We start from the raw sequence: 72089 nt of genomic DNA on the forward strand, positions 1-72089 counted from the left end.
AATTCCTAATCAACGTTGCCATCTCACCTGAAGAACAAATTAAAGGTCAAACAATATTCTGGTCATATCGCCAAAACGCACTATACTTAGCTTTAAAACTTGTTTCGCGACTGATATACATATTTCCATTTCTGTCATAATATCGAGCTCATAATTGATCCTAATAATTTGATCGAAACAATTTCAAAACTTACTGAGCCTGCCAGACGTTTTACCTCCTGTCAGTAGATCACTTCTCACGACTGTCATGGATGTTATTTACTTCCCGAATACAATCGTCACGTGACAATGTTTTTGTTTATTAGCAACAGAAGTGCACTATATACCAATTATTGTGCTGACTTGACTTTAAATAGTATACATGCATACATACCAACCATATTAATAATCAAGGAGCGTTAAATAATAATAATAATAATAATAATAATAACAACAACAACTTGAGTGCAAGCGCATTAGTATAAAATGCAACATTGGACTCAGAGGTTTAAAATCATATCTACTTGTTATACAAGAAACAAGCATTCAATGAGCACATGTTCCCTCACAGATAATGATCAATCATTTGAATCAAACTTCCAGGGTTTATTCATAAATGTATTTGCCTTTTTTTTTTTGAAAATAATTAAAACTTATGGGAGTGCTCAACAAGCAGGACCATTTACCGTATCAGTACAAATATCATTTAAAAAAGCATTGAATTACCTTGTCACATAGTTTATCGAAGAAACACTTAAGTTTCATCTATAATTTGAACACGTACTATGAATAATAAATGTTTGAAATGAACAAGATGTTGAACAATGCTGGTCTCGATGGAGTCTTTAATACATTTAAATGGCAGGCTATATATGTTGTCTGGATATGACTGAATCCAATCGTATTTTCTTTAGTATTTGCATATGGTGTAAAAGGAAATTGAGATTGAATGGAGTTTATACCTTTTTCAAATATCATGACATAATTCAGTTTGTACAAAAGTCTTTGTTGAATATAGTGTTTTGTAAATGGTACTATATAGTAAGAACTGAATGTTCAATATATGCGATAAAAAGAGCGGGTGAAAGAGAAGGAAATCATAATTCAGTGCCTATGACTGCTACCTGTGTGCTCATTCTTATTTATATATTTGCACCAGATATATCTGCATTTTGACATTGTATTTTGATTTTATGATCAATTGGACTTAATAGTTATTAATGAGCATGTGTTTTACGAAAAAGTATTTTCCTCTTATACTGATCGCTCTTTACTTCCACCGTTCAAAACAACAATACCATTGGTAACGACTACGTTGATACTACCAAACTAGCCCAGTTTACAAAGAAATGTCCGCGGGGAGACGAAGAGGGGGCTGGTTGTGATAGACAAGGGGAAATAAAGAATAGGTACTTAAATAACAAAGGCTACAAAAATTGGTGAAAGTGGAAATATTGCACCGATAAAATACTGGAAACGTGTGTCTAATATAATGTGTTCATAAACCGATTGTTTACAAAAAATCATTTGTTGGGCATATCAGGTTTCTGTTTTTGAGAAACGATTGAATGGGCGCAGAATTAGTCACACTCTATATCATCTATTTGAGTGTTTGTAGTCTGACGTATATATTGGAGTATCTCTTGTCTGCATAAATACTACACACACACTGGAAATTCCACCAGTGATTTCGTTATTAATCGGACAAATGTATTAAGTATCCAAACTTCCGTTCACTCGGCGATGCATTATTCTGTCCATTTTCCCTCCCAATCTGACCAACTCTTTTTCCGTATTTTGGTCAGTCGGTTTACATGTGCACCCATCCGCCTGCACGTCGTTCTCTCTTTTGATTCGTGTGTATGTTTGTATGTCCATCAGTTCCTTCAACCATCTGTTTGCCAGCTACTAATGTCTCTATTCGCTCTTTACTAATACGTCCGTTTGTCATTTGATTTCTTTGTCTGTCCACAATTTCGTCCTATTTGTTTCCATATATTGCTGTGCTTTCACCCTTTCACCCAATCTAAACAGCAGTCTGTTTGTCATTGTCAAAAAGTTAATTAGTTTCAGACATGTTTTGTTGCAACACAATACATATTAAAATGTAAAATACACGAAAGTTTGCTTTCTTTTCGGAGTTGTACCTGCCACTTACCACTTAAAAGGGGTGGATTGTTGACCTCTAATTCAGATTAAAAGAGGAAGTTACATAAAAACGACACTTGTTATTCTTCATCATGTGAATATCAGCTTGAATACATATGCAACTGAATAAAAAATATATTATAATACTCTACTGGGTCATACCATTTATCATTAACCCTACCGTCCCTCTCCATGAAGGCCTTGCATAGAATTGAAAGTATATTCGGATTCTATTGTATATGATAAAGAATACACCAGAGCGTTCCCCGCGGTGAGGAATTTAAAATGTCTGCCACAGAGATCATGCCTTAATTTTTAACTTATTCTGCGTGTATTAACATTGACATACTTGTCATTCATAAGCGAATACATGTTTTCCTTATAGATGTATGGTCTTGTGTTTTGGACACTTGACTAAGAAAAGTATGATTTCAAATTTCATTTTTAAAAAAAATCATTTAAAAGGATAACTCTTGACTATAAACCCGTACGTCTTTGTTTTCTAAAATGTATTGATCGACATGGTACTTTGTTAATAAAAGCAATCAGTTGATTGAGATGTTATGGTCTAGCGAGCACATACCATACAATAATCAGTTTTAGTGTATGTGGTATTGTTTACCCAGAATAACAGTTATTGGCAAAGGTATATATGCTATATAGTTTATGCTCTCTCTCTCTCTCTCTCTCTCTCTCTCTCTCTCTCTATATATATATATATATATATATATGTGTGTGTGTGTGTGAGAGAGAGAGAGAGAGTGCGTGCGTGTGGGAGACAATGACCTCTATTTGTACTATGAACGTCAAAAGTCGGAGACAAAAGGTCTGGGCATATGTTGTTTAATGTATCTGCAAGGAAATGAGAATTTAGAACCTGTCGTAAAACAAGTCGTATCTGTAAAGGAAACTGCGAAAGAAAAGAGGGGTTGTACATTACACCAACGACAGAATCTAATCAAATACATCGCAATTTCCGACCTGAGGTATTATTACCATTTTAATTTATCAGTCTTTTAGATTTCAAAAGAATGTAAAGATGTGTTTTTTAAGTGATTGTTACGTTTGGGAAAAGTTCATGTAGGCTAACAAGCGTTGGCTTCAATTACGACACACGAATTAGGTCTACAAAGAAATTAACATTCTGTGCCGGCTTGTATTGTTTGTGGTGTTGAGGCACAATAGAGGTATTGAACGAAGCTATTGGCTTAGAACCATTATATCCACAACGATATTTATGTATTAAGATGAACCAACTCTTCTATCGGTCTGTTCCCTATGTGCCCACGTTTTAAATTCCACGTAAAACTTGTTGTGGGCAGATATATAATTGTTTACATAGCACTACCAAAGAATAAAAATGGCGATCAGAGTTTGTATCTCAGATATAATATGCATCAATGAGCTTGTCGTTGATGTTAACCTATTTTATTTTGCGGACGTTTCATTGATATATCGTCGTCTATCCTAATTTCGTGCCCTTCCCTTTGTTCGTGCGCCATCTTCTGGCGACCTCACGCGCATGTTTTGGGGTGCTGATGTCATTTACTGGCTCAGTATCTTTTGTGGACAGCGACAGTACGTATTGAGTAAAACATATTCGTCGAAATAAATTTCAATACAAACTGAAATTCAAATGAAAGAAAGTACAATACAAATATTCGTTTTAACTAATGACATTTTTGTCTAACTTGTGTAGCCCTGGAGTGGTAGTTAGCTGTTCAAGTCAGGGCGGCTCTTCACATGTCGGTTTACTGGACCTTCTTATTAGCGGGAAACCCAAGACATATATTTTTGAGACGGCAAAGGCAATGCAAAATCTTGGTTATGGTAATATGTACTTCTTATACCATATTAGAAAAAATGAATCAAATGGACAAGTATAAAGAATGAAAATTTTCACTGAAATATTTAAGAGAACATCTTTGTCATTTAATAACATAAACAAATCATATCAAAATTCACTACGCGTGAAAAATATGGTAATTATATCGTAAGTTTGAAAGAAAAAATAAAATAAAACAATTCATCTTAGTTTTTTGTTTGATGTTGTTTTTAATCGTTGCTTTAGTTCAGTTCATATGCGTCTAAAAGAAATAAAATACATTGCAGATGAAAATATTTAATAATACCTGATATATTAAAGGATACATATTGGCCTAATTGTCATATTATAATCATACGTCACGTAGCATTTATTTCAGGGGCACGAACCAAGGACGTACTTCCGGAAATAGACAAATCTTGACAAGTTTGTAATAGCGGTAGCTGCCAAAGTAGCTGGAACTATGAATAAATTAAGCAGATATAGCTGAACAGTTTACATGGCGATTTTTCAGTGAAAAGTGTTAAAACTCTGATATACTTTAGCATTGACAATATTATCAAATTAATTTCTGTTTAGGACCACAACGATACCATGTTTGGATCAGGATATCATAAGAGGTCTTCTCGTGGAAACCTCCTGCTGATATGACTTTCCATCCTGAAAAAGATTTTCAAAATGGCTGCCGGTGTTGCTATGCTGGATATAAGGTTGGCACAATTTATATTTAGGACCAGAAAGATGTAATAAATATGTTGATGAAAGCACAATATCGACATGACCGGCCATATTGAAAGTCAAATCATCACCATTTTTAAGACCGAACATTCATCATAGGACGTCTTTTAGTGAAACCGCATACTAATACAACCATTTTAGTCAGCAATAACGGACAAGTAGCACCGTTTTTATTTAGGACCAACTAGAAATCATAAGAAATCGCCTAGTAAAATTCCCATGTTGATTTCTACCATCGATTCAGAAGGACTAGCAAAAAATATTTTTAGGATTACTGCTGTTGTGGCCATTTAGGATCTGTATATAGTACCCATTTCATTTAGGACTAACCATACATCATAACATGTCTTCTGGTGAAACCCCTATGGCAATATTACATCTGATTCAAGAGGACTCGAGATGACGATATTTTGAAGATGACCAGAATCAGCATGATTTTCTTTCACGATCAACTAGATATCATAAAAACATAATAATGTTTTTTTTGTTGTTGCGGAAAGTATGTTCGTTTGAACATCCAGTCAGGTGAAGCAGCAACAAAAGGCGTTTTAACCTGGCCACTGCGTTTGCCATATTAGTTATCAGATCAGTACCATTTTCTTTTAAGAATAACTTCAAACTATAAGATGTCTTTTGGTGCAGCTCTCATTCTAAAATATGTCTTTCCATTCAGAAAGAGTGGCAGAAAACAACATCTTCAAGAAGGCCTTTGAAACAGTTACAATTGACATCATACCGATTCCATTTTAATTTCGGACCAATTATAATCATCATAAGTAGACATGAAAGACTGTCGTCATTATAATTTTTCATTCCGAAGAAGTGTCAGAATGATTTTTAAGACGGTTGTTCTAGTGGCCTATTGGATGTCCAGGTGTCAACATATTATTGTAGGAACAACTAGACCATGGTATGTGTGTGCGTGTCAAGTTTCATGGCAATCGTCCAAGTAGTTTTGGAGTGGCGATAACATATCTGTACTAATAAATGGCTGGCTGCTTGGCTGGACAACAGACAAGCCAATAAGCTCTTTTAATTTATTACAAATATAAATAAAAGCCAATGTGGCCATGAGCTAAATGCAAAACTCATAGCTCGTAAAATGTGAAATGCAGTTTTACAGGAAGTCACTCTAAATTGTTTGATTGATTGTTAGCACATTCTGTGCCTGGGTGCTATATTTGAATCTATGTTTGAATCATTTGATTCCACTTCAACAACAGATTTTCTTTCACTGTTTCATCTTTTAAAATAATCCAACAATTTTCTTTTCAATATTCCACTCAGACTTAAAACATTCATTTTCACTAAACCCGTGTCAAGCAGCGTTAGGTTAGCTACCCACGTATGAAACGGTGTAAATGTACAATCTTTCCTATTTCATTTCCACCAAGATAACGAGCCTCTGCATATAACAACACCATTTACATATTTTAATGACACGCTTAAAATAAAGTGGAGAATGTAGAAAAAGAATTATGTTCAAGACCATTGTCCGATAAGGTGAAACGTTTCATGGATAAACAATCAAATTGTTTTACACCATTTCCATCATACCAACCATGTGACAACAAGAAGAAAAAGAAAAAAACAAAAACAATTGCTGTCTGTACTTAGTTCAGTATATATGAGTGTATTATGGACATAAGTTTAGTTAGAGAAAGGTTGAACTAGTTTCAAATTTGAAAGTATCACAAAATATATGTCTGACAAACCAGACGAGCCAATTATTATATTAGACAATTATTGCTTGAAATTGGGTGGGTACATGGGCGCCCGCCTGATTTTTTGCAGTATGATTTCCGGTGGAGATGATCACGTAACCCCCTTGACCTAATCTGCGCGCGCCCATGGATGGGTGGGTGTTCGTGTTGGAAGACTTTACTTCATGACACGAAAACATAAATACATCTGCTTTTGTACACGATTTTGTCCAAAACGAGGTTTCTTTCTTTTCATTTGAAAACAAAATCAAAACAATGATCTTCATCCATATAAAGAATGAGCAACCAGATAATCTTCATCCAAATAAAGAATGAGCAACTATCAGGAATGAAGTGCGGATTCCAGCAAAGCCAATATCTTGAAGCAACACTGTAGTCTATCTTATTTTACAGATTCCAGCATAATGCAAACTTCACAATGTTAAGTGTCCAAAGAGGATGTCATTTATAAGCATTCAGCATTAAGGTGCTGTCAACCAGTTTTTCAAAAGAATAAAAGAAAAATAGAGGATAAGATAGGAATTGCTCTTGCCAAGGACCTGACATACACTTCATTTGTTTTTAAATGTCGAAAGAGTAGAAAACTATCCTAGGCTGAATCACCACAAAATATGTTACTGATTATGGTTAATTTTTACCTTTCATGAGTTGGGATGAATAGCAGTCACGATTCATATTTGAAAAGTTCCAACAGAACAAAAGACTTCTTTTACAAACTTTACTTTCTATGATGCCTTACAGTACAATATAGCAAATAATGGTACTAGCTGAGACGAGAGCTGATAAAATGCCTAGGAGTGGAATATTTAATTTCTATGTAATTAAGAGCAATATTACTCCTAGATTATACACCTGCCTCACGTGTAATACTACTTTATGAAGACAACTAAAAGTTTTGTGCTGGAGCCATTGTTATTCTTTCCGTCAGATTGGAACAAACCTATCTATCAATTTATATTCTTATGAAGTGCATTTACCACAGCATGTCGTCTCTTTCAATTTAAGGTCATGGCGTTTGGGCTTTGCAATACACCAGGGACTTTTGAACACCTGATGAAATATGTACTTCACGGAATACAATGGAGAACATCATAGTTGATCAAATTCCATAGCCTGACGTCTGAGTCTAGTTATTTTTGCAGTCAGGCGACTAAATTGTTTCAAGTCGTTTGTCCGGCATAAGTGCTTTTTTATTTTAAAACTCGGGGAAGCCTGCATTTTCTTAGCTTAATTTATCTGGCCATTAGTGACCCCAGGGAGTACAAAACACTTGATTCGATCCCTTTTTATGTATTCATTTACATTCTGCTATCATTGATAATTGTTCCATGTGCAAATGTTCTATCACTGTTTGAATGCATTTTGGGTTAAGTGACCACATTATCGACAAATAAAAAACGTCAGAAAATCAACGACACTCATATACGTCTTCTAGTAAAACTCATATCAAGCTCTATCTTTCCGCTGAGGAAGAGGAGAAATGACATCTTCAAGATGGATCTTGTAGCAATTACATGGGACATCGGACCGGCAATACGTTCATAAAGACCAAGAATATTCATGATAAGTAGACGTGCATACCTGTTGTCATGATGACTTTTCATTCTGGAGGAGCAGCAATACGATTTTTAAGATGGCTGTTTTGGTGGCCATATTGGTGTCCGAGTGGCACCATATTATTGTAGGAACAACTAGACAATAGGATGAATGTGTGTGTGTGTGTTGTTTCTTGTCAATCCTCCAAGTAGTTTGGGAGGAGTGATAAGGCCTTAGTCCTAATAGACAGTTTGATACATGGACAAAATATCAGCTTCTATGCTCCTCTGATCTATGACCAGTAGAGCTAAAATCTAATTTGTTCATGAAGTAAATGCAAAACGTCACATAAGCCTGCAAAATGTGAAATGCAGATCATAATGACTTTCTTTTCGTCTTTATGGTGTGGTACTAAGATTTCAGACAATCATGTAGGTTTTCTGGTTCTAGCATGAAATGTACATGACACTGAATCAGTGAAAATGAAATATGGGTCATAGTAACCTACCTTTATGATGAATCTTTGTTACTAATCAAGACACATTCTATCACCAGTTTCATGAATATTGGCCTAACAATATGTCCACACGGTGCTAACAAGCCATCTGGTTATGAGCTAAGCACAAAAACGTAACCAAAGCCAAACGTACAATGTAAAATTTAGATTACAGTCCCGTTTAGTAATGACTTGGTACTAACAGAAAAGCAGATAATCGTATGCTTTGATGATTCTAGCATGAACAGAGTTTGAGAAATAAACTTAAACCACAAAGTTTAACCAAAGTCAGTGAAGCATAAACTATTGGTGACATTTACCTTGCTTTGTAGTACTTATCAAGATGCGTCCACTCAGAAAGGTTCACGACTTGAGAATTCATATAGTATTTAAAACAACTTGGGCTAAATGCAGAATCTTTACCAAAAATGTACCAGTAATTTAAATGCATGTACATAGTCAACCCCCAGAGCATAATTTATGGAAAGGTCCTATCAAGATCACTTCAAACTTGGGAAAATAATAGTTGTTATTCACTGATGGTGCACACATGTATATATGGAGATAATAACATTTATATCAATGCCAGGCTATTTACGATATCCTGCAAAATGAAACAAACAGGAAAATTATCACTGTAGACAAAAAATATCTGACAATAATAGCAAAATGACAATTTATGATTTGATTGTTGTATGTAAATGTGTCTTATCTCTCATCCAAGCTGATAAAAAGTACATATTATTCTTCAAAAATTATTACATGATATATTATAACATTCTTCTGTACATAACATGATCCATATAACTTGCATTCAGCAAACATTAGTGCAATACAGTTAAACCCATAAGTAGTAGAATACACTTTGAGATGTCATTCAGCTTTAAAATTAACTAACAAACCATTTGCTTTTTACACACACAAATATTTTCAGTTTTCAATAAATAAAACTTCATATCCGGCATATAATTTAATACCATGTGGACATTCATTAGTGGGAACAATAGTGAATTTAAAAAGCACTGTACATTAGTTTGGTATTATATTCAAACTCCTTTTTGTACTTATCAATTCCCTCATTATAGTGTCATATACAAGATGCAAGATTCAAAATACCTTATTTCATGTTTAGTTTTGTTTTAAAGGAACCTATTTATATTAAAATAAATCACTAAAATCTTTGCCAGCTTGTTTTATTCTTATATTTAATTCATCAATTCTGTTCGACACAAGAATATTGTAAAATAGACCCCAATCAACATGTACTATACCAACTGTCACTGTTTGTTCTCAATCTGTAACCTTTGATAAAAGTCTATTGTTTATAGTGTCAGTTTTATCATACAAGTCGGAGACAGATAAAAATGCTGTTTTCATACTGATTGTCATAATATAGTCATATGCCCTGTATCTTCTTAGTTACATGTCCCTCTGTTAAATAATTCATTTTCTGCAATCCTGACAAATTATTAGTGCTTGGAATAATCTTGTTCTTTATGTTTTCAGCATTAGTACTAAACTCTTTATTTAACCTGTTGTTCTGTATTACTGTTCCAGCTGAGATTGTCACATTTTATATTCTTCAAAAGAAAACCTATTGTCGCCATGCCATTCTCCAATACATCTATTTATGTTTTGTCCTCTACCGACTTGATTCCAAACGTTGAATTTTGTGTACTTTCTCTTTACCTCTTACGGTTTTCAACAGTTCATGTATATACGTATTACTGGATCAAACTTTGAATGCATCCAGTGCGTCTACCATTAATTCCTTTTTTTCTTAGCTCTTTCACTACCAGTCTATATTGTTTACAAGGTGGAATGGGGCTAAGTTAATTTTAATGATGTAATACTTGTTGATATTTCATAGCTGCCTCATTTTGGGGAGGAAAATACCCTACCATACGACAAGAAGAGGACATTCGATTCCCACTGGGACACATCCCATAGATGCATTACCCATGCAAACTGCCATACAGTCTATTTTTAGGGTGCAACTCAACTTAGTGGGACATCAGTGCATGGCAGGAGGAGAAAATCTGGCAATTGCAACAAGTACGTATAACATAATTGCAATTAGTTTTACCCCAGCCTACCTCAATATACACTTTAATATCAGTAACACTAGACTTGTTTCTATTTCAAAACTAAATGTATCAGTTTGCTGGAAAGCTGACAAATCATAACTGAAGAATAACAACAAATGAAAATGATTACTCAACCTCACTGAAGAGAAAGAGACCAGCGATAATGCGGTATGGAATCTGCATGAGTCATTTACCTATTTGGACCAAGAAGAAAACCTCTCGCGTTGTTGAGTAAAAGGAGAAAGTAGTGTGAGAGCCGAAACATGGCTTTCATCATGTCCTTCAAAGGTGTATAATTTAGTTAGGCTCATCAAACAGCAATAGCTTGAACCTCATGGGCTTTAATTTTCATGATAAGCATTTGCAGGCTCTCTTGATAGTTACTGCAATCCACATAGGAATCACGGTTGCAGAAATTAATTGTCTTTTACAAGGTTACTTGTCCGTGGTCAACTGTAATTTGAAAGGGATGTAGTTTTATCTCTTTTGTCTGAGCGGCGTTTACACAAGCACTATTCATACGTACCAAGGAGTACCATACGAGTGCGATCTATATTTACATAGTGTATGCTGAATTTGAAAGTGTGTGCTGAATGTATTCGATTAGGACTGAAAAGAGACACATATTGATTATATGGATACATCCAATGGAAGCAGACAACTGATTTAGGCGATATCTGTTGATGGTTAAATTAAATAGATTGTCGTTGGCTGCATGATAGTTCTTACTCAAGGAATCTCTCATTTTGAGCCAATTGATGGACTCCTTGAAACTATTAATAATAGGCAAGTATGATGAAGTTTCTTGGAACTGCATTTGAATAGATTGTTTTCTTATGAAGAAAAGGTCAAATGGTTAAATGTTGAATGAAAAGTCATCTAAACGGACTAAAACCACAACTGTCAAAGACAAAGAGTACAATAAAAGCAAAGGAAGCAGGAGTTCAACAATTCCTGGCTACATATATTTCTTTGACTTAAGGTCAAAGAGGTTCTAAACAAATCACATATCATAATATATACATATTGTTTTGAGAGCAGGGTGAATCCACGAAAGACGTCGCTTGTGTTTATAGTCTAAAACCGGATCGAAACGGATTAAATTGTTTCACCAATCGAAAGTGGCATTAAAAAAAATCAGACAGCGCACAGTCTCTCTTCCAATCATCAGAGAGCGATGCGTGACGTCGCATGCAGAATATTGGTACTCTTGCGTCAGTACTCAGTGAATCGATGATGCATAGTTTGAGTATGACTGAAACTCTGAAACTAAGAAGAATATATATTGGGGTGCTCTTGCGGGGGATGCGAGGAGTAATGACAGGATGGCTACCAAAACACGCCACGGCCATGCTACCTAAGAGAATTATTTTAACTGGGATTTAGTTGATTTTCTTTTGTCTTCGCAAAAATTTGTTCCGGTACCAATGCATTCTCTGCCTTTTCTTTCCTTACCTTGGATAGAAGATTTTAGAGACAGAAGGAAGAATTAGAGACATACTTACCACAGCAGAAAGAAGCAAAACAAGCCTTGTCATTCAACAGTCCTTATGACAACATGTGGACAAACATTGAGTCATCTACCCTAATTTAGGGAATGCTGTTCAACCCGGACTACTCGATGAATGTGAAATCTGTCTAAAGAGAGTCTTGTTGTACAGTCCCACTGTGCCAAGAAGTTTGAGGAAAAGAAGATGACCAATGTAGTGCTACTTAGAAAAGATATTCTCTTCTACCATTGCCACATAATTATGTCTTTATGTTGTATATATATATATATATATATATATATATATATATATATATATATATATATATATATATATATATTGTTTCTGTGTTTTAAATCCCCCCAAAAAACAAATACAGTTTTTGTCTTTGTGTTGTATATATTTTGTCCATGTTTTCAAATCAAAGCTCTTTTAACGTTACCCTTCCCATTTTACCCTGTAAACATTTGACACCCAAGTGTCATTTTCACCCTATAAACACTTTTGACCCCAAATGTCTTTCGCCATATTGATTGTTATCGTTTGACCCTGTAGTGTCATTTCTGTGTTAATTATCTGTTAGACACATAAGTGTCTCTAGCATGTTAATGTCTTGTATGACCCCATACATGTAGGGGTATATTTCGCTATATGAATCCATATAACCCCCAATGGTCACATATTACTGTTTGTATTAACGTTTCTAATTACTTTCAATGTGGGGGATCCCTCTCAGTTTATTTCGCTGTTTGATTGAGGGTCATAGTTCATTGCTTTCATACCTGGATGTATGGTAGCCATAAACAGATTAGCCGGTGGAATAATTTCTTCTTGGGAGGATCTTCTGTCGTTTTGTTAATAGGACCATAACAATAATGCTTTTAGGTGTGACTCTCCCCCGCTGCTGAAGAGAACAATTGCACTGATTTATCAAATTTAAATGCAACAATCCCATCTTACATGTAACACAAAAATAGATTATTTTTTTTTAAAAACACAATGAATATTTTACTAAAAGCCTTTTAATGGCAAAACTACTTTTGCTCTGTTCCTTGCTGCAATAATAACCTATAATCCCAATTCTTTGAAATGAATATACTTCACTCATAAGACAGGTCCAACTGTAAACTACATAGATTTGCAATTGCATAATGTACTGGCAGATCTGGGCCGATACAGTTTGTTAGGGATAATCAGTAAAAGACACAATATTGTTGCTGATCTACTGACGCATTATGCTACGACAGATTGAGAAGGAGGACTGTTACTTGCATTTTGACTAGACTTATAAATGAGTGCAATATGGTGAGCTGAGAACACATAAGGACAAACACAAGCCTTTGACCTTTGTCACAGTTAACCAGCATTAGCTTCACAAGTCAAGAAGTAAAAGGTTTGTGATTACTGCTCCGATGTCCCTAGATACTGCAATTTCGTAAAGTTAAAAAAGAACAGGAAAATATGTTTATTTACAAAACTTTACGAAGAATAATATTTATCGTATATGGAAGTTCTAATTTCTTTAATGATATTTTAATTACAGATATTTTTGTATCTTAAACAATTTTGTCATAATTTTTCCACGTAGTACTTTTTGTTACAGATTAGTCAAATTTAAATTTCTAATTGTAGTGAAGTGGAGCACTTGACTGGAATCCTGATTCATAAGTGACGAAAATGCTGTAAAACCTCTAAGAGGAAGTGAGACGGATGACATGGCAGAATACGTTAAGTAGATACCAGTACATTCAATGAGGATGGTTCTTTTATTGGACAGTAAGGTCGTTAGAAAATCCCTTCAGAAGCTGCAGTCCAGCCTGTCATGTCAACCTCAGTCTTATATATCAATAATTCAGCGGTAATTGCTGTTTTCAATAGCAATTTCTCTGTTATGTGTTGGTGGAAGTCAATATCAGATGAAAGATATTGTATCAAGACACATGTTCTTTGATTTGAAAAAGCAACCCAGAAGCTTGCTTAGGATATTATCTTGTTGTTGAATGTTGTTTTTTTTGCTTTTTTTCGAAAATAAGTTTGCAAATCAGTCATAATGTTAGGCTGGTACACTGTTGGCTTTGTTTAAGCAGTACTTTTTTAACTTCTGACCAGACTGATTCAAAAGAGGAAACTAAATCGCTGTAGTGTCCTGAGTGATGGTATTGATGATGTGTTTATTTGTGAAGGATATTATATGAAAAGTTGAAGAGGATGGTTTTTTATGATAAAGAATTTGTTCTTTGACTGTTAGTCCTATTGACTGACTTTAAATTATTAGAGCCACTATTACATTACTGTGGGTCGGTGGTTCTTCCCTGGGTTTTCCAGGGTTCTTCCTCCACCAGTTATACTGGCCGCCATGTATAGCCTATCTTGTGCTGAAAAATGGCGTTAAACCCTAGAACAACAACAACAACAACATTACATTACTTATACAAGTGTCATATTAGCTCATGATAACTTACGGCTACAAACATGTTAGGAACAATTGATAACACTGAATGTCACATTTTATTCATACACGAAACTTAATTTATTGAGATATTTATACAAACCACTTTAAAAGGACATTTAGAAAAGTCCATATTCCAATCCATATTTCACAGATAGCAATAGTAATACATTTATATTAAGGAATTATGTCATATAACTTCAAGTCTGTAGGATAGTAATTATATTGCACTTAAAACATTAAGTTATGAGAGGGGTCATAGACACTCAACAGAGGTAACAAAAATACACACATACAATGTGAGTCCAACTGCAAATAACATAGACCCTGATCTGCCATAGAATGATGTGCCATCAGATTTGAAGTCTATGTGTTTGCTCCACTGATTAAACCTAACAAACTGCATAGATCTTGATCTGCCAGTGCATTACGCAGTAGTAGATCTAGGTCTGTGCAGTTTCCAGTTAGACGTATAAGTTACTAATATAATGTACTAATGGTACTAGTCTGAGGAAGTAATAATGCAGACACATGGTTTATTTCTTAAAGATGTGCTTGTTATTTAAGACAAAACATTATAATTTTGCCAAGATTGGGGACCTGTCATTGATTTATATCCACTGGTATGGTGCAACTCTATATTAAACAAGATTTAAGCAGTACCATATATATTTATTTATAAGTCAACTCCAACGGCAAACTATACAACCATATCTGCCGTCACAAACTGTACCAGCAGATCGGGTCTATGCAGCTTGTTAGGAGTAATCAGTTGAACAAACAAGATGTTTCCTGATCTCCTGATGCATTAAGTTGTGGCAGATTAGGGTCTATGGTGTTTGCAGTTGGTCTAAACTTATATAATATTATGCAGTATAAATCGGGTAGAATTGTATATAAGAAAACAACTATACAAAGGTTCAGTTTTGAGAAGAATTCATTTTATCTGCATATATCAGATATATATTTTTCACTAAGTGTGATCTATTTTATTTGCAAATTTCCACACCCAGAAGAAGTTTTTCACAGATACTGATATATAGCTGTAGATAGTTTTATTACAATTGGACTTCAGTTATTTTATTTTTCACTTTGTCACTTGCTGTAATTGTCATACATTTTTACGGTTGTAATTTTCGGCCGTCTTATTATTCAAATTTCAAAACAAAATTTCATTACTTTGCCATCGTATGTAATTACCTTAAATGCTCACTTGAAAGTCCAACTGCAAACAACTTAGACCATGATATGACATCACATAATTAAATGGCAGATTAGAATCTATGTTATTTTTCTATTAATTACTAACAAATTGAATAGACCCAGATCTGCTTGGAAATTATTCAAAAGCAGGCTTCAAAGGAATTTGTGCAATTTGCACTTGGACTCCACTTGTGATCGAGTATGTACAGTAATTTGAACATATGGTTCTGTGCTATAGATTTCATACTTTCCTGAGTTTGCTTTGTGATGAAAAAGTAATTTCCTAGGTGTTTAGAAAAGGTTTTGCATATGTTAGATATTGTTAAAATAACTTTTAATTCCCTTTTTTATGTTTGTTAGAGGAAATTTGGTTCAGATGTGTCTCTCAAAACAATGTAAGCTTTGTTTGGTCATTTTTACTTCCTGGAACTCAGAGGTAAATTGAGGAAAAAACCTAACCAAGAGCTTATTATAGTTGCTTGATAATTTATAGTTGATATATTGTATTTTCAGAAGTTACTATTACCTGCGACAGAAATTCATTTTCCCGATTTTTAACAGCTGCTAAAATTAGTTTACTCTGGACTAATTCAATTGCATTTCTTGAGCACGTGGGGTCCGTCATTTCGATCTGCTGTCTGCTTAGGCAGCGGATTGTTCCCCATATACCGCATATAAAACAATTTCAGTCACAATACACGAATGTAGCATAGAGGCTGTTCAACATTCTTTATATTGTGTCTGTCCTAAATAAACACAACTTCACCTTATACTAGTCTTGGTTTCAGAAGTACATGCTAACTGTTGAATGGAATATATTATTACTCTATGCTCTTGAAATAAGTAGCAGAGAAGAATGAATAGGAACTAGCTTTGCAAAATTGAACAAATAATTTATATCCCTAGAACACAAAGTGAAAACCAAAAAAAAGAAAAAAGAACTTCTGGTATTGCGAATTAAATCTCAAAATAATTATAGAATTACAGACACAAGTCCTAATAATTTAAGGTCCTAAATCAAATTTAGTAAAGACAAAATTAATTCCTAAGCTGAAGGTGGTGATGTGTCTGTTGTAACCTGTATAATGCTGATGTGTCAACAGTTTTTTGTTGAATCACAATAATATAATTCCAGGTTTGAATTCACTATAAATTGTACTGAATGTCTCTAAGAATTTTCTAAGAGCACTTTTGTATTTCCAGAAAAATAATCACCGGAATTCAGTAATTTGAAAACATAAATTCCATCTCAAAATGACTTAACAGATACAACATATAATCCAACTTGATCATAAAGCATGAATGAATTTCCCTTTCAGTGACAATTTTTATAGACTTCTGAATGATCTCAGGTCACAATTAGCATTTTAAAAAATCTATTACCTGATGGAAAATAACCGTCTAGGAAGATCCTGATGTTTACAAAATAAAAATGTTAGATATTATCAGAACCTATTACTGAACATACAATATAGAACCTGGACTGTGGACACCAAATAGATTCCAATAACTTAGACCTAGACCCAAATAAACATATTTACTTCTATTAGTAATGATACTTATATTAAATCAATACACACATATAATTTAGCTATTTATTAGATGTTTACAGAATAAAATAAAAAAATATCAATTCAGGTCAAGCAGGAAAGTAACTTGATTTTGGACAAGGTTATGTCCAACTTAAAATGTTGCATTACTAAAGCCTATAATGAAATAAAAACGAAAACTGAAACCAAAAAGATAAAGATGCAAATTAAATATACATAAGACGATCTAAATACTTTGTATTCTAAAAATAGGGGTTTCAGCTCTGTGTTTATCCCCTATTTGTTTCTATATGTAGTGATGAATAACGATACTTTTATGAGCAATGCTAGCAAAGGATTTTATGACCCAATGGTAGACATTTTAATATAAATTTACAACAAACTGACTATACTCATCCAAAGAGCAGAACATTTGTGTAATCTGAATTAACTAATGATGCCAAGAAGCAAAATAAAGGTATAGCATAATTTCTCAGTGAAAACACAACCAACTGCAAAAGGTCTTATACCCTGATGCACCTTAATTTAATGCACTGGCAGATCTGGGACTATGCTCCTTTTTCAGCATATTAATTTCCAGCAAACATCATAGATCCTGATTTACCAGTACATTAAATGTTTATCCCATTCAGTTGTTTATGTTACACTTGTATAAATACGTTAATACGTTGAAAATAAAGCAACACAAATGTCATAAGTCTGTTTACCCATGGCAAATTTACTGAAACTGAAGTTGAATTTAGGAGATCTGCGCTTGACCCAGCATGTGAAAATGTATCACAACTAAAGTTTAAACATTAGGCAGAATAAAACAGGAAGTTCATGAAATTGCGTTACATTCGTTTTACAGTTAATTGTTCTTCCCTTCTTCTTCGTTTCCTCTCATATATTTGAACAAGGCAAAACTTGCCAACGCAAGATTGATCCGTTACGCCTTGACTCTGCAGCCCTATCTTTTCCGGATCAAAACAATCAGAGGGTCGAAAAACGTAGGGGCCGATGACTTAAGCAAAGTTTGATTTGCAGGTTTTTTTCTTCTTTTTCTCTTGCCTTGTTATTCTGGTAATGTAAATAACGTTTCTGTTTGTACTTTTGGCGCAATTACGTGTTTTTCTAAAAGTGTTTCCACTCTTTAAAAGGGGGGGAGGTAATGTAACGGAATTGTTGTTGTTGTTGTTGTAGGGTTTAACGCCATTTTTCAGCACACGATAGGCTATACATGGCGGCCAGTATTAATGGTGGAGGAAGAACCCGGGAAAACCCCGGAAAGAACCACCGACCCTCGAGAAGCTACTGGCAAGCTTTCTCACATATCCACATTGGCCGAATCCGAGACTCGAACCCATGCAGACAGAGGTGAGATGGCAGTGATCCGTAACGGAGAGCGCTTTAGACCACTCGGCCACTCGGGGCCCCGCGTAACGGAATTGTGTATGATTTATATCAATATGTATATGTGATCAAAAATGTACACGGGTTTCGTTGCCGCGTACAGCGTCACCCGAGGGTGGTTTATTTTTTCGGATCTCGCTATTTCGAAATACTGAGCGCAACTCAAACCATGCTGCATGTGCAAATTGCCTGCAGTGAAAACCTAAATACCTAGCTGCGCATATCTGTCACAGCTAGTATACATATAGAGCAAATTATCTATAAACAAATTACGCTACGACGACTATTGTCAGAAGGCTTACCTCTTTACGAGAGCAAAATTTTCAGCTGTAGAGCTGTCTTATATATGGTTTGGTGATGTGGAGTCACAGAACTCTGTGTGGTTTCTTGTGACGTGTACGCTGTGTCTGGTGACGTTGGTTCTGAAGAGCGTACTGGTGTTCTCAATGCGAGGGACCAAGGCTTCGCGACCATCAGGTCTGTGTTGAATGTGAGAGCTCTCGATGGATCCTTAAATAGACCGGGAGGGGTGCACCATGCGTGGGGCTCTTTGACCATTGACTAGAGCTGGTGGAACCGGATATACATCTTGGACGTCAAATAGGCGCCACGATAGTTATATATATGAGTATTATATTGATAAATGCATAAATCACATGCTTTGGCGACCCTTGGTGTTTAATAAGACCTTGTTTACATTGGGGTGTTGATCATAAAATTTTACTTGTTGATTGGTGATAGGACGTTATTCGCGGTTGTTTAAAATTTCATTCGTTAAATTCATCTTTGAGTTTTCTCGTTGATTTACTTGTTGATAGTTCCTTGTTGGGAGCTTTATAATTTTCCTTATCTTTTTGTTCATAATGGTGTCAGATTTGTTCATATTTAATTTGCGTTTATAAATAAACATTTTATTAACGCAGTTGCTTTCGGTGTTTTCACTAATACAGTCCCAACCCGGCTTCATCATGTGACAAGCATGACTTATTGTATAAAATATGCAAAATATTCTTTCTTTTTTTAGATTGTATTACGAATATAAATTTTATTTCGTCAAATATTTCTTTATTAGTACTTATTTTCGCTGTCAACGAAAGGTCCTGACCTATACTTAATGTAATCAGGATCTCAAAACAAGCGCGTTTAAGTCACGAGAAAAATGTCGCCCAAACCATGGACAGGCACGAAGCTAGGACGGTCTAGCTTTAAATACCAGCATTGATTCTTACATAGGTCGTGCGAGAAAGGTGTGAAGTGTCCGCCCTTGTATTATTTTAAAGCACATGTATGACAAATAAATTGTAAGAAGCCATACGAGCCCCCGTGATGATGAATACATGTCGAACTGTAATCGTTATTCTGTGTCTCGATTTGAACTTGGAATACTTATTTAAGGGGTACCCGGTTGCTTTTTTATTACCCGGGTTATTATTAACTGGTGTACCAATTGGCATCTCAACCAGGAATCACCCTAAACGTTGACTGTGGTGAGCCATGGACCCATTGCCATTAATCACTTGGAGCTAGTAGGTCAGGGTATCATATGGGGGCTGGGGTGTCTTCTATATGAGTCCAGGGCATTATCCTGGAACATAGCCACATGACTGATATTGGATTTAGGAGCTTCTAGTCCGTATGTGGCGTCCGTGGTGATGTGAATTTGTAATCCGACTTTTAGTCGAAATGGAAAGTTTAGTTATTGACACAAATAAACAAAGACTAAGCTACTGGCAATCTTTCTCAAATACCTATGTTGACTGAGCTGAGTCTCGAATTCATGCGGACAGAGGTGAGATATCACTGATGTATGAACTGAGTGCTTTGGACCACATGTCCACTCGTGATCCTGATTGCCAAGATACATATTAGGGTATCTGTGACTCCTGTTTCCTCCAAACAATATCCCCAATCTTTGACCTGGTAGTGGCTATGGACACCATATTTTAAATTCCAGAATGAAGTCTGCTGTATATGGAAAGTAATTGTTCCTGCTAATACAAACGTTTTGTTCAGTTACAATGATATGTTTTGATTCAGATAATACATACACAGCTGTTAGACAAATCAAATTTTATTTTAAATTTCGATTTTTTTGAATTCATTAGTTTTATATGAGATATAATAAGTGTGATTACACTTTCTGTTGCATTCATCACTTCATCCGCTGAACAATCACTGTGGTTCTGGTAACCAGTGTTAAAAGAAAGTTCCCATTAGGCGTTGTCGTTAATTTCTGTTGGGACATTTCATGTGATCTCTAAATTAAAATTGCTGGCATTTATAGTAGATCATCAGTTATTGTCACATACAGTGAACTGCGTATTCACTGTAAACAAGTTATACATTCTTTAAGACTTGCTTGTGTAGAACTCTTTCAAAGCACACACTTTAAACATTGAGAAGCTTGCCACATAACACTTGATAGAATCATACATCTTGATGACTTGGTGGACTTGCCTAATAGTTGTAACGTAGAGAATAGTACAGCAAATGATGCAGATGGCTATCTTTGTGCAGCTTTTATGACATATTCAGACCTGCCATCTCTCATGATTTTGGTGTGATGTCACTGATGCCATTAATGGTCCCATACAACTAACAACGAAGTTAGCAGAACCATATCAAATTGTTTCAGTTTCCCCTTAACAGCCATTTTAAGGTATTTAATCAATATTTAGAACAGAAGTTTTACAAATACTGGGGCCTAACTTGGTTTTCTAAAATGGCACATATGCATAGTGATGGTAACTGTAAATTGTTAAAAACAAACACTAAATGAAGAAAGCTTGGATCGAGTGTATGAATTTTTGAGATATTGAAAGATTAGCATATATTTTAATTTGTGTGAGTTCATATTTTTCCGTGCATGAGCTTATACCACTAATCGTTAACCATTCGACGTATAATCTTCTGGATTAATACTATTTCATACTTGAGCTACAGTACACTTAAAATGTTTTCACCTCTAAGGAAAAAGAAATGTGTTTCCACATAGTGTGAAGTACAGATCGGAGGACATCAAAATTTGTCCTTGCATTCAGCCATCAAACATTGTACATTATGCTTTTTTGGCACGCAGTGTTGTACGAAGTTTAGAATTGAGAATGTGTACAGTGACTTGTATCACTGTTTACAGTTTATTTGTCATACATGTACTAGCATTATATATTAACATTATTATATAGTACATAGGACAGGTAACTTATAAGCAACAATTTCTGTTGGCATGTGCCAGAGACGATGTAGAAAAGCACACTTCTAGCAAATATCACATAGATATTGGAAAAATTGAAAGCACCCATCTCATCGCTGGAATATTTGAAGCCATCTACTCAAGTCATGCAAGCTACCAATGCTTTCGCATTGTTTGTGAATTTTCTTGTTGAACATTACCTGCCTTTCTCTGAGATCAGCATCATTTACAGTGAAAGAGTATTTTCATGAGGAAAGACATGACTGTCTTTAAGGCCTCCTTAGGTGCTGAAAATTTGCAACAATTTTAGTCATCAAGATCAACCACCAGTGAAAAAGCCCAATCAGTTTGGATTTTTTTTTACAATAGCCCAATTCATGAGGTTCATGTCTATCACATCATCATATCATTACAAATAGCGTGAGGTTTGTGTATATTAGTAAATTTGGATGCAGATAAATTTGTACATGTAATTAGTGTGAATAATACTTTAATTTTAATTTTGGGGTTTTCATATAATGCAGTAGTGACCATCCAAGTGGAGTTAGTGTAATGGTATTATTTGTTACTAATTGTGTTCAAAATTAACTAACTTTTATCTTTCTTTTCACTAATTGCGAGTCTGTAGGACTGGCAGCTCTGCATAATACCAACTTTTAAATTTCACTGTACAATACATGCAAGCGTGCAGCGATCAGAAAAGTGTTTTTACTATTACATTTGCTCTATTAACTAAATAACGGCAGGTGAGCAATGTCAGGCCTACTCGGATGTCATATTTATTTCACACAGTTGCTTCTATTTCCATTAGCATTTAAATACATGTACTTTTACCATTTTTACTCTGGCAACCATTGAATTGACCTCTAATTGAAAGATCATAAGCCTCTCTAGCCACTCTGAGACCGACATTTATGTAACATGGTATGGGTTTATTATCCTTAAATAACACTATTTTTTCTAGTGATAATGTATGAAAACAATTTTGCAATGGTTTCGAGTTTTTAAAACTTCATAATATTTTTCTACTTCTCAGAGATCTGTCGCTGCTGCAGAAGAGGCTGCTGTAAATCATACATGGAATCCAAATATAAAGGTAATTATTGTCTCGCATTCATTGAAGAAAATTAAAATTTAGAGTGAAACCATAAGGCTTATAGAGAGATTGTATGGCAAAATTAGTCATTATACACAGGAACATGTTTCTTTGAGAAAGCAGGGGGCAGAAGTTGTAAAAGTAAAAGGTACATTAAATGCCACTAAATTTATTGCTAAATGTCACTATCCTTTAAAAGATGTGTTTGTCATATAGGAGATACTCAAAACGATTGTTTAATCTTGATTCTCAGCTTTTACTTTATTCTTTTCAGTTTCTTGTCATTTTAGATGAACTCTCTGTGGATGGAGTTAGTGAGTAGATGAATGGAGACAGTGAGAAAAGATAGGAATAATGAAGTAAAAAAGCATTTCTGCTCCATCACTGAAAAAATATCAGAATTCAGCAAATTTGTTTATACATGTGTGGTCTCCTTGCATGGTGTCTATAATGGATGGCAACAGTTGTTAACAGTTTTGGAAGCATGTAAGCGCAGCGACATTCAGCCGCCTAAGCATAGTTGGCAAAACTTAAGGATCAACTACAGATAAACACCAGCAATATGTAAGAATGTAACTGGGGATCAGGTGCATTGGCTCAGTGACAGACCTTGAAATAGTTAATTTTACCTTATCAGTGTTTCATTTACATTTTATTTGAGTTCTATTTGCATACCACTTGCTTTAGCATTACATCTGACAGCTCATTATTTTAATTGCCGGCATCTTGGCGAAGTATGTAATGCAATGGTCCTTTCTACCTGTCTTCTGTGAACTTTTTCTTGTCTGCAAGATACTTCAGTTCTCCATCAGCTGCAGTTACGAAACATTTTGTGATGGCTAGTACTTGGATGAAGGAAAATTTTAGGATCAAAGGTCAGATCTCTATGGCTGAAAAAAGAAATATGGTTTCCATCCAATAAAAGGAGTGCTACGTGAAGGTACATGGACCAAACCATGTGGATAGTGTTCACTTTGGGTCAGGGAGAATCTTATTGATTTTTGGGTCCTCTAGGTCAAAAGTCAGGTCCTCTGAAAGGTGACAAATGGTGTCCACACACTAACGTTAGTTCTACATCAAATATATGGAATGAACTTTGTGGATAGCTTATACTTTATATAAAAAAGCCTCTTGGAATGGTGGGGTGGTGCTTAAAAAATCAGACGACCGACCCAGTGATCATGTACCTTTGCCATAGCTTTTGGATGACTTGCACATATGGTATAAAAGAAGACTTGATTTTATTGTCACTATCCACGGTCAAGGTCACTTATAGATTTTTTCATAATAACTTTAATAACCATTTAACTGGACCAAGGTTTTTTGAGGCATGTTGTATTTTCGATCGAAAGTAAGAAGTCATGGTTATTGTGGGTCAAAGAAAATAGATTTTGGAGAATAGTTTTCTTTTTCTAGAGTAAATTCCTTGATCAGACTTTTGGGATAGCTTGCATTTAGAGTAATAAAGACAGAACTTGTAGATTCTGGGATCTGGTTAGGTCATGGTAAGTCTAATAAGAAAATAATGGTTTCTGCACAGTAATTTTAGTTCAGGAAAACATACCTTGACCAAACATATGTGTCATCGAGACCTAATGGTCAGTAATCTAGAACCATGCCTGACTAGTGCATATATAGAGGACTATTAAACATGTGATAGGTATATATTATGCGATGTATGGTACTTGTTTTTTATGGTCTCATAATTGCAGTCAGATTTTGTGTTTATAATTCCATTTATCATTTCCTTTATATTTGGAAAGAAATGGAAATAAGTTTAATGAGGCTATATTTTTGTTTTACCTGTGCTTTATTGAAGTAGCTAACCTATAAAATGTAAATGACATGTTGTTATTGGGTTTAACGCCATTTTCCAGCACAAGATAGGCTATACATAGTGGGTGGCCAGTAAAATGGTGGAGGAAGAACCCGGGAAAACCCTGGAAAGAACCACTGACCCACGCGAAGCTACTGGCAAGTTTTCTCACATACTCACATTGGCCGAGCCTAAGACTTGAACACACGCAGACAGTAGTGAGATCCTTAATGATGTGTGCTTTAGACCACTTGACCACTTGGGCCACATGTAAATTACATCATATAATTTAAGATCAAATATAACTGCAGCTGCATCAAGTATAAACTATATTTGTTGAGTATTTGTCAGTAAATTGTATTTCTTATCTTGCTTCGTAGATATAAAGATTGTACAGAATCGGTTACAGGTGATAATGCAATCACATCAGAGATGGTGTTTTTTATGTGTATCTCAGATTGTGAGGGGTGAAAAATTTCTAGAGTAAAGAATCTTATCCTGGATTATAATGCAAAAGGCTTTATGATCATAGAAATGAAGCAGCTGCTTGAAAAACAATTTCAAATCCATTCATGAAATACTTTTGGGTTCTGTTTGATTTTGATTTATCTTTGATTGTTCTGCATTTTGCATTTGCGGTGTCCAATTTCTTCGAAATGCATTCATTCTGCTTTCCATTTGTGTTCGTTCAGCATCCATATTGTAAAAACGTAACGTCTTTAAGTAACAGAAAAGAGTTAAGACAACAAGTTTTGTAAAATTCAGCAAATACTATATTTCATGTATATTTTCGTACATGAAAAAATAATTATTCTTTTCAGAGTATGAAACATTTTATGCAAAATATTATTTTGGAGTCCTGACTGCAAAACATAAAGGGTTTTATACCTAAACAAGGTTTATGTGATGTCTGGTAACCTAAGAGCACTGACGTAAAAAAACCCCAAAACATTACCTTGTCCAATGTTGCTTTCAACCAAATTAGTTCAAGTAATCCAATAAGTTATAAATTAATGTGTGCATGTGTGTGTGTGTGTGTGTGTTAATAACGTGTCAATTTTTAAAATTATGTCTATTCTGTGTGTTTTAAAAAATATTTGTTGCTGTGGGCACATGTTTTAAGTTGATCCAGGTCAAATCAGCTCATAATGTTTCTTGCAGTTTTGGATATTTGTTTCATTGAATATGTCTTTGTACAAAAGAGAGAGAGAGAGAGAGAGAGAGAGAGAGAGAGAGAGAGATAGAGAGAGTTACATATTGATTGGTACCTTCATTTTGCAGTAAACCTGACGATTATGTTATTCTTTATGTAAACACCACAAAGGTACTATTATAATCCATCGACAATTAAAACCGGATTAAATAAATGGTTCCGGTTGTAATTACGAGATCCACTGTCACTGGGCCACATGGCATGGCTATACATGCTAATTAATACACTTTGACCGTTAGCTTGGTCTTTTCCAGTAAATACTGGATCGAAGACCATATTTGCCTCAACGGATCAAATTAGGGAGGTTCTGTGTAGGGAAATGAGGCTACACATTGGGTGTTGAAAATGTGTCAGACAGGCCATTAGCTCAAGCACAGTATCGACGTACTGATATTTGTACCGAAGCCAGAAAAAAAAGAATGGCAAATGAATTTAATAATATTATATATATTGGTCGTTTTGCATATCAAAATGATGCATTGATATTGTTTTGAAGTTGTTTGAAACGTGAACTTCACTTTTTTATGCAAATAATAAATATAAAAATATGTGGTGAAATAAAATAATTAAAGAAATAAAATGATCATTGTCCTTTTTGTATGATTATCAATGATGAATATTATATTTTGTTAATCTCCTGTTTCACTGTTCGATGCCTCAGTTAATAACTTTTCCTAAGTTCATCACTATTCACAACTTGTTTATTAAAAGAATACCCTGGTCATTGGATGTACCTAATTCATCCTTTGGTATATTTTTGAAATGGGAACATGTCTTTAATTTTAACATACAAAAAAAAATGAATTAAAAATAAAACATAAATAAAAATGCAACTTAAACAGTGATTTTAATCTCTTATTCTTTGTTTTAAAACTAAAAGGGCAATGTAAATCATCACAGTAGAACATTTTATGTACAAAACATTGATATTGAATGTGTTGATGTGCCAGTAGTCTTGAATGTGCAAATGTGACAATGACCGGGAATTTGACATGTTGAGAGTCTTTTTTTGAATCACAATAATATAATCCAAAATGTTCTTGACAGAATTCAGTGATTCCAAATTAATGTTTTATTCCAAGAATATTATTGAGCACTCGATAATTCCAGTGAATCATATTTTGAATAAACAAATCCAACCAAATTACGAACTGAACACAACAATAAAACTGATTCTGCTGCAGATCTTAAGGCAAAAATGAGCAATTTTGCAAACAAACAACATTATATAAAAATCTAAGAAAACAAATAATAGAGCCATGATGTAGGTCCTTTAAAAAATATTCAGAGTTGTGAGCAAGTGTACAAATTTCCAAATGGAAAACTATATCATAGGACCCACTTTATTACAGCTGTACTGAAATCAAAATCTTTAAAAGATGTCACCTCTAGTTGTATAAGCATTAATCTATTAATTATTTCTGAGTATACTCTGCTCCTTATCTGTCTATAAATATTGTTCTGTTCTTCCTTCAGAAGGGGTATATGCATAACTAACTTTGTCAGCTTAAATAAATTGGGAAACTGATCTTTATGACTGTTATGTACAATATTCCAGAGCTCACATATATTATCTTTTGGATATATCTGCTCCAAAATAACAAACTTACTTTCTTGTGTTAGTAGTTTACTGATTGCTATGCCAGATTTCTTATCAGTTCCATAATGCTGCGTTAGGATTCTTAGTCCATCAATGCCATAGTCGGTTCCATAATGCTATATTAGCGGGTTTAGTCCATCAATGCCATAGTGTGTTCCAGAATGTTGTGTTAGGGATTTTAGTCCATCGATGCCATGGTCTGTTTGTGCAGACAGAAGTATTCAAATAAATATCTTTACTTCTTAATTTCATTTTTATTCTGACTTTCTTTTATTCAGTTTATCGTAATCCTGATATGTGTATATGGTTTTGTAACATATTCCACAGGGCAAAACTGATTGATAAAAGAAATGAAACTTGCATTCTGCTTTTGAATTGTCTGTATTTTAATTATGGTCTGTATTCAGCCCTTTCTACATTTAATTTTGAAATACCACTGAAAGCAAAGATTGACCATCCTACCGTTTTTTTGTCCTTCCAAAATGTACGTCTGACTCATATTTAACATCATTTTGGGGCTAAAATTCACTCACAGATATCTGTGTTAACACTTTTCCAGCTCAAATAATCTGACATACTTCACAATTTTAAACATTATTGTCATCATCACTATCTTCAGCCAGTATTTGCTGAATCAAATCATAATCTGAAGATGAACCATGCCAGGAATCAGACATTTTGGGTTTTCTAGGTAGCCTGTATTTTGGACAACTTTTGTAAAACTTCCTGGATGGACGGTTCAAACTATGCCATAATTCTTTTCCCAGGGCATAATGTGCCAGTCAAACTTAGTTTAACAACCATTCATGTCATATTTAAAGAATCCAGATGTGTAAACAGTCGCGTACCCGAAAAAAAAAAAACAGATGTCACGTCACGACAAGAATGGATAAATAAAATTTGTATACTTCGTCTAGCACAATTTCATATGTGGAACTTTCAACTACTTTGCGGGAGTTCTCGCGCATTACTGTTGTCTAAGTACGCGAATACGCACAAATTTTGCATGCTTCATGCAATCACACATCCTGACAGCCTCTCATTTTAAGTACTTCACACATCAATCAATTACTTTTGCACGAAGTTTCTCTGTTGTTCTGTCAATACTTCCTGTTTGTGAAGCAGGGAATAAGCTACATTCATTTGTGATTGGGGTTATTGTTTAACCTGGACCAGAAAATGCAATAACCACCAATGAGAGTTTAATGTATACTATTTCACCATGTTTCACACCGGTATTGTAGCTTTCAAATCGACCAGAGCAGACAAAATATAATTTAACATAGAAACTTTGATTAGAAACGGTTATTAAGTGATGATTCAGGAACTTGATTATACATGTAAAGCACATTTGGAATATATCCTTTATGGTGAACATGCCACTGGGTTAAGAAAATTAGCATGGAATGGGCAAGAGGGGAGGGGGCTGATTATGAACAATGTCACTTTGTGTTAGTTCGTAGATGGCGAGAGAGCATTCTAAATAGTTCTTTTGTTGTTTTTTGTCTAACAAAAATGAGTGCCTGTGACTACAAACGCTATTTCAGATGAATTTTAAATTTAAAGAATAACAAGGCAAACTAATAAGAATTATTCATGACTGCTGCAGACTTAAATAACTTATAATTGCAGTACGTATCGTTTTGTATCAATTCTTCATGTCTTGTATCAATATGTTTATCATTAAAGTAAAAGTATCAATGCATCGATATAACAATGAATCGTTTCACCCCTACTATCAATATAGATCAATTTACTGATCTGTGATTCATATGCTCGGGTGGCGTTAGTGTTAAAGGCAATTTCGACAGCCATGTGTATTGTAGCCAAATATAATAGCTGATATGGATCAATGACAATTATGGCTTATTAGAGACATGGGTAATTTTGGGTCGTCAGTAGCCTGTTAGGAATATAATATCTTACTTTGCCTGAATACAGCAGTGGCTAAGTAGAGCTTAACCATGACTCTAAACACATGTTCTGGTAATGTCCGAATTAGGTACAATGGTGTTTATTTTTTAATTACAAGATCTTAATGATAAATATAAATTATTTACAGCACACTTGTTCATCTCAAAAGCCATTTGAAAATATAAACAGTAAAAAAACCTGAAAGTTTCTATCAATTTATTAGGTGAGGTCATATGTTTATTAACGTTTTTTGTTAAAATTCCTATTTTGCCTTCAGCTCGTAAAATTTGATTATGGTGACACATTACAGTGCATCAATTTCCATTAAATAATATATGTAGATATGTAGTTGGATTCATGGCAGTAGTAGGTAGATGTATATCCCGTTTCTTTCCCTTCGGCTAAGACACAAGCAAAACTATTTTGTTTACATAGGGGTGGTCAGGTTTAGATCATATTCTTAAAAAAAATCTTCGTAAGGTAAGGTTATTTTATTTACTGAGGAACAACAAAACTATTATATTTTCATTGCAAAATATACATTGACTGCGGAATTAAAAGAGAAAATAGAGTACGTATTTTACCTTTATTAAAGAGAACACACACATGTACACACACATGAATACTTTATTAACAACATTGTTCTTTTTGTATTGTCTGCTATATAGTACTATAGTCTGAATTCTGTCTAAAAAGTTATGAAATTACAACACTTTGTTTTACCAATGTGAAACTGTATACAAAAAAAGCAATAATAGATATTAAAACTACGACCTTTTTGTCGGAAGTGTTACATTAAACGTAAGAGTAAGAGACAGGTAATGAAGGCCAAGGACATCTTTAAAATCGAATACCGGTTTTGATGAACCTAGATATTTCAGGACCAGGTTATGCTTTTGACATCCCCGACATAATCGGGTTTGACTGTGTAATCATTAAGAACGCCAACAAACAGATACAAATTAAAAATACATAACAATATGTATTCATTCTACAGTCACTCATCATGTTTTCATTTCACTGGTAAAACGACACATGCTAGGATCTGGAGCTTAGATGGTAGATCACTTGTTTGGTATTACTTATGTTTCCAATTCGATACATGGTAATTCATGACTTTTCTTCTCACAGAGACTTTCCATAGGTAGCGTTATGGTCTTTTTCATTAGCTCCACAGGCCACAAGGCTTATGGTCCGGCCCCGAGTGCATTTGTACAGTAACCATCAGTTCATCAGTAATTGTTTGTTGCCATTTAGGAGACAATGTTTTCTATGTTTTTAGACACACTTGAAATATGGGTTTATTTCATCAAAGTTTGGATGAGTTTGAGAATGAGTGACATATGTACATCTTAATGAGGTAAACCTTTGTTTGGTTAACATTTGCATCGATCTGGAGGCTGTATTTTTATCCCAGTTTTAATATATATGTTTATATCATTAAGGTCTCAAACAATTTCGATAATGCATGACTATACATACATACTAATGAGGTGATCATGCATTTTTTCGCTGTTTTGTTACCACTCTTTAGACTGCATTTCTGTTCCAATTTTCATCAGACTTGGAAGTTATGCTTATATCAATCATATTTCGCACGTGTTTAATAATAAACTTGAACCATGCAGGTTATTTAGATGATCTTTCATCTGGTTGGCTGAGCTTGTTATCCAGGGAGCGATAGGTCTGATCTGATTTTCATCAAACTTGGAATATGAGTTAATATCATAAATAGCTTGAATAGGTTAGATAATGTACAAGAGCCATGCATATTTATGAGGCAATCTTGAATCTGATTGGCTGACTTTGCTACCACTTTGTAGGTTAAAATAGCAGTTTGCATACTAAAGCAAGGGAAGTAACTTATCAGGTCCATTAGGAATTGATTTTTGATTTGAAAACGATTATCCTCCATGGAAAATAATCTTAATCTTAAAGCCCAATGCTGCCATTTTTCATATATTTTACCATTTTTTTAGTCTTACTAAAGTGTGGAGGAAAAGAAATGATTTGCTAATAAAAGCTATCTGACAATCCAGATTTTGTGTTTAAACATCATTCAAATATTCAATTTAGAATTGAGAGGTGCCACCCCTTAATTCAGTCACCGAAGTGGCTCATAATTCCATATTTTTGTGGAATGCTCCAAAAGTAGTGATACATTTGACAAATTACATTAGTGACTAATCTAATAACAACAACATTTGCACATGGGGACAAATTGAACTGAGATAGTATGATGAGCGGCAGGCCCACTATTTTTAAGTAGATATGAGACGTAAAGGTGTGCATTAGATAAAAATAACACTCGGGATAAATATTTATGATCAGGTGGGGTTTCTAATGGGACCCAAAGATGTTTAGGAAAAATATCTTTGAAGATTCAGTATAGTTCAGATAATTTATCATGTATGACAATTTGCATGTAACAGTGGCATTTTGGCTTTTAAAATTAATTTTAGAATACCGGATGCATCAATTTCAGTGAAATAATGTACATTGGGGATTTCATTGAGTAATATTTAATTTAAAGATGTAGATAATACAAGAAATAAAAATATATATAAAAAAAACAAAGAAACTATAATGCATATAAAATGCTTTTTATACAACATTGGGAACTAATTCACTGTGTCTTTCTTAAAAACTAGATAGATATTGTTTGTGCACACCAGCAACCTGATTGCCAAGAAAGCTTCTATCCACGAAACACCAAACAATGGTATTGCTGTATGTATGTGCCCGAATTATTTCTTTAATTAGTGCAAATACAATACTTGCTTGTATTGCATTACTACCCTTTTCATGGATGTTATGCCCTTAGTATAATATAAATATTGTTTCCACCATTTAACAATCTGAGGGCCAGGAAAGAAAAAGAACATGATCCCGTATGAATTCATTAGCCATAGCTAACATTCGGAATATCTTCCTCTTTTTCCTTGGATTTTCGTTCTTATACATTTCCGTCAGGATGCTGAACAAAATTCAGTCTTGTTGTTAATGTTAGGTATTTTTTTACCAAACATATCCTTTTTACATTGGTTTAGTTATATTCTCTTCTGACCTTGGTTTGTTTATCTGTATCTGTGTCCTGTTTCGTTGAAATTAGAGGGTGTAAGATTTTAAAACTTCTAATGACCTGTGTCAGGGTAGGGATGTCCTACTTGTTTTTAATCCATGTTCAAATCATTTTCATGATGTCCAAGCTGGTGGAGTAGTTCGAGCATCCATCTTGGATTCGGGAGGTCACGGGGTCGAATCCCGACTGAATCATACCAAAGACTTATACAAATGGTTCTAGCAGTTGCCTCACTAGGTGCTCAGCATTAACAGGTTAGATTTATGACTGGTTGGACTGGTGTCAGGTTCATGTGACTTGGTGGGACAGAATGCTACATGTTTGCGGTATGATGCCCCAGTGTTAGACATCACTATAAACTGCCACACTGCAGACATCACAGGGATATGACTGAAAAATTGTTAAAGCTATGTTAAAAATCCAAATCACACACAAATACACACACACACATTTGCATGACTGTTTTTTCTCTTTTAGCTCACAAGGTTTGGATAAATGTGAACACATAAGGTCTCACGTGACACTAGTTTCACCTGTTAATGGTATATATAAAGTGTACACATATCAATTGTTGCCCTAATTGTTGTCTGTGGAAAGACGTGGTGTTGGACTTGCTTCTAAGCTGTCACACTTACAGAGAAAGGAAGATGACCACTGTTTTTAAGAGGTGTCTAGGCCAATTTCTGTCTTAGGGAAAACAACAGGTTCAGTAAGGATCAGGAGTGCTGTCTGTTGTTTGGATATTGCATAAAGGCCTTGAATCACTAACATTAGAATTGATGCTGTTATTTCCTATTAGCGATAGATCCTTAGTCCCTCCCAAGGAAAGAAATGTGCTGGTACCGGATAAGAGTGAGGCAGGTATGAGCAATGCCATTGTGTCAAATCGATTTGATGTTGGCTCTAGTTCTCTAAAGAGATATTCCTCTGTCAGATCTTCATCATTAGGCCAGTCTTTGACCAGGCTTTAAGTGATGTTCACTGGTCACAAGACAATGCTTTTCAATCAGTTGGACACTCCGTTTTAATAAACCATCTGGGGACAATAATCATTAACCTATTCTACACGTAGGCATCTTGTTTCCACATCAAGTTATCAGGTACATTCTACTGCTTGGCTCCTTACACCCGACCCACCCCACCCCCGATTTGTGCACTTCTCAGGTGGGGATATTGGCTGGGGGGACCTGGGGCAAATCTTCAGAGGCGTTGGAACTGAAAGCTTCAGCTCTAGTTACATTAGTCTCGATGCTGATTCTCTGATGCCACGCTCAGTCTGTTGAAAGAGGAATTGCCGATTCTCTGATGTCTCCTTCAGTTTATTGAAAGAGGAATCTTTATTAAGCATCTATAGGGTGTTCGTTGCAGCTAAAACGTCAAGGCATGCACTGATGTTTGTGGCACTCAACACAGAGCTTCTCCACCTTTATAGAGATGCTACTTTGGATAATTTCAAGTTTTTGTTGGACCACAACAACAACCTGCTGAGAGCTACATTGCTGATAATGGAGACACTCATCATATGTCCTATCCCCTTCAGTGACATCACACGATTTGAAGGATCAACATCACTGGTCCTGGCAGAGACTTAGAGGAATATCCACTTTGACAAATCAATAGAAACTCCTAACTAGTTTTTTAAATTTCAACAGCCACACAAGCAGTACCACTTCAAAATTACCTTCCACCCATCTATCCGTAGATAAGGTGGTCATAGAGACCAAGAGAAGAAGTATTCAAACCACATCCTCTCCTGCAATGTCTTCTTCTTCCCAACATCCATGTAGGTGTCAAGCTAGCTCTCTTTTCAGAAGCTTGATCAAATATATGGAGACTGTACTACTTGAGTTGGTGGCTAGATTGTTGCAATAGTTTAGCTGGAGTCCTGATGTACATCCTTCAACCTCTTTCCCTTCTGTACGCTGAGAAATCAGATTTGGAGGGGTAGTTCCCTAGGGACTGTGGTCTAAGAAAGAAATGACTCTTCATGTCAACAGCCTAGAAAGCAGGCACTGTTTCTACCCCTACCTGAGTGTCAGTCTCATAAGGCATCATTGTGTTATGATCATCTCAGACCACTCGTTAGTTGTAGTGTACCTCCAGTATCCAGGTGGAACATATGTTCCTTTTTTCTCGACGTTTGGAACTGTCAGCAATGGGCAGTCTTGGAGATCATTCTCAGAGTCTGCCATATTCTGGGTAAAGGAATATCCTGGGCTTGTCTACCAATGAGTTGAGCAACTCACCTAACAAGGAGTATTGTGGTCGGGGTGGGGGGGCTATCAGGATGAGATGAGACACAAAGAATCTGACTTGGTGAAGAAAATGCAGAATTCTTTTGATAGGTGGGAAGACATAAGCCTACATACAATGCCACTTCAACCTCAACATGTTCACCATCCAGGCCCTCCGGTCTGACAATAGATAGACATAAAGAGGGAGCTAGTTGCTCGGTCTCTAGGCAAACAGGTCCACTACTGCTCCCCAACCCCCACTGTTCAAAAAGTGCCTCTGCTACCAACTGATACACATACCATTCTGTGAGGACAACATGGCCCTGACTGGAAAGGTTGACTGCCAGGAGATTACCATATAAAAGGGACCTTGTGTTACAGTTTAAGGGGTCTCTCTTACACATTAATCAACAGATTCGCCATGTTAATACTTGGGTTATCTGAAACATCTGATCCGGCAAGAGAAACTTTCAAGCAAGGTAGCCAGCTTCATCACCCAGGTTTAGAGGCTATTTAATCACAAAGTTTATGATGCCAGGTAGAGAATCGTCTGTAATCGGTGCAGTAGAAATGTATTGATTCTATCTATCTTTAAACTGCAGTTACTAATATCTTCTTTTCCTTTTCGAAGAAAGAGAATGTTTTGTTTCAGCCATTACGGCCTGCATTTCCTTTCATGGCTAATTGATCTGTTTAAATTTGGATAATTATTGTCAATAACATGTTGTGGCCAAAGCATCTGCCTGATTATAATGGGACATACTCCTACTATAAGGGTAGGTACATTTTTCTTACACCAGTTTTTAATTCTAGGTCAACCACCTACCTCACGAGTACATTCAGCAGTAGTATCAATTAATGCATATTGTTTTGCGGGGGAGGGTAAACATTATTTTGATTACGTAATGCTTACCTGTTACTATTGCAAAGATTCCACTCTCCAGCATCACTCGGATATCATGTAGTCTCTGTCCAAGTAACAAGAGGAAGATGTTCTGTGTGTTGGGTTTGACTAAATGAATCGGACTGGGATCATATTCTTTTCTTTCTGGCCCAATAATTACTAATTGGAGGAGGGAATCCTGATCTTAGACTGGGGGCTTAGCAATGTAGCAGTAGCAAATAAGTATTTTGTAATTAATATTATTGTTACCCCCTCCCTCACAGAAGGTAAGTATTATATAATAAAATTATTTGTATCCTCTAAGAAACTACCTATCATAAGGCATGTTATGATTAAATTGTACATTCTCTTAATATCATGAAGAGATTTCCTAAGGTGTTTGCTTATTTTGCGAGGACAGCTGAAACTGCTATCTGATTGACATTTGGTGTTCAGCTTACTGAAGCTGATAGTTGATTCACAGTTCATGTGCTGCTGTTCTGAATTCTTTCTTGATCCTGCTTGTCTTTGGTTTTTCGATGATCCAGTTTGCAAATATCACAGTTTGAATTTTTGGGAATCCCATGTACTAAGCCGCGAATAGGACCAATTGGTCTGACACAGGTGAAGAAGGCACCTCCATACTGTAGGAGAAATCCAACATCAATGCTGTCAGTATAGAACACCTCCACGATGATCCCGGTAGTGATATAAACCTTCCCACCAAGTGTACGAAAGAGAAAAGGATTCCTAAACCGATTAAGCTTAACCAGTCTGCAATTACACCATTGGTCTGGATGTTTTCCCTTGTGAGTGACGACTAACATTGCTTTATGATTTGTATAATGGCAGTAAAAATCAGCAAAGTACAGGTTATTGTAGTGGCTTAGAAAGTGAATCGCTGGTACATTTAGTCGCATCGGACCAAAAAAAGAAGCATTCGGCGGAGCACGGGTTTTAAAGTCAATGTTTGCACCGAAGAAAAGCCCTTTTACATTTCGGTGGAGTGTAGAAGCCCTGTCCCCACTATTGTCCTTATACTGGCAAGGCATTATTCCCATGTTGTTGTATAAGACGTCATAGTAATAGCTATACCACTTGTTTCTGTACAAATAATTGATTTCAGTAAAATTGGGATTTTGTTGTCTTGCATAAGATTCACCCTTGTTCCGTAACTCGGTTACTTCTTTTATAGTCATATCTGAAAACAGAAGATAGTACGCAGGATCTCAGTCTTAAATATTCGGTTTCAACAAGACAGAAATAAAATCAGTACAGTCGTTACAGGGGAAGAACTGTTTTACAGGAACGGAAAAGATCTAGATTTTCCTTCTTGAGCTCGAATTAAAAAATGATGGGTGTGGTTTTATTTCATTCCCGTTTATATTAATTGGATAGAGGCTAAATGTACCGGAACCATTTCTATATGTGACTACATTCATTGGTAAATCTGATTATTCCAATTTTGTTGCCCTTGTAGTTGCATCAATAATATTGGTTGAAGTGGTATTCAATTATGTATTGTATATAAGGAAAGTTCAAACGCAAATTGCACAGACTCATATTTGTGTTGGCAGGTCTGCAGGGTCCTCAGTAGACCTCAAACACCTCAAAAAACCTCAAATTTCATTTTGAGTGTAAAAACTTAAGAGGAGCCTCCACATACACTGAAGGAAACGTAATTGAAAAAGACAACAACACCTAATTTAAAATAAAAATAAGAAAAGCTCTACCCCAACATCACCACAAATGATCTTTTGCATATTTTATTTTGTTCAACTGGCCTAGTGGTCGAGTAAGTATGTGAATTGTACAAGTTAAAGACATATGACCATTTTATTATTTCATTTGATAAATCCAAAATGGCATATTGTTGTCAACATTGCTAGAAAGAGCAACAGTTCTTTAGACAAATATTGAAAATTTTAATTGAAATTGTATTTTGAATTAAGGGAATCGGGCATGAAATACAAACCAGAAGATGCACTGCCAAATGGCATTTTAATGCAAACAAAAGCTCCCATTTGAACAAGCAGACTGCTCAATGTCTATTTATAGTTTCTGGAATTGTCAATTTCAATAAAAACTGTGTCGTCTGCTGTCATTATTTACTAGCCTGAACAATTATGGTTACCATGTTGCTAAAGAAATTCCATTGGAGCCGAAATACCAACTAGTTGACACTGTTTGACACTGTTTGGAACCATTTGGCAACAACCAGGTTAGAACTTATAAATTATGAGATCAGTGAAAGGAATGACTAAGTTTTGTGCATTTTTTAAAAATAGTCTTGATAGCCTTCTGTTTTGAAAATCGGTACGTGAGTACAAACAAACGGGATTGTGTTAAAATACTATAAGTTGGTTTTCAAAACAGGAGACCTAAATATGACACTGGTTAACAACTAAATGTTTAAATTTCTTCATTGGATTATTTGCTGGGCAGTGTGCAGGAGGATATGTCAGTGGAAATTGCACTTACAGGTATTTATTTTTAATTATATATGAATTTTCACTTTATCTCTATTTTTACTTTATTTAGAAACAAACTCATAAGCATATTTTATAAAATTATTAACAATCTTGTAACTGCTTTGTGTCTTGACTCTCTTAAAAAATGTTGAAGCCTTTGAAAATAAACTAAAATAAACCTCAAATTTGAAAATTTAATTTCACTTCTAACCCTGGATATGGGTCTATGCACTTTGTTTTGCATAATGAGTAGAACATCAACAAACAAATAGAGCCCGATTTGTTTGGTGCTTTTTGCAATGGCACACAAAGGTCAACCATATACGCAGTTGGACTCAAGTTATAACAAATAATGATATCACGGTCAGTAATTATTTTCTGTATATCCCTACGGTTTTTTAAAAAGCTAGATCAATATTGCCATACCCTGTCTGTTTTTATTGACAAATTACCGTCCTGCATTTTTCGAAAGAGTTATTGCCAATTTGTCTTGAATGCTTTGAGAAAAAATCTTGTGATTGCAACTAGTCCAGCAGTGTGAATGGATTGCTGTGAAAAATTGAACAATATTATTGTAATCTTCTGACGTTGTGCATATCGACAAATCATACTGCTTGTATGATACTATTGATGGAGGCATGGTCGATTGGAGTCTTAAGAAGTGTATCTTGTAAAGAAGCACATATTGACAAATGTTTCATCTTTCATGATTTTTTTTGAGTTATTTCCCTTTCTTGACTTACAACTGGATGCAAGTTATCAAGTTAATACTGTATTGTAACTACACTTTTCCAGCTTTTTATGGATTACTGCAACACCTACCACATCATATGTTCCTAAGCAGCAAATGTGCATGTCGACCAGTCATTGCACTATTATCATAGAGTTATGCCCCTTTTTAAGCTTTAAACTGGTCTCCATCATGTTGTATGCATGGCTTGTTGGTGAGGCAGGAATATATTTATGTGAGCAAATTCCTCACCATTACCCTAGATTAAAACTTGCACACACACACACACACACACACACACACACACACATATATATATACACACATACACACAGAGTTTTAATCACCATCTCCAAAATTAATAAAAATGGGCGTATCATGTCTGGCATATGATGCATTTATTAATTCATATACTGATTACAGGAAGCGATTACACCACTCCCTCAATAACCTGCTACCTGATAACTCGCAAACCTGTCTGTAATGCGAGGTCAGTTTTGGATCCCATTTTTTTAAAACTAGAAAATATCAAAAGATTTACCCTTATTTGTTGAACTTGAAGAAAATCTTGATGAAAATTGGTAACTGAAATGTTAAAATGGTAGATAGGACCTGGAAATTTGAATCAACATTATGAAATTCTCGTCTTCTTTTAAGAAGTCATACATTTTGTTAAATTGTCTTTCCAAACAACATTCTTAGGAAACCGTAAATAAGAATATTCAACAATATTTCGATAAATGATAATGTCACTAATGCCTATTGAAGGCAGCACTTAGATTCTATATTTATGTTCAGTTCATGTGTAATCATTATAAACGCAGTGTTCATCTACCATAATAGTTATGTCCGCAAGCATTTCTGCAAGACCCTAATTAAGTGCTAACCCTGTCTTGATACCTGATTGACATAAGTATTTGTTGTATTATTGTACTGAATTAAAAACTAACCTGCTTTATGTTATCGTGCTAAATATGATACATAGAGGGGATGGAATGAAAGAAAACTAAAAAGGCGTGTAAAATCTTCTCGCGTTACGAGTTATCGACCCTGGTCAAGTGTCAGGTCAACTATTTTTGAATTGATCACTCGAATACTGTTATAACTATTCTTGTGTTGGAAATATAATTCAGTCATCGTACATTAGGCTACTATTTCACAAATGTAATCGAATATAGCCTGACAACTAAGTAAAATGAGTACTTGGTGAAATTATAAGCTTTGTTGGAGTGATACAGTTCATCGTGGAAAAGCGAGTTTGAGAGCTTGCATAACAACTTAAAATTCCAGAATTATCATTCAGAAATTTCCATAGGTATGAGAAGAAATTTTATTATTACTTGCAATGAAATCTCGGCATCAGTATTTTACTAGCAGAAAAAAGAAATGAGTTTTGATGTTGATGTTTTTTTTTTATCCACGAAATAAATGTCCCTTGTTTTTTTCTTTAAAAAAGGAATCATGTTTGGTTTGAATCAATAACTAATCTAGTTTGATGTAATGTGGTTCTCTCTTTTGTTGCACAGACCCAAACTTATCAACAACAACAGAATGCTTTGAAATAATACACAATGTTTTTGCATACACATGAAGGTTGTTGAAACCAGGTGGAAAAATGTTAATTACCTTTGCGAGACACGGCATATTGAAAATAAAGATAGTTCATACAGTAAAACGAACACATGCATTCTAAAAAGCACTTTTTGACAATTACTTCCAATGCAATAATAAAAGGAGAATTTAGTCATTAAACAGCCCAGTTGCTCTCTACCCCACCCCTGCAGATTTCTCTATTTGCGGACGGAATATGATCCCTTTTTTGTTGTTGAGGTCCTTCACTAATAGTGCAGTCTATGTTTTTTGGATCCCAGTGTGCATGAGTTACTGAGGTAGCGGTATATCATATTAATGTTTACTAATAATCAACAACAATAAATCACCAGTCAATGTCACACTAGTCTCTTTATGTGGCATGACTTATGTTTCCTCACAATTTGTACTTACATGCTCTAAAATTAAGTGGCCTTGATGTGGAACACGTTTCAAAAGCCCAACATTTTCTCATTATTCCAGGGTGTATACTATTTGTTACAAAAACTGCCACTCTATAGTCACTGGCAGGAACAAAATTCACTGGAAATGTGTAATAATTGCCATTAGATGCTGGATGTAAAAACAATAGATCTTTCCGTGGCAACTCCTGGTGAACTTTGATCAGATAGAATTGATTCGGGTCTTGTTTTGGTAGATCATGGAGCATATGAGTTGATGGCAGGGTGTGGTTGATTTTCAGCAAAAATGACTTCTGAAAGAGAGTATTTGTTATTGCTTAAATCTCCTGCTGACATCTTAAAATTTACACTGACATGATTAGAGTTAACTGTTTTTGACATGGTATTAAACAGTGACCTAGTTTATGAAGGAAGTTTAGTGGAACTGAGTTTCGAATTCTCACGCACAAACTCACCATCGGCCTCTATGCAGCATTTAGTAAAAACGGCAATTATACATAGCACATTACTAACATGAAAAGTATAAGAATGGCTTTAAGTGGAAGGATGGCTTTATGTGGAAGAATGGCTTTATGTGGGAGAATGGCTTTTTGTGGGAGAATGGCTTTAAGCTTTAAGGCTTAGTTTATTGTTCGGTTTGGAAAAATAAAACGTTTTACAACTTTTAGTGGCAAAGAGCAGAAGTAGACCAGTCAGTCTATTTAAATCTGGGATATTCTTTTCGTCTTTGGCGTGTGTAGGATAACTTTAAGCCATGTGTTTTATTCCGCATCATCTTTCAGCATAAACATAAATAGACTTAGCTCTACTGGTCATAAACCAGATGGGCTTGTGGAATGGTTTGTTGACTCAACATCCATTTGTCTCGTAACGCAAGTCTGTTCTTGCTTCTACTCCTAAACTACTTGGAGGAATGCGATGAAAGTTTGCAAACACACACACACACACACACACACACACACACACACACACACACGCACACACTCTCTCTTGTAAAAAATATTATTGCAACTTAACCTGGATAAATGGTCATATCAACATGGGATTTTCAGTGAAAAGTCCCACTGCAGCAGTCTTGAAAATCTTATTATTGTTTCTTCTGATGAACGGAAAGTGATATTGACGCTGGGCTTTCACCAGAAGACTTCTTCTGATGTGTAGCTAGAGCTAAACGAAAATGGTACCGTTGTACTTCCAATACGGCCACTATCTTTTTATCACTTCTCAAAACGAAAAGTCATATCAATATGAAGATTTCACTAGACGATGTGTGATGTTTAGTTGGTACCAACTAAAAATTGTACCTCTTGTAAATCCAGCTGGTATAACTATTCCTCCACATTGTATGATCATATCAACATATGGTTTACACTAAATTACTTTTTATTATATCTGTTTGGATTTTAAATGAAATTGGTTCTGATCTCACATCCAATATGGCCACCAAAGCAACCATCTTGCAAATTTGGCTACTGCTATTCCTGAATGGAAATTCAAATCAGCAAGGTAATTTCACTGGAAGACTTTTTATAATGTCTAGTTGGTCTGAGAAAAAACAATATATACCAATCTGACATCCAATATGGTCACCATGGCAGCCATCTTAAAAATATTTTTACTTTGTCTTTCTTACGTGCAAAGTCGTATTGCCATGGGCTTTCACCACAAGGCTAATTATGAAATCTGGTTGGTGTCAAACCGACCTCAGATATGATAACCATTGTGGCCATCTTGAAAATCATGTCATTACTCCTCCTAAATTGAAAGTCATATTGATATAGGGTTTTCAGCAACAGATGTCTTATGATATCTTATTGGACCTAAACGAGGAATACCACCCAGATATCCACAATGACTGTCACAATGAACATATTGAAAATATTCTTCTGAATGGATGGGTATATTGGCAAGAGGTTTTCACCAGATTTCTTCGAATGGTGTCTAGTTGGTCGTAAATGAAAATGTGTGTTGGTCTCACATCCAGTATGGTTACCACAGTAGCTAGTTAGAACATCATATTGTTAAAGAATATTGTAGATGGTTTCATTGCGGATCAGCTAAAAAGGAAATCATCATATCTTGAATTTTTGTAAACGTGTTTGGGACAGCAGAGCATCAGTACTTTGGAAGACTCTTGTTTCTTTTGTGGAATGCCACTAATCCTACAGTGATGATAAGTGTTTTCTAGTTTTGTCGGATATTTATACTACTATACCATTTTAATATATGGTACCTGACAAATTATTAAACCTATGGATGTGGATTTCTAAAAGAGAGGTGTAAAAATCTACTGCTTGTACATGTAATTGAACTGGTTATTGTAGTGCTATCACAAGTTGCTTCCGTTACAAATCTGTTGAACACTGCAAGGATATTCAGTAGCAGTTGCAGTTAATGCAGACTGTGTCAGTATAAAAATATTAAGAATCATGATGCATAATTTAAGATTCCGATTGCAACTTAGATTGACATCGCATAGATATGCATACCAGCATACAAGTCTTCATGGTTTGTACAGAATGCACGTATACATGCATCAGTTTGATTCTGCACTAGTCTTTGATGGACACATTCCTAGAAAACTGAAACTTGTATAAGAAAAATGCAGCATGACCCATTAACACCAGCATAAGAATCATTTGATTCACCATCATTGTGTCAGTTTATCGCTTCGTCCAGCCAGGTGTCCTTTCTTATATGTCTTTCGGGCACATCTGCATTAAAATGGTGGCAATAGCTTCAGAAATTAATATACTTGTACTTCATGCATTGATGTGGAGCAATTGTACTTTATATTTTCCACTTGGATCAATTATGTCTAATGTTCTGCACGTTAAGGGTTATTGTTGATAGCTATTGTTTGTCATATTCCATAATTTCCATAACAAAGCGGTTTAAGTTTGTTTCAGCTAATTTTCTTGTGTTGTGAAATACTGTTTTGCGTCTGATGATAACGTACCCTTGTATTGATTATTTAGTATTGATGAACAGTATATCTTGTCCCTTTCAATTTGTTTTAAGTGAGCTCAGTTGTACTTAATAATATTAAGCTGTCATTATTCAGGTGGCCTAGTGGTCTAAAGCGCTTGCCTTTACTGATCTGATCCATCTTACCACAGTCCATGTTGGTTGGAGACTCTGGTTTGGAAAATGTGGATATGTGAGAAAGCTTGCCAGTTGCTTTTCATACCGTTGTGTTCCTGGTTTGTTCCTCCACCAGTTAAAATAGCTTCCTTGTATAGCCTATCGTGTGCTAAAAATCGTGTTAAACCCACGGCAACAGCTATTGTATAACTAATACAAATGGCCTATAAATCGTATACTCTACTGACATGATAAAGTTGATGTATTGACGTCGAACAGATTGCATACTGTACTGAAATGGTAAATCAACTGTATTGACATTGTATCGATCGTATTCTGTACTGACATGATAAATTCGATGTATGGACATCACACTGTTAAATACTGGCTTTCTAAATTGGACATTATACTTTGTGGTAGAAAGCAGTTAGAGATTGGATAAATATACCAACCTTTGTGCTAATTTGTTCATCTGTATCTTCTTCCCAAAGTGTGTCCTTCAGTTCTAGATCTGCTTCCATTGATTCACTTGCATCTAAACATGTATCATAGAAATCTCTCTATCTATCTATCTATCTCTGTGTGTGTGTGATTTGTTTTTTTAACGTAGCTTTAACAAATTTTCAGTCATATCCCTACGAAGCCTGCAGTGTGACAGTTTATAGTGATGTCTAGCACTGAGACATCATGCCGCAGACATACCAGTTTTGTAAGTCTTTGGTATGACTCGGCTGGGGATAGAACCCACGACCTATCGTATCCGAGGCGGACGCGCTAACCACTTGGTCACCGAAGCTGTTATCTATCTATCTATCTATCTATCTATCTATCTATCTATCGTCTGACCGCTCCGGTGGCCTTGTGGTTCGAGTGTCCGCCTCGGATGCGGGAGGTTGTGGGTTCGATACCAAAAACTTACAAAAATGGAACTAACAGCTACCTCGCTTGGCGATAAGCATTAAGAGGTTATTCCTAGGACTGGTCGGCCTGGTGTCAGGATAATGTGGCTGGGTGGGACATGATGCTACATCTCTGCGGCATGATGCCCCAGTGCTAGACATCACTATAAACTGCCACATTGCAGACATCGTAGCGATATGACTGAATTTTTTTTAAAGCTACGTTAAAAATCCAAATCACATCACAACACATCTATCTATCTATATATCTACCTATCTATCTATCGGTAGCAAAATTTTATTACATAAAAAGACCTATGATTGTGCTTTTGCTTAGTATACTGTGTGTATATAAAATTGATAGCCAAATTTTATTTCATAAAAAGACCTATTATTGTGTCTTCGCTTAGTATACTGTATATGGGGAGATTGTATGATTTATTTTTTGCAACTTAGACATTCTGGTCACAAATATGTTTTTAAATGTACACTTGCAGAAATGGAATAAAATAGATAAATATGAAAATTTCAAATTGAATAAACACTTTCAAGGATGTCAAATTCTTGAAAATTTTGTAGTTTAAAGATTTCTCATTATATATTGCATTCATAGTTTTGTTGCATGTAAACTTATTATTTAGAACAATCATATCTGCTTCATCTGTGCTACTGCAAATGTACTTGAATGTTTTACTGGATATACCACACTGGTATGTTAATGATTTTCTACGGAGGATCAGTTCAATTATTCAACCAGTCACATAGTATATTGGCCTAGTTGTGATTGCAGTACTACATGCCCTGTATTCTTCAAACTTTTTTTTGCACAAACAGTTCAAGATCGAAGTCTAGTTAGAATCAAGTAATACTCATGTAACTTTGTGTATTTTCGTAACTCATATCACCCTCCTTGGCTACTGAATTTCAGTGACATCAGGTTGGTGGTTTTCTGAGCTCGAGTTTCTAGTTTAAAAAGTTTTGAAAGCGCAGGGCATGTCGTTGTAAATGTAAAATCACTTGAGTTTAATAATGTTTTCATTGTTTCAATACTCTTAAACATTTTCATTAAATTCCATCAAACATTACGTAAACTAATTTCTTTTTATATACAGACACCACATCCACACAGAGGAATCATTAGAGTCCCCATATTATTTACTAAGATGGGTACAAGAATGACTTCAGTGAAGATAACTCAGTACGTTACTGATATAAAAACTAATATACCATAGGGTGCTCAATCATTTTTGTATAATATGTACAAATGATATATAGGGCAACCCAGCTGTAGAGCACTCCTGTAAAATGGAATCTTGGATATAATGTAGTCATATCATTTTGGCATTTTGACTTAAATGTCCCTTATTCCCAGACACTATTCAAGAAATAAAACTGACTAACAGAAAACAATAATTCAAATAAATTTCAAAAACATGTGGTTTATAGATCACAATTAATATTCTTACACAACAGTGATTCATGTTGTTTTCATCCCTCGCGCCAGATATGCTGCCAGACAGTAGGATTGCAGGTTTCATGCAACAAAGACCATTATTCACACAACTTCTCAAAACGAATATGGAAATGTTTCACAGATCACTTCGATTTGTGATCCATTTAATTTGTTGTGTGCAATGCGCACCATTTTTAGAGACAAAAATTAAAAACAAAGGTGTGACAGATCGCATCTTTTCGTCATCCATTTTGCTGGTGATTTCAATCAAGCTGTACTAAGGTAGATTTAGTGTTTGAATACAAGCATCTGTTTGATTTAGATTTGCTGTGGTTTTTACAGAAACTAAATTATCCATGGGTTCAGATTTAGTTGTCTCTTAGAAGGGTATAACAAACTGGTCCATTGATCAGCCATAACAGAATTGCATAGAGCATAACAAGCAGCTGGTTTTATGAATGTCGAAATGGAAGATAATCGATTTCTTGATCGTAAGATCATCTGCTATGGTCCATGCTATAGAGCAAGAGACAAGCCCTCATGTTCGGACGGAAACTGAAGACTTATCACAAACTGATGACACAGAAATAGTAAATTGACCAAAAGTACAGTGGTTCGCTCCGCACACTAAAGTGGGTATGCATATACTTTTTATATTTGTTGTTAAAGAAGTGATATAAGGACATTACATGCTCATCTTCACTTAGGTATGAATATACCACTATATAATGATGTTGGCACCCATCAGCTCCCATTTGGCATTGACCACTCTGTTTCCCCCCTCTGGAGGTAGATGTCGGGACCTCCCAAGTACTTAGAAAATTCATGGCATGTTCATCTCTGCATGTGTCAGTCTCAGTCTTGAAATTATTACAATATGTTTTGTCTGCTTTGCTTTCTCTCTTTATTCACCCCCACCCACTATGGACATGAGTACACGCTTTCATGCAATTTTTGTTATCATACTCTCAGTACTGAGGTTTCGTACATGATTCATTCAGCAAATATGGTCCCCGACTATAACATTATTGAAGGGTACCTAGTTTCACATTTTTACATTTGCATGTGAAATTTAAACACATCCAAATTGAAACATATCAGCTTTAGGTCCAAAGCAAATACCCAGATTCTTTGGTCAAAAGGCTGCCCCCCCCCCTTATTATTCAATTGGTGGAGTGAACTAGAATCAGTGATAGAAACTTATGTAACTAAAAAATACTTATTTTTCAGTCCCAAAGAATTTTCGTTCTATCACCAATTTCGTTTTCCAAGAATCAGTGAGAAGGTAACCCGGGGTGTTACTGAAAATCAGAGTTACAATTTACCAGAGAGTGTTAATTTGCCCGTCCCGCACACTTCATAGTACACTTCTGACGCAGCCTTCACACTATTTAGGCCACACACTGTCAAATTGTAGACACAGGGATGGGAGTTAAATTGTAATGGTATTGCAGTTGTGCAGCCAATGTCTATGATCCAATGCTGATATATATTTGTGGTCACACTCTGTTCTATCCATACCAGGTAAAGGTGTTGGGGATGAAATTTGCCCCATTTTACATTTACTTTCTGTTTCCCTCCATTGAATATCAGCTCTGAGATTTTCATCTTTTGTGGACCTAAAAGTAAGTAATAACCAGAATTATATGAGGTTTTGAAATAATCAATGGTCACATTGTAAACTATAATAACGCCAAAGTTCTTAATATTTCACATCTTTATATTAACACTTCTGCAGGCAAAAAGAGGCTCTTACACAAGGCAAGGAAAAGAGTGATGTCATTAGAAGAGTTTCAAACATTTAAGTGTCCATATACGATTGTCTTTAATAGACAAAACTTCAGGATAGTGCAGTGACATGGTCGTTACATATAGTGTATGAAAATTATGATATGGGTATATTATTATAGATATAAAAAAATCAGGTGTTGAAATGTGATTGGTCATATCCATTGGTCTGTTTGCATATGCCGCTGTTTCATTTGTAACCTGAATTCCATCTCCAACTGGGCAAGGGTCATTATATCTAGTATGCTTCACTTAGACTGATAACAAGAATGGTTTCAAATCCTGAAGGCAGTTTCAGGGAAAAGTATTGGAGGTCAGTGGTCATATTTAAAAATGTCAAAAGTTTAGAAAAAGTTATCCAGGGACACGTAGATCCTAATGATCTGCTACACGGGTAATCGATTAAAGGGAAATTATATTAAATCTGAACCTGAACTGGTTTGTTGTAAGTTCATACATGTCAACTCCCAATGAGGTATATGCGTAGTTACTGTATTTTCCGGCCTATAAGTCGATACTTTTGACTTGAAAGCCAGGTTTTCGTCTTATACTCCGAATCGTCCTATATATGGATTTTGTCATTGAAATTGCATCGATTTATATATGGTTTACGGTACCCGGTATGCTATTAAAATTGCTCTATTATCTGCATGATCGAAAAGAGGTCACATAGAAGTACCGATTCTTGTTTAATTACAAGGTCAATAAATTGTCATAAACTAATATGACTTCTTTTATATTTTTAAGTTTTGTCATTATTTAGGTTGTATTCTGCATGTTCTTTTCTTCTTATTTTTCGAACATGAAATAAAAGACAACAGATACCGAGAAAAATTTCACCACACGGCAGCATATCACACTTACGGTCTATACTCATATCATATTGTTTGTTCCTAAAAAAATATATGAAATAATTTTGTTTTATTCATCCTTTTTAACCATACCTCATTATTCCTGATCACATTTCATCCACTGGTTCATTGATATTTGATTTTCCAGTATACTGTTTGACACATGCAAGCGATTGCCAGTATAGCTTATGCATTGATATAATTGATCCTACAAAGGAATGTAATCCATACGAACGCGAGCGTTCTGTGATTATTTATAAAATAGCGTAGATTATGCTTTCTACTGAAAATCATATCAAAGCATATGTTTGAATTGAATTTGAGAAAGTTTTTCAAATAAATATGGTTTACACTAAACTAAAACTCAGATATATAGATAGACTACTCATAGATCACCAGTTACCCGTTTTAGTTTTGTATTTCAGTTTAAAGCAAACTGTAATGTCAACATGTCACCTATATTCATTCTTAGCCAGCTGTCGTTTCGGTAGTTGATAAATTGGTGTTTGGTTTCCAAAAACAATCAAAGCCAGTTAAAGCAAGTGTTTAAACCCTGATATTGGCTTTGTCTACCGATACTAGTTAACGTACTGCCGGTACCCCATTGTTCTTTATCATTAATCCGCATCAATTACTCTACCGGTTTTTAATATCAAATGGATTAAGGACCACAGGAAATGATGTCCGCTCCCTTCTCTGGATGCAAATAATGAATTTAGCCCTGTGCATTGTTTTCATTGCTATAGTGCTGGTACATTTGTAATGACCAATCTTTTCAGTCATGATCATTCATATAAATATCCCTGTACAAATCAAACAACTTATCTCACAATGCCTCCCATCAAATCACGCAAGTCTTACACAGCGGTTTTTAAGCTGGAAGTTGTAAAGTTGGGAATCAGCTGCTCACAGGACGTATGGTGTAAGTGAAAAATGTGTATGGGATTCGCGTAAAGCTAAGATTGTATTATGTGCTACAAAAATAAAAACCAACAACAAAAAACAAACAAAAAAAGAAAGCAAATTGTGGCTGCAAAGCAGATGGAATAATATTGAAGATAAATTAGAAAAATATGTCTTCACACCACGCGCCGCGTGTCGTGAAAAGAACTCTGTTGACCTCAGACTGAAGGTAAAGGAAGTCGCAACTGAATTAGGAATTGAAAGTTTCAGTGACAGTACGTCATTATATTTTAGGTTCATGCAAAGAAGGGGCCTTAGTATAAGACAACCCACTTCTATGGCACAGAAACTACCAGCAGACTTTCTGGAAAAATTGAACAATTTCCTTGAGTATGAGCAAGGCAAGATTAAGAATGACAATTTGGAAATGACTAAGGTGACACAAATGGACGAAGTACCCTTAACCTTCGACATTCCAATGAACGGAACAGTTGAGCTTAAAGGATCTAACAGTGTTACTATTAGGACAACAGGTCATGCGAATTCAAACTTCACTGAAGTTCTTTCATGTTCTGCCAGTGCCGGAAAGTTCCCACCAATGTTGATTTTTAACAGAAAACCAGAGGAGAAATTACCCAGTGGAATAATGATTGCAGTAAATCAAAAAGGGTGGATGGACAATAACATGATTGAGAAGTGGTTAGATAGATGCTTCGCACATCAAGTAGGCGGATTGTCCCTCACTAAGAAGTCTCTCATCATTATGGATTCTAGGCGTGCAAACATCAGTGCCGAGACAAAGGTGAAGATTGAAACCAAGAATACATCGTTAGGCATCATTCCAGGTGGTATGACAAGTTATTACAACCATTAGATATTTCCGTTAATAGATGTTTCAGAGTTGAGCTTCGGAAGTTGTGGGAACATAGGATGACGGCAGGCAAGCACAGCTTCACAACAAGCGACGTATGCGGCGCGCAACATATTCCCAGGTTGTAAATAGCTTTGCTTAATCATAAATCGTCAGACGATAATGAAAACATTTCCAATGATCTGAGCCCTGAGATAGTCACCATTTTTCATTCCGATACGGAAGACGAAGACTTTGAGGGATTTTCAGTTATTGGAGATGATTAATTGAACTCTTAATCATTATTTTCTTAATTAGAGTGCGGAACTGTTCTACTACAGGTAATACAATGAATTACAACATGGATATGTTTTCAATTAAAATTGACATGTTAAATAATATGTATTATAAAACTATTCATTTTTGTAAATTTGATACAGCATTTCATAGCTTAATTTTTTCAGATTTCTGATTTCCCTATCGATAGCCTCATTTCCCTATTGTTAGCCTCACTGGTTTTATCTCATCTGTTAAATCTTGCACTCAGAATGGTTTCAACTGGAATAATCAAGTTGAAGCTTCAGACCTTTAAATGACATGTACATAACATGCACAGCCATATGGATCTTGTTGCAATGGCTATGATAATTAAATAAAGCATGGAATGTTTATTCAGCTGTGTCAATTGATAATGGAACATAGCGAAGCGTTGTACACGAGTAAAATCACAACTGTCAGGTAACTACACTATACGGATTATAATTGTCTTGAATTCTCTCTCTCTCTTTCTCTCCAAAACAAAACTGCAACAAGCATGTTGCAGTTTCGCTATTGCTGGAAATATGGAATAACATACAGTTATACCATTAACATTCATGAAACCGGAAGTTAATATAGCGTTAAAAATGAAGCCAAGGCATTGACCTGGCCTAGTCTTATGCTCCAAATCGACTTATATATGGACGAAGGATGGACAATTTACAAAATTAGGGAATTCGACTTATACTCCGCATGGACTTAGAGGCCGGCAAATATGGTATTACTAATATGAGTGGCAAAAAAGTGCAATCTGAGCATAAAAAGAGTAATCTATATTATATATGCCATAATTACAGAAAACCGTATGAAAAGCGTACATTGATTTTTACCACTTACCTGGATCTGCAGTTAGTTAAAATTCTTGTCACAAATTGTTTAACTCCATGGGGTAATATGAGAATACAGACACAAAACAAAATGATAATTTCTTTTTACATGACATTCACATTAACTAGTCGACATCACATGTTTAACCTTCGCTGAAAGGTCATAATGTCAAGTTCACAAATTGTGCATTAGCTGTATTGCATCACTATAGAACTTCTATTTCAAATTTGAAAGCGCTATTATCTTGTCCTTTTTCGGATGCAACGTGTTCTTCAAGTTAACAAATCCCTCTCCTCTAACATTTATTAGTCATATAGCATTCCACGAGTCACATCAATGAAGCCCATTTCAGTTAATATATGTTGCCATTTTGTTTTCAGTATAGACTGGTCTGCTACTCACGTGTGTATGAAACTATAATGAATCTGTGACACATTGTTTCAAATTCAAGAAACCTACCTGTTTTCGTTGAAACGTGTCATGCGTAATTACTTTAAATGGAAAATAAAGAATATGTTCGAAGTACATAACCAAATGGTCGGATATTCGAAAATATAAGATCAGTAGATGGAGGTCTAAATATAAGATCAGTAGATGGAGGTCTATTATAAGTCAATGTCACACGACATGTGCCTTGAACTGTACTCATTATTTTGAGTCTCGTTCGCACATGACATCACCAGATATAATGTTGTTTAATCTGAACTTCGAAACATTTATTTTCATGAACTAAATTGGGTACTCTATTGTTAATTTTATTGCCCGAGTAATTATGAACAGGTGGGTACCCATTAGTCATATTTTCATTGGTAGGGATGACACGATTCATCGATAAATCGATGCATCGATACTTTTGCTGAAACCATACACATATCATTGCAAGAGACGCATAATCGTTACAAAACGATACCTACCATATACATGTTATTTTAATCTTCAGCAGTCATGAATAATTGTTAGATGTCTTGTTATTTTGTAAAATTATAATCCATCTGAAACAGCATTTACAGTCACAGGCATTCATGTTTATTAGTAAACATGAAAAAGTTTATTTGAGAATACCCACTCGCCGTCTACAAGTTAACACAAAGTGACATGGCTCTCAATCTGCCACCCGCCCCCCATTTCAAGTTAATTATGATAACCCAGAAGTATGTGTAGCATATACTATAAATTCTAAATGTGTTCCACATGGATAATGAAGTACTTGACTCATCATTTAATAACAACTTTCACGTGAAGTTAATACTTTGAATTTTATCCTAACTCCTTTCGTCGATTTGAAAGCTACTTTACCGGTGTGATAAATTCTATATGTTGCATTGAATTTTCATTTGTGGTTATTGCTTTTCCGGTCAATGTTAAACAATAACCACAAATCTGAAATCAATGTATTTTATTCTCTGTGTGACAAACAGGAAGCATTGGCAGAGTAACAGAGAGACTTCGCTGGAAAGTCATTAGATATGTCAAGTACTTGAGTGGAGATGCCGTCAGGGTGTATCTGCGCAAATCGTGCAAAATGTGTACGAATCGGCGTGCATGGAGAACAATGAAATGCAAACATTCCCCGCGAATTCTTTCAAAGTCCCATATATGAAAATGTGCTCGGCGAAGCATACAATTTTTATTGAACCGTTCTTGTCGAGAAATCAGTTTTTCATGTAGCAACTGTTCCACATCTGTGTTCTTCAAGCACCACATGATTTTTGTGAAACTAAATTTGATTAGAACAACGTACCAAGGAATACAAAATATGGCGTAGATTTAACCATTCATGAAGAAAGTTTTACAAACGCTTGTTTAAAATACGGGCTAGCTAGAAAACCCAAAATGTCTGATTCCCGGAGTGTTTCATTACGATTTCATTCGGCAAATACTTGCTGATGATAGTGATGATGGCAATAATTTTTAACGTTGTCAAGTATATCAGGTTATTGGAGCTGGGAAAGTGTCAATGGAGACAATAGTGAGTGATTTTGAGCCCGAAAAGGTGTTAAATACGAGTCAGATGTACATGCTGGATGGACAAAAAATAGATGACATGATCCTTTCAGTGGCATTTCGAAATTAAATGTACAAAGGGTAGAATATTGAGTCTAATTAAAATACAGAAAATTTAAAAGGATCGTGCAATTTTCATTTTTTTAATTAATAGAATTCGCCATGACGATCAAATGCAACAAAACCATATACACGTATCCATATCAGTGTTAAGATAAATTGAATATAATAAGGGTAAAAAATCAAATTAAGAAGTACAGATATTTGTTTTAATACCTCTGTATGCACTAACTACCCTTATACAGCATTATGGAACAGATAAAACATTTGGCATATTAGTCAGTAAACTACTGATTTAGCAAAGGATGTTTATGTTAGTGAAAAATCCTATTGTGTAGCTGATGTATCCAAAAGATAATATATATGATCTCTGGACAATTGTACATAACAGTCACAAAGATCAGTTTCCCAACATATTCAAGCTGACAAATCTAGCTGTGTATATGCCCCTTCAGAAAGAAGCACATAACACTATTGATGCAAAGAAAATGAGCAGAGTATGCTCAGAATTAATTAACAGATTAATGCTTATAGAATTAGAAGTGACACCTGTCAAAGATGTTGATTTCAGCAGAGCTGTAAGAAATTTGATCAGGAAGAATGAGAGACAGATAATAAAGTTTTGAAAAATATTGCCCTATGACCATTTCTTCCTCCCCTTCTTTGTTCTTTGATAAAGGGGAAGGCCTCCCTCAAGATAAAATCCTGTCATCATCTCTTGTTAAATTGTACTTGAGAAACAGATTTGGAACTTCATTTTGTTGTGCAGAGATATTGAAGGTGACTGTAGGTGCTGATGGAATACATGAAATTAGCACAGAATGAGCGATGGAGCAGTTTTCAAACTACTCAAGTTTATCATCTTGTGTAAGTTAAAAACTATTGTAGAATAGGACTGGGTCTAGTCAATAGTTTTCCTTCTTCACCAAACAATATAAATGCAGTAGAGTTTTTTATCTGCAGGAAATAAAAATTGGTTTTGTTGGTATTTAACCTTATTCCCATGACCGGATTTGTTCTAGCTGAGATTTTCTTTGCACTAGGAAATTGCGTTATTTCTTCTGTTTTGAAGATAACATTATATAGTATTCCAAGTGTAACTGCGACACAAAATTATTAACAATATGTTTTCAAATCATTCATGTTGGAACTAAACAAAGTCAGTTAAACAGAGCCACCAATTAAATGGCCTAAACAGCTGGATAAAACTCACTGCAACCAACAGGTAGTCAGTTTGAAAGTATTGTTGATATCTTCTAATCAATGAGAATTGCACATAAATATGTGATATCTATATGTCTATATGTAGTCTGCATACTGGAAATGCAACCAAGAATGTTGACATACATGAAAAGTCACCATCTACCTTCAAAAGATGTAAAGACAATCAAGTTCATATGTGTATCGATATGTATCATATTACAGGCTGCATATATTGAATCATATCGATATGCGGTACAGGTGTATCGTTTCAGTTGTATTCATTAGTGATATGGACTCTCTTGTACCTGGAACTTCACTGAAAACCTCTTGAGGGAAATGGAATTATTGTATTTTGTATGATGTTTTACATGGGTGAGTAGAAGACGAAGAAGTTTTCTAATTCTGCATGTATATAACCGAGAATTGGGTGGTGATAAAAAAAAGAAAAAGTGCTGATAACTTTCATTTTTGATTACATTAATATGTAGGTTAGTGGTGTCAGAAGAAGATAATGCTAATATTGATTTTTATGGGGTCGGGGTAAAGAGCAGGTGCTAAAGAAACATTTATTTTGTTCATAATAGAAACAAATATGTATTATTGTAGTATCTTACTTGTACGATCGTATTGCTATGACAATGTAGTTACTTCAGGATAACTGACATCAGTCTCGCAGAGTGAGGTGGCTATTGGAGGAGCATGGCATCTCCAGGGGCCCAGAAATATATGCTATCACAAGAGAAATATGATTAACAATTAAAATATAATGCCTGGACTGGTTTAAAGATAGATGTTAATTCCTATCGGAATTACAGAGTGGTACTGGTGTATAAACAGGATATTTTGGGATACACAAATAGCACACACTGTAATTTGGATAGGGATAGGCATCTATCTTTGCATCTAGAGTCATTGCGTGGGTATATGAGTCATCTAAACTTTCAGATCGAGTCCAGATAAAATTGCTAATGCATTTCATTGGAGTTAAAAATCAGTATGTCAATACAACGCATTTATATTCTTTTTATTGCATGATCAAACAAACATTTTTGAAATCCTGTTCATACCCGACTATAAGTCGAGCCCAACTGCAGACTGCAAAACCATTATCTCCAGTTGTATAATACACTGGCAGATATGTGTCAATACAGTTTACAGATACTGAGGTAACGTAAACTATGAACTACTGGTGCATCGTAGCAGAGTATGGTCTGTGTTGATTGCAGTTGAACTCAAATTGTAAGCAAGTATAGTAAATACAAAACAAGGCATGTCATTTAGCATGCTGAAAAATTGTTTCCAACCAATGGCCATTTATAGCTTTGAATTGTGTGTACACACACATAGCTGTCACATTGGAACACACAAGAGATGCAGATTGTTTCCCCTCATGTCTCTCTCACTGATCATACCTGTTAGTGTATTTAGCAATCCTTTATTCCAAACCTTGCGCTTGTAATCTTACTGCTCCATGTATGTCGTGTTCCACTTGAGTAGAAGGCTGTAGTACACTAGCACTGAGTTAAACATTTTGGGTCTGATCAAATAGCAAAGTCCAAAGTCTTAAGGGTTTCAACAAATTCCTTCCTTTCTCAGAATGTTTCTGTTTCAGTTTCACTTCTTGTTGAAGGTATTGATCATATTGATAAAGGTGCAGGTATAATGTAATGTTGGATTCCAGGGAAAGGTATCTTTCTGCACCATGTCGATTTTACCTGTATATTTTATTTACCTGTATACTATGCCATAAAAACGTCTGTGCAATTTATTTTTTTGCAAATTATAATTTGATGCATCAACGTTTGAATGCAGTATGTCTACCAGTGTTTTCTTGAACAAAGTAAAACAAACAAAAAAAAAAACTTTTTCAATCAAATATGTCCAATAATGGTTAAAGTCGTTTTGGATTTACCTATTCAAGTATCATCCAACAGCACAATGGCTTTCAATGTCAACGTTTTATTTAACACTTGTTCAAGGTTAGGTTATAAGGTAATTTTGTTTTCATAAACAATTGCAGCTTTGATATTGAACTGATTGAGATATATGTAATCAAGGCAATTGCCATATCAAATTATATAATGTGCAATATACCCATGTGTGTTTTGAAGTCCAGTGAAGGTATGTTTCTGCAAAACATGGATTTTGAGTTGACTACAGTGCAGTGGTGAGTGAGGGATTTTATACTGCCACATGTGAGCTTAAGTCATAAAAAGCCTGCCTTTGAGATTGTTATGTTTATGCCAGTAAATCATCTAATATGGCCATCATTAGTAATTTCGAGGTGATATTCCTGATATAATTTGATTAGACTATATATACTTATATCATCAAGATCTTTGACAGTTTCATTAATGATTATGATCTACCGCTATGATCTTTGACAGTTTCATTAATGAATATCATCTACCGCTATGATCTTTGACAGTTTCATTAATGAATATCATCTACCGCTATGCGTAGTTACGAGTGACCTTGCTTCAGGTTGGCTGAGCTTATTATCACTTCATAATCCATAATTATGATCAGATCTGGATCAAAATTGGAGTAAGGGTTTAGTTCATAAAGGTGTTTGACAGTATTGAAAGCATATAGGATCCATGCATATGAGGTAATCTTTCATCATATGGCAGAGCTTGTTGTCAATTTTGAAGGCATAATTTCTATCTGATTTTTTATTAAACATCAGATATAAGCTAATTTAGAGACTGCATTTTTCATTCAATTTGTCATATATACTAAAATAGGTAAATTGAGTATATTATAAAATTTGTAAGATATATTACCTGAATTATGTTCTTACATTTTGCAGACTTTTTTGTATCTTTACAATCTTCAAGTATAATTTTGTGTGTAATCAATTGTTACTTTTCTTAATTTTACCTACAGTTAGCACCATACAGCCACTTTTGTGCTGAGGTATGCTGTTAGATATGTTCATATATACATTTTGCTGTCACCGCTCCAGTGACCTAAATAGTTAGAGTGTTCGACACAGACACGGGAAGTTGGGGGTTCAAACCCTGGCTGAGTCATACCAAAGACTTATAAAAATGGTACTAGCAGACGCCTTGGTTAGGACTTGTCAGGCTGGTGTCAGTATAATGTACCTGGGTGGGACATGATGCTAAATGTCTGCGGCACGATGCCCCAGCGCTAGACATCACTATAAACTGCCTCACTGTCAACATTGTAGCGATATGACTGCAAAATTGTTGAAACTATGTTAGAAATCTAAAGCACACACACACACACACACACACACACACACACACACACACACACATTATGTTGTCTAACAATACGACATAAGTTGGATCATTTCAATTATGTCCCATTAAAATAGCTGATATTTTGCTTTACCATTAAAGGGTTGAAGTCTGGAATGTTCCTTCTGGATCTTGCTATCTCTAAAGTGTAGTGTTTACCAGTTGTCTTGTGTTTAATTTATAATTCTTTCCTTCTCTGAAATAGTATTCTTGATCCTAATAAGTCATAATTTTAATACTAAATGTTGTATTTCTGCAAATTTCGTTCCTGAGAAATTGAGTCTCTTTTGTTATGAAATTCACCTTTGAAAATAAAATATGCCATCGATCATCAATGACATGACACTTTGAGTCAGCAAATACAACAAACCTTGAAATTTGCTGTGCATTTAGAGCAGCCTATAAAGTTTATCTAGGTATTTGGTCCAAATTGTTCAGTATATGTTGCATGTGCCATAGGCACAGTCAAATTTGATGATGGCATGTTCAATCAATGTAAACTATGCTGTTGGTACAAGTTCCAGATGTTTGGACAATTTGAAATAATAGTGCTTGACTTGACTACTGTGAGGGTAATCTCTCAAATACAGTATAAACAAATGCACTTTAAACTGCTATTTTGATGCATTAAGAAATGTACCATTGCCATCTTGTTAGTCTGGTAACATAATGATCCTCATTGTGGCTTTTAGTGATGCTTACATGAAGGATTAGGATTTTATATGCAAATTAGGTATTTTATCTGCAAATTAAACAATTTATCTGCAGATGAGACAATTCACTTATAAAAATAGTACAGGTATGCTTTAATAATAAGCGAAATGAGAGCCATTCATTTACTACACTTATAGGTCCGTTATAAATGACATATAGGTGAATTAGGCATTTCAAGTACAAGTGAGATATACTTCACTTAAAAGTAAAATATAGGTCTTTCACTTACTACATTTATTAGCAAGATGAAAGTGAACTCCTGCTAAATTTAATGAAATTTGGGCTTTAAAAGAGCTGCTCCCTCTCTCATATTGCCCTTACCCAACAGGAAATTGTGTTTTTATGTATAAAGTCATCAGTTTATAAAATGTATACATATAAACGAGTGTAAGTTCAGACCTTTTAGCAATCTTCCATATTACAATTTAAATGTGAATGTTTTAATGATTTCCAACAAATAAGCCAGCTTCTTTGAGCCACCATATTTGAAACGGTTTACTTCGTATCAAACTGTAAAACGTGATAGACATGAAGATAATTTATTCCAAAGTGAAAAAAAAGTGTTCGTTTAAACATACTTTATGTGATGATTGTTATGGTTGGGGTGGGGTGCTCCTAATATTTGACGTAAACTATAATAGAAGTCCCACGCAGTCTCTATTTTGTTGGAAGTTAAACTCAGTGAAAGATAGATGTAAAGCTCCGAACCCCCAGTCAGCAATGTCGACGGTTAGAGGGTTAGCTATACAAAAAGGTTGAAATTCAATGAATACAAATTTAATAAGAATTCAATAATCAAATGATTCAAATTTACAATTAAACTCATTATGCTCGACCCTCTAATAAGCCTATTGCATCACTTGATTAGCAGTGTGAGATTGATTTCCACATGTCCTTGTATTTCTACTCAATTGTTTTATCCTTTCTCTCTCCTAATTCTCCCAATTCCTTCTCCTCCTCCTCCTTCACTTTCTCCCCCACGACTGCACTTCTGTCAACTTCGACTGTTTCAAATAGTCTCACTTTCGTCTCCAACTCTTGAAGACTCGGGATTCGATGGAACCGGACGTTCTGTCCCCTTAAAAGCTTCCTGTGAAAACACAAGGACGGTACAATCTTTTTCATTAGTCCCCTCATCTCACACTACGCACAGCCTATCATCACATAACGGTTATTAAATTTCTTCGGTCAGGCATTCGTTCACATTGATATACCAATACATTCTTGTATGGTAAAACAAATGTCACAATACAGCACGGTATCAATTACTTCTAATACAGACATCAATAAATTCCGTCACATCCGTACATATTCATATTTCCTTTATACTAAACAATATCACAACAATCAGACGCATTTCATTACCTTAAAACTCATACAACGTACGCACATATTCAAATATCCATGCCCTGATATATGCATACGTCCATAGGAACTAATCTTACATACTTCAATCATTTCCAAATTCACAATTCAAGCATGAGTAAATTCTAACATAACGCATTAATAAATGCACTGGTTAATACGAAGTAACCTAACAGCGAATAACAAAATTCTCTACTTAAGGCTCAAGACCATTTCTCCAATACGCATGTAAACGAAACACTACAAAGGTAATTCTACATACTAAACGATCCTAGTAGTTAAGTGCTCATACTACAAATAATTACAATTACGATGCCCTAATATTCTGCAAAATCGAGCAAGTAACTTACTGACCTTTTCGAAGCTTTGTCTTTCCTTAGAATCTATCTCTAAATTTTGCCGCCAAATTATGAGTGGATTCCTCTTGGAGTAAACTCTATTGATCAGTAATCCTACTTGGCGAATACTAAATATTCTCTTACAAGTTGTTAGGTATCATTCGAGTCTAAATTGTAATCACGCAAACTATCTGAATGTTTGATTAGATATCGATGTGGACCAATCCAATCAATCTTAGTGAACAATGTCTCTCTCGCTGTATGTCAACGTGGGGACGGATTTGAAAACATCCACTTTGTCTGGTTAAAGAACATAATCCGCCCGGTGTGGCATTACCACAAGCTCAACGAAAATAATCACGTCTACAGCTAATTCTTATATATCTTCAGCTGCGCCGACCTGCTAGAAGCTTGTTTTGGAGACTGACTGGGGGTCAGCCTGAAGCCTGAATGTGTCGCAATACCAGAACCGGGAAAAACATCCTGTCATTTAAAAAATACAGGAGCCAGACGTGGTTGCAATACATTGTGTACTCAGATTTTGAGGCACAGGACGTCCCGATGAATGGGCAATCGGTGACAGAGGTGCGTATAGATACTCAAAAACATACATTTCAGGAGCAAACAGCTGATACTATATCAACATGCGCAGAGACATGAACACGCAGAAGTCAGTGATGTACCGGGCCACATTTATTCAGTACATCAAGGCGGACCTGAGAATAATAATGGGACATCAGCCTCTTCGACTGCAAAGGACTCTCCCCGAACTAATATTTGGGCAGCTGGCGGTGCTTCGTGACAACGCAGTTGCCATCAAGAGACGCTTTCGACATGGCTCTTTGGCAGCGGGATAACTCCAAAGTACCATGAAGATGTCCATCAAGCATAGCGTTTAGATGGATACCGGTTGCCGGACACTTGGCGACTAGCATAACGTCCAACTACAGATTGGCGAACTTTTTTTTGCGTTCCGTAAGTCGCTAACACTAAGACCTGTACCCGACCCACTTTAGCGCAGCTCCTAAAAGCATGGGTCTGGCTCGGATCTCTGTAGGACATGAACATGCACTGGTTACTCGATGTGGCAGAACAGGGTGGGGTGTGGCCTCCCGAGTGGCATACAACTACTTAAACTGCACTTTTACATACGACTGGGAATGCCCGTGACGGAGGTCCAATGGGTTTACTAGAGTTCGGGCAGACAGCTTAGATAGCTCCCAGTAATGAGATTATTCGAGATCTGAAGGTTTGCAGTGGTATTTCTGAACATGCCACGATACATACCACGGTATGTCATAATTATATTAAAGACCAACAATTTAATGTTCCGGGGCAGGGGCCTGACACCTTTTTAAGAAACAGCATTATGTCTGTCATTCAATGGAAACGTATTTATAGCAAAATGAAAGCGAATCATATAACCATTACATTACTGGAAATGAATACTTGTCTTGAGATAACAGAAAAAAAAACTCAGCTCAGAAGGAAATCTCTGCCCCTCTCCCCAAAATTACCTAAAAAATAGTTAAATTTGCTATATGTATGTTAATAGTTGTAGAAGTTGTACTCTAAAAGATATAACTAAATTGGGGTGATTTAGCTTACACTGTAACTCACTGCCTGTGAACAGCATTGTGCTAACGTTAGAGAGCTTGTTGATAAATATAGGAAATATTGACGCTGAAGCCTACAAATTACTAGCTGCACTATTGATATAACAGACATGTATACTTTCTGTTGGATGTCAAGACCCGGCCAAGATATTTATCAAAGAGAGCCAGTAAAGGTCTGGTAAACGTACAAAACATACCCTAGAAATGAGAAATTCAAACAGAAAACAAGTGATCTCCTGATAATCTTAAAATGATTGCAGTCGCTCATTGAAATGCATATACACAACACAATAACGTATGCTAGTAAAGAACTAAAAATCAAATTCTTTTTTTTTCTTCTAAATTTGAAATGTTCCCAAAATTTGCACTTGGCCTGAATATCTTTCACAGTATTCCATTTCACAAAAACATTTGTGACACGTGCCAAACATGTGATTATAGGATCATAAATATAAATATATTGTATAATTTAAAATTGATTTGTAACAAATACAATTGTTTTTCACAGAATATAATAATTTGGTGGAATTATTAGTCATGAAAAATAAAAACATGCAGTTAATATTTTTTCTTCTGGAATTTCTGTACATTTATTTCAAACTGAAACTACCATCGTACCGGTACAGTGAAAAAGTTCTATAATACGTACCATCGGAAACATTGCCGCGGTAAACCGGTACACCCACAATATCGTGCGCCTCTGCTTCATGTCAGTCTGTAGTTCCTCACAAGAGAGCCCTCTAGATACGGTACCCTCCAGATGCGGTACCATTAAACCACAAGATGATATATAGACGGCTGGCATGCGATGTAAACTTGTTATCCACGGTGAACACACCGAGATACCATGAGGATTTTATTGCAAGGCGTTGCCCACCTTTCAGATCTCCAGGTTCCATATCGGTACCGCACTAAAGTATTTGAGGAGATGTGGGGCTCTTTCAGACATCAATAGACATTTTACCTGTGAGCACATAATTACCTCGACGTTTAAGGCTGCTCCAAGGGCTGCCAACGGCCCAAATCGGTTGACCTCGGTGTAAGCTGCTGCCAGTTTGATGTCTATAGACACGAGCATAGTGTCCATTTAACTTCTATGTTATATATATATTCAGAATAATAAAAAGGTCACAATTAGAGAAAAAGAAACACAATAGAAGGAAATAACAGCATTTCCAGAAAGAATTCGATTATCTATTAAAGCAAACGAGATTATGGTGAAGCTGTCAGGACAATAACTATGTGCTGCTTGGCATGACCTACTGAACTGTATATTTGCGGGAAGATCGTGTTTCGTATGTCGCCATATATAGCGTTGCATTTCTATTCGTTGTTCGCTTTACATCCCCGATATAGTTTAAACTACGAAAAACAAAGATACACAAGTATTTACATTATAGAGCTAGGTGGTAGAAAGATGTAATACAAATGAAATTGATTTCACTAATGGAAGGTGATGTTGAGCATACTGAAAGGAACAAAAACTTCTCTCGATGGATTAACAAATCACTTCTTGAATTTTTGTTTAAGCCAAGTTCGCTGTGATCGAATTGCCGTATCCAATATTTCCCCAATGGTCCGTCTTCGGTTTGTCTCAGTGGGTAGCACCCATGAACCTGGACGAAGGGTCAGGTTGAAATTAAATAATTAGTGAGTTTTGTGTTAATCTGGAAGCTGACGTGTCTTTTGTAAATATTCATTCCTTTTCTAAAACAACAATTTCGCCAATATATTGTAGGGCTCAGATATTGTACGTCAGGACGTAAACCAGGTTGTTAATTACAATTTCTAACCTTTGGTTGATATTGTAAGTAAATCCTGCTCATGTATTCTTCAAATCAATGATCTCGAGCATTTGCCAACAATTACGACAATGTATATATTTACAGCTGTATGTTCTTCCTTCAAAGCCATGTATTTACTTAAATGGGCACGTACGAAATGGACTTGTGAGTTTTGTGTTCGACTGTAAGCTACCAAAGGTGGTTACTTGAGTTCTTTCTACCAAAGGTGGTTACAAGAATACCTTTTTTAGCATTATTTAGTAGTAAATAATGACATTTTCAACGTACAAGTTGAAATATGTTTGTTAGAAATATCTATGTTCTATGCTGTTACAAGAAGGTTATGTTAGTTGTCAGTCTTTGCTCTGTATCAGGGGAGACTGTTTACTTCAATAGCCTCATTTATTTATTTATGTGCGTATGCGGCTGCACAAAGGGAGTGGGAGATATTTACAACCAAATTCTACGTTAATAACATATATATTTCATCGTGTGGTATAACAAGTTTATAATTGAACAAGCTTCGAAGTTATACACCACACTTTACTAGAGAATCGAAGCTTAGAAGATTAAAGCTCAAACTTCAGCACAACAATCCACATCACCTTTTATAAACTCACCTTACTGTCATCAACTCATAAACTAATCGTGTGAATATCAGCGGTAGGATTGGGATGACCTAATCTGCCACAGTACAATATATTTGTAATATTTTATAAGCTATTGATCATATCAGACAAAAAAGCAAGTCCGATTCATTAGTGTATCATTATTGTCAAAGAAGATGGGGAAATAACTTCAGGCGCATCCAGAACACTACCTGGGAAGAGAAAGTTCATCCTCCTTAGGCAAAGTCGCTTGCGTTGGATGGGCAATCTGTCCAGAATGGAGGAACGCCGGATTCCATAGGACCTCCTGTATGTAGTGCCGGACACAGATATGCATGCGTGACAACATGAGGTATAAGAGGGACTCACAAAGTACGAGAGGGATCTCAGGCGGAAAGCAGAAGATACAAGGATCCAAAGAAGGGCCCAGCAGCAGTGCAATAAACCAACTACAGATCACAAAAGCAATAAGTTTGACAGACACTGCCACTCTCTCATCGGACTCTGTAGACAAAATAGATACTGCCAAGCAGATGTCAACATCCATCGACTTAGATCCATGGTCTCGTGAGATTGACGGAAGCCTACTACTACTACTATTACTACTTCTACTATTACTACCACCATTAATGCGCCATGGGTGGACAACAATGTGTTTACCTATTAAACATAGGCATTTAAATTTGTTCAGGATCACTTCAGTAAATGAAATGTCAGGCTAGGATCAAGGGTTTTTCCCACCTTTTTCCTTGAAATGAAATCTGACATACTGCAAAATTAACATTGAATATATAGCCAAGTTTATATTTAGTGTAAAGCAAAAGACAATATCTGGTTATACGCGTTGTATAGAAGAATAATGCTCTGAAGTTTTGTTAAAGAACATATATGCAGAAATCTGGGGATAGCAAATTGTTGCATTTTTATGTTTATGGAAGTGTTGGTGTAAATAAATATTTGGGAATGTCGCAAAAGTCTGATTTTTCCATTAATAACATATAAATACGTTACAAAAGCTCGAATCTTGATAATAATTATTGCCAGCAACCAAGTAACACAATAGTGTCACGTATCCTATTTTCGAAACTTTCAATGGAGATATTATGAAAACGTTTTGAAAAAGCGATGTCATGAAATGATAGTGATTTACACGGGTAACTAGTTTATGCAAGTGGTATTTAGACCCAGCTTTGTTCATCACTGCACAATATTATAGTTCGTATTTATAGAGTTAAGACGTTTCTAATTTGGGAATTGTGACAATGTCTCATTTTATTATCTCATACATTCTAATTTTCGAGAGTGTGATAAATATTCATAAAATGTTAGCGCTATATTTGTCACATACCTAATCTTACTTCGAATACGTGGTGTTGAAACTGAAGTATGTTGCTTGGTTGGATGCATAAATTAAGCCTGGACAGAGGAAAGCAACCAGTTATTTTCATTTACATCATTTTTATTACTTTCTGATGAACTTTGTAGCCGTATAATTGCGTTTGTTGACTGCTTTATTCATGCTGGTTCAATATGCAAACACACAAACACTGACATGTATATACGTAAGGCTAGTATAATTTGGGTTACGCTTAATTAGGAAGCGTGCGGTATTCAAAAGTTGTCAAGCGCTATTGTGCTACCCAAATTACACACATAATTGATGACTTCTGGAATCCAAACCTGCGACTGTGTCAGTGTCGTTGATGGCGGCCTTATCAATGTCGATTGAATATGCAAACATACAAGTCTTGACATATCTAATGATATATTACGAGGTAGACACGGGCTGTCTTTAATCATGGAACATGTGGTATGCACAAGTTGTCAAGTGTTGGTTAGAAGTGTGGTGTGACTAAGGGAATATTTGACTAAGACTAGGTTGTTATTAAAAGAACCGTGAATAGTTTGACACCTGAAATGCATGTTTCTTATTGATCGCTTGTGTTCAGCATTATGAAAAAAATATGGAAAATCGACTACAATGCAGCCACCTTCGACTATAACCGGAATAATAGGACACCGTACAAAAGCATAGTTTGGAATCAGATACAAACATTAAATATGGGGCTTTCAGTTTTAAAATAAAATTCTATCTTCCTTTCCATATATCTCAATCCTCCAAGGCTGATGTGTTCAATAAACTACCATTTATCAAAATCAGCAGTAGGTAAGCGCTATTAGTCTATAAATTGTTTTCACTGTTTCTTTAAGACTTGCTAAATTCGTGAATATTATTATCATATAAAAAGATAGCTTTCAATTGTAAAGAGTTACTTTGCCTAAATAATTTAAATTTGCAAAAGATCATGCCTTCTGATCCTCCTGCCTGCAGTTAACGAAAAGATACATCCAAAGACGAAATTGAATTTGATTTGTAAAATTCTCGATGAAACATTATGACATATTGGTGTAAAATACGTGATTCATGCAACTTGCATTCGTCGAAAAATGACGGAGTGAGATTAAATCGAAAATTAATTTACTAGTCTTTTAAAGACATAATTTCAGCCTTAAATAAATTTATTAACAACCCATTTGTATTTAATCAACACAAATATTTCCAAGTTTCAATAAATCGTTAATTACAATTTCCACGACTAGTCCATATATAATGTAATCTGGATACTCCTTACCTGGAACAATATTAATGGCGTAGGCACGATATAAGGCCTCATTTTGACCCAAAATTTAACAAGATTTTCAAGAAAATAGTTGCCCTGAGTATACCATCTCAAAAACCGATCATCATTTGAAAACATTTAATTTTAAGAAGTCAAGTGTATAATTTAATTTGATGAATTTTTTCGATATGACGTCATAGGAATCTGTAGCAGGGTATAAACTGGCGTGGTGGTTGGAAGGTACATACATAATGCAAACGTCATTTTGTCTCTATTGCAGATGATACTGTGAAGTTGTGACTGAATTAATTCATCAAATAGACACATATGAATGATGCTAACACTTGCTGCATTGTAACTGGGTTAATTGCTGATTTCGGTACTTTCATAGGTTGCATGGGTATGATTTACGTCATTATTTTATATTCGGATGACGTGTGTTCGAGTTGTGAATTCATGTAAAGGTGGAATATAAGTTTCAAAACTAATGAAAAACAATAAATGCTATTAAAAATGACCAATGAAAGGAAGGATGCACGGTACTTGGCATTTCTATCATAGTACCTTTTTTGACTTCGTTAGTAAAAGCATACCAATGACTGCATTTGCTATTGTTGTTGCTGTTGATCGACCTCCTTCATGCGGCTCCTTATATTTTGCTACCGTCAATGCAATATTTAGATTTGCGCTAAAGAAGCCTCAAAACGCAAACAGAAAAAAAACAAAACAAAAATAGAATAAAATCCTACATACAAATTGCAGTCCACCTTTGAATGTTATTATTGATAAAGAAACAGAAAAGAAAGCAGCCATTTGTTTGATACTGGGAAGTTAAGTTAATAGATCCATACGGCGACAGTCATAACGGGTGGTCTACCAAAAGTGTGTGCCATCATTTTTCCTTGCTTGATGGAAGAGCGCAAACAAGAACACGCTTCAATCTGCATATACGTTACATGGGCAAAAAGGTGTCTTCTGTCGAATACAAAACATGTTCTCATTTGCGCTTGTAGTTTTTCTCAGACCTTAAAGATGCAGAATTACTGCACAATTTTAAGGTTTTGAAGAAAATTTAGAAAGAAGGAAACTGTTTATTTCACATTCTTTAACGTATCATATCTATATCTGTTATAGAGGACCATAGTGTTTGTGATATAACCACAAAACATATTATTATAATAACTTAGATCTGTTGTTATTTTGTTGGAAAAATCTAACCTTTGTCCAACGTTATCTGTCTATTTGATGAATTAATTCAGTCACAACTTCACAGTATCATCTGCAATAGAGACAAAATGACGTTTGCATTATGTATGTACCTTCCAACCACCACGCCAGTTTATACCCTGCTACACAGTTTGAAAACTAAAAGCATCTAGGATATATAAATGCACAAAACTTGTTTTTAATTTCTAACCTGATTGTCGCCTGTGAGACTTATTTGTGTAAACAAGTCTATATTTCCAGACAACATACGTGTTGCAGTTAGCCAGCTTCAGTAAGATAAGACTAATTCCGTAAATTTCCTTAATTTTTGGAGCTCCATATTTGTCAATATATGTTTATACGAGTTACGCCTTTTTATTGTGTTCATTTGTTAAAGAATAAACACAAATACGTATTAAAACTAGATGTTGCAAGTATTGTATACAGACGACACTGACAGCTTACATTATGGTTTGAAACCCGAACAAGATGGCATATTAAGGCCCACCTGGCGACAGTTAGGTTAGTATTATAAACTGACGAATGAAATAACTAAGACTTTTGCACTTTGTATAACGCTGTTGTTTTCCGTTGCTAAAATCGGCGGTGGGGGAGGGGTGATCCAAACGGCCGGGAATGTATGTGAATACTATTAATATCAGTCTCCAGCTGACTATAACATGAGGAAATAAACTAGAGTATTGTAAACGTGATTACACTAGTTCTTGAAGAAGAATTTATCCAAGAAATTGATTATACTGAACAGTTAGAAATTTTACTTTACTTCTAATGCAACAACATGTATAAAGTATTTTTTATTTTAAAGGAAGAACATAATTTTCAGAATATTGTTATCGATGTTTCTCAAAGAAATCTCTCAAGGCAACATGCTATTTAAACATACCAAACTTCCGATAAGATTGTCATACAATCAGAGCAAAATTAAGGTATAGTCCTTGACAGATAATCGAGGCTAAGTATTATAGCAGGTTGATCCTACCTTGGAGTCTTATGTTTGATATTTAATTTATGTGAATACGTTTCGTTTGTGTAGTTATCTGTAGTGATTCATGCGTGATCCTCTTCCCTAAGAGCTGAATCAACTTAAAAATAAACCTAAATGCAATTTTTTTCTAAATACTTTTATTTCAACTTGTTGCTTACATTTCGTAGTTATGTACCTAATTCTTGTTTATCATTCTGTTGTTGTCTGATGAGTACAAATATCTAGCTCCTGCCCATTCATGTCAATGTGTTTGTATGTATGAGAGAGAGAGAGAGAGAGAGAGAGAGAGAGAGGGAGAGAGAGAGAGAGAGAGAGAGAGAGGGAGAGGGAGAGAGAGAGAAAGAGAGAGATAGAAAGAGAGAGAGAAATAGACAGAATGACTGACAGCTGCAAGAATTCCCATATAAGTTTCGAGGTGAATTTGAAATTCAACACCATTTGACCTTGTTTTCTTTTAAGTGCAGGGGTTTGTAAACATAAACCAAATTATCCAAGGACACATTGCTCTGGTGTATATCTTAATATTCATAACAGACCACCCTTTATTTCCAGGTTATTTAATACAAAATCTGACGCAAGTTCATGATTAAATAGAGCAGAGAAGACTAAGGGATTCAATGCTGTGGTCTTTTTATTACTGAGATAATGTTTAGTTATAGTCGGTATTTTGACAGTCATGATGTCAATGATGAAATCATGTGAAGAAGACATATTGCTCACAGAAGGCAATACATTTGTGTTAATCTGTCTTACTGTATTTCTTTTCATTTCATCCATTCTGGAGACCCGTATGATGTAAAAGAGGAAATAAATGCATGTTCAATCATCTTCACGACAATAAATATATCAAAATCTATATAAGTACTATTTGATCTGATAGGAGGTCGAAAAGGACTCTTGCAATACCTACCCCGTTATAAACCAGGGTAAGAGAGTATATTTGCTTTTTCATGGAGTGGGTGATCACACTTCATTTTTTCAAGCTGGTGATGATATATAATCGTTATTAATTGGTAACAAGCAAATGTTCTTTTAATTTTATGAATTGGCTAACAATATATATATAATATAACATATTTATAGCAGATATCTTACTGTATCTCCGGAGATAATGTCAACGGTTTACAGATTGTTCTGTTGTTTTTGGTGCATATTCGCACAGCAAATATCAGCAGTAACTTCATTATCCTTTATAAATGAAAGGAAAAGCACATAAAAAATTAAACAAAACGTATATGCACATTATTGGAGTTGAATTTAATTTTTTTGCTTTCGAGTGAGCCTTACAACTAACTACACAAGCGTCTGGAAACAGCTCAGATTTCTTGGTTATAATGTTATCGACGTGGCAGTGAAACTATTGATCCTATTTCAGTTCAGTGAATTATCAGATTTGTTTTACTTGGAAAGTCCAATAGTTCACAGCATGGCATAAAATAAGTCATAGTATTAGTTTATATATCTTTACAAACGTAATTTTGTCTTTATCGATTTATTTTTAATGAACCCAATTTTAGGACGAATGCAGTATCAAACGTCCATCTCTGTTTAATTATGTTTTGAATGTGTGCCTCTATTATAAACTTTAATTCTAAATCTTTAAAATCTTTCCTCGCTTTATTTAATCCTTTATCTCATTCCTGAATGCTTCCATGTAGTACACCGATATTATTAACTACTTCGTTATCATACATCTGTTTTCGTACTCGTGACCCTAATACTTTGAGAAAATATAAGACCAATAATTTAAAATAGACAATACACACTTCAAAGGAGACACACAAAAAACGTTTAGGCTCAATTACATTCTGTATTCAGCAAAACCATGTTTCTCCTGCGTGATAAACCCTGATTTATGATGTTGTTCTGAGCCGTATGATAAATATTACCGCTGCACTTAATGTGCTGAACCAAATTACTTTCTTTATGTAGTGAACAATTTATAAAATTTACTTGTAGACAATTCAAATTGGGTAGACCAAATACTAAACTTTGTAAACTATGATTAAATTACATTAACATACAGATGTTTTCTTTTGTATCTCTCTCATACATACACACATAACGTTTTTGCATTTTGTGAATTGTTTTACTTCTTGAATGAATTAAATTCACAAAATGTGATATTGACTTAATTGACAAGACACTTATACAAACTTAAGAGTATCAGCCATACGAATACCAGCTTTTAAATGGTTCAGTCACAATAATACACATTTCTCTGATAATATAGTAAATATTAGATACTAGGAAGAATATTTGGTTTAGACAAAACATTAACAATATCAGCAAGTAATAATTCTTTTATAACTACCTAGAGGACGACGCCTACTACTACCACTACAGTATTAACAATTCAGTGAGCTGTTATAATGACTACTGTGGGTATATATCCCTATATACTCTTACTTCTTTAATTTAAAAGAACTCTTGACTTTGGAAACACGATTCTTTGGTATT

General features: G+C 35.2%; 1 protein-coding gene across 2 annotated transcripts; it reads right to left on the bottom strand.

The window, feature by feature from the left end:
• Positions 1-30101: 30101 nt before the first annotated feature.
• LOC149799610 (phytanoyl-CoA hydroxylase-interacting protein-like) lies at positions 30102-56650 on the bottom strand. 2 transcript variants are annotated; one of them, XM_089958947.1, is made up of 6 exons: positions 56515-56650; positions 55717-55831; positions 47623-47916; positions 44398-44480; positions 40854-41154; positions 30102-36849 (listed from the first exon to the last, which is right to left on the bottom strand). In XM_089958947.1, the coding sequence occupies exons 3-6, from the start codon at positions 47903-47905 to the stop codon at positions 36134-36136; spliced, it is 1383 nt and encodes a 460-aa protein (XP_089815073.1). In that variant the 5' UTR covers positions 47906-47916; positions 55717-55831; positions 56515-56650; the 3' UTR covers positions 30102-36133. The 2 variants fall into 2 exon arrangements, with proteins under 2 accessions (XP_089815073.1, XP_089815072.1); XM_089958946.1 differs by lacking the exon at positions 55717-55831.
• Positions 56651-72089: the final 15439 nt, after the last annotated feature.

The sequence above is a fragment of the Sinohyriopsis cumingii genome, chromosome 5, assembly GCF_028554795.1.
Source record: "Sinohyriopsis cumingii isolate HCF-2022 chromosome 5, ASM2855479v2, whole genome shotgun sequence".
Taxonomy (NCBI): domain Eukaryota; kingdom Metazoa; phylum Mollusca; class Bivalvia; order Unionida; family Unionidae; genus Sinohyriopsis; species Sinohyriopsis cumingii.

What these genes read in the sequence shown, in the direction of transcription:
- LOC149799610 (XM_089958946.1), bottom strand. Translation starts at nt 47,905, where the DNA reads ATGAAAATCTCAGAGCTGATATTCAATGGAGGGAAACAGAAAGTAAAT. An exon ending in GGGCAAATTAACACTCTCTG is followed by an intron (nt 44,481 to 47,622) that starts GTAAATTGTAAC and finishes ATACATGTTTAG; the next exon opens with ATGCAAGTGAATCAATGGAA. An exon ending in ATGAACAAATTAGCACAAAG is followed by an intron (nt 41,155 to 44,397) that starts GTTGGTATATTT and finishes ACTCTCTTTCAG; the next exon opens with AAGTCATTTTTGCTGAAAAT.